The sequence below is a fragment of the Clarias gariepinus genome, chromosome 5 (assembly GCF_024256425.1).
Source record: "Clarias gariepinus isolate MV-2021 ecotype Netherlands chromosome 5, CGAR_prim_01v2, whole genome shotgun sequence".
Taxonomy (NCBI): domain Eukaryota; kingdom Metazoa; phylum Chordata; class Actinopteri; order Siluriformes; family Clariidae; genus Clarias; species Clarias gariepinus.
Window position 1 is genome coordinate 21,198,565 of NC_071104.1, and position 60,948 is coordinate 21,259,512.

At 36.6% G+C, this 60,948-nt stretch overlaps 6 protein-coding genes across 8 annotated transcripts; 3 read left to right on the top strand and 3 right to left on the bottom strand.

Annotated features, from left to right (window-relative positions):
* Positions 1-1,940: 1,940 nt before the first annotated feature.
* Positions 1,941-8,539, bottom strand: si:dkey-192g7.3 (uncharacterized). Its single transcript, XM_053497437.1, has 6 exons — positions 8,424-8,539; positions 6,436-6,476; positions 4,412-4,732; positions 4,238-4,279; positions 3,690-3,790; positions 1,941-3,380 (listed from the first exon to the last, which is right to left on the bottom strand). The coding sequence occupies exons 1-6, from the start codon at positions 8,429-8,431 to the stop codon at positions 3,324-3,326; spliced, it is 570 nt and encodes a 189-aa protein (XP_053353412.1). The 5' UTR covers positions 8,432-8,539; the 3' UTR covers positions 1,941-3,323.
* A 9,771-nt stretch (positions 8,540-18,310) lies between these two features.
* Positions 18,311-37,245, top strand: appb (amyloid beta (A4) precursor protein b). 2 transcript variants are annotated; one of them, XM_053496783.1, is made up of 17 exons: positions 18,311-18,490; positions 23,961-24,128; positions 25,439-25,568; positions 25,704-25,816; positions 26,825-27,012; positions 27,250-27,500; positions 28,739-28,909; positions 29,854-29,987; positions 30,066-30,140; positions 30,861-31,019; positions 31,147-31,275; positions 31,366-31,465; positions 31,721-31,918; positions 32,715-32,768; positions 34,998-35,089; positions 35,274-35,420; positions 35,511-37,245. In XM_053496783.1, the coding sequence occupies exons 1-17, from the start codon at positions 18,431-18,433 to the stop codon at positions 35,610-35,612; spliced, it is 2,271 nt and encodes a 756-aa protein (XP_053352758.1). In that variant the 5' UTR covers positions 18,311-18,430; the 3' UTR covers positions 35,613-37,245. The 2 variants fall into 2 exon arrangements, with proteins under 2 accessions (XP_053352758.1, XP_053352759.1); XM_053496784.1 differs by lacking the exon at positions 28,739-28,909.
* Positions 37,246-37,304: 59 nt separating this feature from the next.
* Positions 37,305-42,570, bottom strand: gabpa (GA binding protein transcription factor subunit alpha). Of its 2 annotated transcripts, XM_053496787.1 has the most exons (10): positions 42,288-42,570; positions 40,872-40,970; positions 40,603-40,747; positions 40,411-40,495; positions 40,085-40,312; positions 39,533-39,727; positions 39,349-39,402; positions 38,951-39,079; positions 38,540-38,732; positions 37,305-38,005 (listed from the first exon to the last, which is right to left on the bottom strand). In XM_053496787.1, the coding sequence occupies exons 2-10, from the start codon at positions 40,946-40,948 to the stop codon at positions 37,741-37,743; spliced, it is 1,371 nt and encodes a 456-aa protein (XP_053352762.1). In that variant the 5' UTR covers positions 40,949-40,970; positions 42,288-42,570; the 3' UTR covers positions 37,305-37,740. The 2 variants fall into 2 exon arrangements, with proteins under 2 accessions (XP_053352762.1, XP_053352761.1); XM_053496786.1 differs by lacking the exon at positions 42,288-42,570 and having other exon boundaries at positions 40,872-41,634.
* Positions 42,571-42,807: 237 nt separating this feature from the next.
* jam2b (junctional adhesion molecule 2b) lies at positions 42,808-48,005 on the bottom strand. The gene is made up of 10 exons (XM_053496788.1): positions 47,957-48,005; positions 46,209-46,274; positions 45,978-46,088; positions 45,679-45,828; positions 45,300-45,487; positions 44,982-45,090; positions 44,777-44,897; positions 44,607-44,621; positions 44,502-44,532; positions 42,808-43,804 (listed from the first exon to the last, which is right to left on the bottom strand). The coding sequence occupies exons 1-10, from the start codon at positions 48,003-48,005 to the stop codon at positions 43,766-43,768; spliced, it is 879 nt and encodes a 292-aa protein (XP_053352763.1). The 3' UTR covers positions 42,808-43,765.
* A 5,625-nt stretch (positions 48,006-53,630) lies between these two features.
* On the top strand, positions 53,631-55,493 carry si:ch211-160b11.4 (C-type lectin). Its single transcript, XM_053497423.1, has 7 exons — positions 53,631-53,671; positions 53,796-53,846; positions 54,047-54,316; positions 54,550-54,626; positions 54,757-54,894; positions 54,992-55,097; positions 55,282-55,493. Exons 2-7 carry the CDS (start codon positions 53,801-53,803, stop codon positions 55,347-55,349), a joined length of 705 nt encoding a protein of 234 aa, XP_053353398.1. The 5' UTR covers positions 53,631-53,671; positions 53,796-53,800; the 3' UTR covers positions 55,350-55,493.
* Positions 55,494-58,144: 2,651 nt separating this feature from the next.
* mettl21cb (methyltransferase 21C, AARS1 lysine b) lies at positions 58,145-60,628 on the top strand. Its single transcript, XM_053496311.1, has 5 exons — positions 58,145-58,163; positions 59,174-59,322; positions 59,420-59,537; positions 59,930-60,201; positions 60,507-60,628. The coding sequence occupies exons 1-5, from the start codon at positions 58,145-58,147 to the stop codon at positions 60,618-60,620; spliced, it is 672 nt and encodes a 223-aa protein (XP_053352286.1). The 3' UTR covers positions 60,621-60,628.
* Positions 60,629-60,948: the final 320 nt, after the last annotated feature.

Genomic DNA, 60,948 nt, shown 5'->3' on the forward strand with positions numbered 1-60,948 from the left:
TTGGCAACAAACCCAAGACGAATTTGAACTTTAAACTTGTTTTTTTAGCTCAAGCTTCTAAAGATACCATATTTGCAAATATTGGAGTGACAAGTAAAAGCATTCCTTAGAATGGACTCAATTCCTGTTTAGTGACTTTGTCATTCAATTTGTTTCTCTGTTATGGATGAGTCATTTTGCTTTCTGAACTCCAAGAAACAAAAGAAAGTTTTGTTTGATTTGTTCTGACAATACAGTGATCCAAAGTTTTGCAGCAGAAGAAGCAATATTTTTGTGGGGTTGGAACTCAAAAATCATGGCTGACGTTCTGTTTGACAAAAAAAAATTGTTACCTCAAGAGTACCTTCACAAAATTTGGTAGGAATGTATGTAACAGTCTGGGTGATGTGCCCTCTTTTCCTGTTTGGTAACTTCACCCTCAAATTAATTTTCGTATTACAATGATTTGCCCCACATACCACAACATGTTCTGTCCAGACTGGCCTATGACTAAGCATATCACTGCATATCGTACTGTGTATGACTGTGTATGTGACAAATAAAATTTGAATTTGAATTTGTCTCATCATAGAACAAAGGAAAAATGCATGAGCCAAAGAATGAAATTAAATATCATTCTACTATCATAAACAGTATTCTATTGTTTTAAACTTCTTCAACGTTGTGTTGGTAGACATAAAATGATTAAAGGTTCTAACTTCGCCTATTTATGATGAAATCTACATAAATGACCATAAAACATAATACTAAAAGAAGGAATAACATGTCTAATGAGTTATCTGTCATATATGGCGTACACATATTAAACAAAAATCTCACAAATTTCTCTCTTTTAACAAACAAAAAGTGTTGAAACCTGAACCTGAGTAATGATCACAAAATTATCATCATGCTGATAAAACAGCTGTTAAACAGGATGTTTAGTTTATAGAAAGACAGAAGATGTGAACCGGATATGGGGGTTGCACAAAATCTAAGACCTGTAAAGTAGTACGTACTGTACACTTGATTTTAACTTTTAACCAGGAGGGTAACAATAACTGCTGTTCCTTGCAATGAGTGATTTATTGAGAAGAAAATGGCTATTAAGTACATACTGTATTTGACCCTTACAGTATAATAAGCATTTATATTTAATAATTATTATAACATACTGCTATTGATATTGTGAAAGTCCAGTTTTAGTGTTGTACAGAAAGGGAGTTTCCAAAACCACTTAGTGAATGGAACAAAAATACTTGGTGCTTTCCCTAAAAGCAAAACCTAGGGTTAGGAAGTTTAACACAGTGGTATTTTACACACACACTCACACACACACACACATGCGCACCCTTGCGTCAGGGATTTTTCAATGTATGAGGAAGGTGTGTGGATTTGATTTCCTCTTTTGGCAGGTAAAATATTTATATTTTAAGAAGAATGTGTTCAAACAGAAGCAATACATAAAATATATGGCTAACAAAAAACACTGCATTTGATTTAAAAAAGCAATGTCAAGCATTTTTCTTTTCAAGTTTCTTATCCACATTTTATTAACATAGAAGCAGACGAGCAGTCTGACAATGTCAAGTAGGAAGTTAACACTACTGTCATTTCATTGCATGTGGATAATTTTTTTGTATAGCACATTCCATGGATGCTAGATTGGATTAAAATCTGGGGAATTTGGAGACCGGATCAACAACCTTGAACTTTTTGCCTCCTTAGCCCCCTTTATGTCAGGCCGCGATGTGCTGAGCGTTCTAATACCTTTTTATAATTTACATTTTTGAGCAGTTTTGCTGCATTGGCTTATCTGTGCGATCAGACCAGACCTTGATCTCCACAGGATCAAGGGCAGCCTCTCACTAGATTACTAGTATATAATTGATAATGTTATTCAATTAACAAGGATGGTGTCATTAGTGTTGTCATATCAGACCAATTAACAGACACAAATATAGAAAAGTACTGTAAATTTTATTAGTAATACAGCTATATGAACATACAATTCACACTTGTGTTTGTATTAAATACAAGCAGGCAAAATATCCCATAGGGAGTATTAAAATACAAATACACCAAAAGAAAACAAGCCAGGTGTAGATTTGAGTGCAGAAGAAATTTCAGTAACGTAGTTGCGTGTCATCACTACCCAAACTGTATATAACAAAATCATTTCACTAAATAAAACATGATGGCCTTCTAATATTTTACACATATTGTATCCCTTTAATAGTGTATAGAGGGGCGATATCAAGCACCAGTGACCTTTGAAACTATAAGTGGCAAGTAGATCATTATGCAGCAGCTGATACAGAGGTCCAGGGTGGAGCCAATCATTCTCCTTGTTTAAACAAGTTTATCTGCACAGTCTACTTGCATTCTCTGTTGTTTAAAAGGTATAAGGTAATAAGCTATGCTAAGGTAATAACTGTGTTGAAAATGCTCCCCTGTTGTCATCTTGTGGAACCTATTAATTTCAGATGTCAACACATACTTGTTTTTCCTGTTTAGGGCTTTTTGCTCAGGAAAAGTCAAACTTACTTAAATTTCAAGTACAATTTGACAAATGTGTGTATAATTATATATTTTGTATATTCCCAGCAAGCCTTTGCTGCCTTTTTTTTTTTTGCAAAGTCAAATGTGTAGAAATGTGCTTTAAAATGATTTATTTTCTATAAATATACATCACCTACATACACACTGTTCTGAATAGCACAAATACAGCCCTTATTTGACCATGGTCGGGGTCATTTGATACGACAGAGATAGGAAATATGTTAAACCCTAATTGAAAAGTGATTTTCATTATGAAATCCAAAAATATGAGTGCTACATCTCTGCTCTGTTTCTGGTTGATTATATACTTTGTCTTGCAACACTTTCATCTCCACTGACAGCTCACTTTTTTTTCTGTAGACAAATTTCCAGTCAGATCTTCCTTATATTAGGACAGCTACCAACCAGGGAGGCTGAAAGCCAGCATGTATATCCGCTACTGTAAGTCTTGTGAGGATAGAGCTACCTATTTGAACTCACTTCTATTTGAATCTTTGCATAAAAGAGCCACCAGGGAAGTGTTTTAATTCAGATACTATAAAGTATCTTGGAATGCAGGTATTTGCCAGTTAAATGCATATAAATCTGAATCTGTTAAAATATATATACATGTATACACACAAGGGATATGTATTACAGTGATCAACAATAGTAGAAACAATTATCTGCATGTTTACAGATTTCTAATGCCCTGTGTTGGTGATCAGCTCACTTTCCAAGCGGTCTTCACAGTAAGGTCATGTCATAATTATTGGCTCACCCAATATGCATTGTGTTACTGGTCACACATGAGTGACATCCATCATAGGCAGTTTTGATTGTGGATCTCGGATTACCACCTGCAAAATTGCAAAAAATATTAATTAGCCATTGTTATACATATATTGCTATAAAATGAGGGTTTGAGGTAAAGTTAAGTTTTACATGAGTATTTGGTGACAAGAAATCAGAAAAAGATTAAGTAAGTTCCTTGAGAAAGAAATCAAATGAAATTTTATGATATGCAATTTAATGATAATTTAATTTTTTTTTTTTAAACAGTATGTAACTTTGCAGTTGTCATTCAAAACAGTCCATATTCCATGACTGTACCTGTTATGAGCCTTGTTTGTAGAGTCATAATATGTAATAAATTAAACAATTTGTACCATTTTTGGTCTTTTCTGCCGTTGCCTTCTGATAAGAAGAGTCACAACCAGGACAGCCAACAGAACCACTATCAGTGATAAGGGAACTCCAACAGAAAAACCTGTATGAGGTACAAGTCAGGTTAAGTGCCTTTTTAACCATTTACAGCTGGTACAGTACATAGTGAAATGAAACAATGTTCCACCAGGGCTTTGGTGCTACATAAAATAACACAGAACAATAGACTACACAGAATAAAATAAAACTCATCAACACTCATAATCCAATATAACATTGATGGTGTTAGCTTGTTGTTTTTTTCTCAGAATATTAGTGAATGTTTGATCAGGATTATTGTTGAAAGAGATTTCTGTTTTAAATATTTTTGTAACAGTTTTATTTTAGATGTTATCATATTCAGTTACTATTAGGATCATTATTACACTAACAAACCCTAAGGGAGAGATATGGCCATATTAGGTTATAGACTAAATAAGACAGACATTCATATAGGAAATAAATCAAAATCAATGATCACTAATGACAGTACTACTGATACTGTACTCACTTGTAGTTGAATGGCTGAGAGGGCTAGGGTTGGGGATAGCATCTAGACAATGAAATCAATATCATTACATTACACACCAGTCATTTAGCATTTCTACTCAACATGATACAGTGCTGTTTGATCAACCTGTGCACTAAATTATAATTTAAAGAACCTTAAACTTTAATGGCTTGCCTTTAACTGTTAGTTGAACATGCAGGTCTTTGAGGATGTTCGTATGTTTAAATATGTAGCATGTAAACGTCTTCGAATCATTCAAGGACACATCACGGAGAAGTAGCGAGCAGTTTCCTTTGGTAAATGACATAAAGACTTGGGTCCTGGTTCGATAGGATTCATTTATTGTATCATTCAGCTCACAACAATGGTTCACCACTATCTCCTCGCCAATCTGCCATACCAGGCTTTCAGTATCTTCAGAGCAAGGGCATGGCAACATCACGCTTTGCCCAACAGAGGCAGTCATATTCTTTATTGACTCTGCTGCTACGCTGTCTGAAACATAAAGAGATCACAAGATTTAGCAAAAAAAAAAATTCAGATAAAAAACATGGAAACTGTGATAAAAGCAAAACTTTTGCAGGATTAATTCTCCATCAGTAACTGAGTATAGTAAATGAAGTAATTGTAGATAGAATATAGATATATGATCAAAATTATGGAGTTCATTTCTAATATTTCTTATTCATTGACAAATTATTATTTTTGAATTTAGCTGATTAGGAAATGTGTGATGTGCTTTCTCACTCTTCCATAACTGCACTTGTTTATTATTATTATTATTATTATTATTATTATTGCTATCATTATTAAAATCATTAACTTGATCAGACTTATTATTAAGCATTAACTTGATCAGGCTTGTGAATGTTGGGATTATTATCTTAAAACAAACTTGTGACTTTTATTCTATCAAACAATCAAATGCTCCCTCGAGCTAACATTTCCTTGATTCTGACATTTAATTTTTTTTCATTAACTATCATTAAATTGATCAGGCTTAATACAAATCAAATTAAGACAACCTAAAAACTATCATCTAGAAACCTCACTCTAAATTTGACATTCTTAAAATGTATTTGGTAAATGAAATTAAATGGGAACAGTCCGGACAAGACTTGGAAAAGAAACAAATTTTTTACAATAATGTGTGATTTCCACAAAAGACGAACAAAACCAAACTTGCAATCCCAACCTAAAGGCCTCATGTATAAAACATGCACTTACATGAGCTAGTCATTTTGTAATTGTGTGTTGACTGATAAAATAAAAGAACCTGGGCTTCAGGGATCTACCCACTAAGGAAGTTCACAAAAAGCATATAAAGAAAAATCATGAGCATAGAAGAATACTGCTTCTGGAATCAATGCCATCCATTGGCACAGAAAGTATTATGAGGAGAGATAGTGGGGAAAAAAATTGATTCTGAAGCTAAATCTATGATACCTTGAAATTAACTATAAACCACTGAATGTGTGGTTACATAGTTACATAGTTAAAATACACTAACACAAAGAGTTAATGGAAGTTCCCAGTACAAGAATAGAAAGCCTATGCTAGAAGCTATGATTTTTACTTCTAGGGAAGTGCGACCGACACACTGCCCGAATATACAGGGATTCATCATGCTACATTTTACATCTATTTTGATTAATTTAATCAAGCACGAGATTGGGTTAAAATGGGCAAAACATTCAATATGGATGGCAAAACTATTCTACACTCACACACACACCCACACACACACACACACACACACACACCACTAAAGCAATTAAAGCAGTTCTCAGACATCTAATTTTTGGTGTCAAACGTTGTTCTTCTTTCACTTCAAGAATCTTGGTTTTACAAAGATTACTTCCTTTCATACAATGAATAGCAATTTTTGCATTAGTTAAATTACACTCCTTCCCTTCCACATTTTTTAAACCTAATGGATGATTCATTATACAACTATCTAATATTACTTCTTATATGTTGAATTCAATAGTGTAACTCTGGTTGGGAAAAAGACTTTCACTCACTGGACTGTGAGACAGATGTAGAAGTGATGCTTTATATTAACACTTATCTACCCTTTTTTCTCAATTACCATTATTATTTAAACGAGCGTCAAATAATCCACTGCTGTTGTTTAGGTTTCAAGTCCTCACCCAGAAAATCATAAATCTAATATCTGAAACTGAGTAGTGGCTTACCCATGTGGGACATAGCCAAGATCCACACCACAATAGCAGTCCTAAAAGAAAAAAGAAAAAAAAAAGAAAAGAAAAAAAAAAACAGGTTAGTGTCAAATGTCCAGGTGTATAGCCTGATACTTGTTTAGCCAGAACTGAATGAGTGATGAAAGGCTGTATGAATGCAACAGAGTTTGCTGTGCATAGGAATGTGTGCATGTGTTTCATTATGTTTTGTCCAGTTTTAGAGATGGCTGTACCTTTAGCACAAATGTGTACTGTGTTTGGTAGATTTGGAACATTGTTTTATTTAAGTCCATGACTCTCTACCCGTCAGCATTATTAACAGGAAAGGTAGCACAGTGATTAAGGCATTTGACTACTGATTGGAAGGTCCCAGGTTTAAACCCCAGCACCTAGCAGCTTCCAGTTGCCACTGTTGGGCCCTCGAGCAAGGCGTTTAACCCTTAACTGCTCAGATGTATGATGAGATAAAAATGCAAGTCACTCGGGACAAAGGTATCTGCCAAAAGTCGTAAACGTAAATAAAGGTCCCTATATAAATGTTGGCAAATCTGTAATGGCAGTGTTCGCAGTGTTGACTACTTTGTACAAAAGGGCAGAGTTTCCTCATGCCTAATCACATCTATTAAAGCATGTGACCAGCAAATTCCCTCTGGGATTAATATTTTTTTATCTTTAAGTGCACTCTTAAACCTATCCTTGTTGAAATCTTCTTGGTTTTCTAATATTATTGGTTTTCTCCTGGTATGCTAGTATGTTTGGGTATCAGCTTGTGGTATGCCAAGTTAACAGAAATCTGAAACGCTTTTCTGTTTTGACATCCGGGTTCATGACACTAACTCTGCCTTACAAATCGTTCCAGTTTGTTGCTTCTCCTGTCCTAGAAGTTAATCCTGTAGTGATAATCAGTTAGGAGTTTGAAAGAAAAAAAATATGGATATAAAAATTATATATATTTGCATGTAACACAATATTGTATGACAAGGGCTTAAGAATTAGGTTGGTTTAGCCCATAGATTCCCAAAGACCAAGCCATGGACTAGTATTTTTTTTTTTCTTTCTGTGCTGCAACAGTAGGGCAGTGGATCTATTTGGTTTTGTTTGGCTAACTAGAACGGAAATGTTTAGCACATGAATCAGTTCAGAAAAACATAGGCAAGTAACTCTGAATAAGTTTTTTCAAATGTGCTCTCTCTCTATCTCACACACACACATACACACACACACACACACACACCGCTGCATACCAGGTATTATATATTGTACATACATACATACATACATTACAGACTGTCCACTTTTTATGCACCATGCTCTACGTACAAAAAAAAAGGTAATAACGTATCATCCATCTGAGTGTAATCTGAACACGTACTTCAACAGATGTGATTAGGCAAGAGGAAACCATGACCTTTTGTACAAAGCAGTATCACACATTAATTGCCATTTATATGGGGACCTATAAATGCTGAACAATTAACTAATATTAACAAATATTAACAAATTAACAAATATTAACTATTCAAGATACTGAACATTTAATTTCATTGTTTAAAATATGTTGAATCAAAAACATGTTTATTTCTTGATTGTCTGTACCAGTTGAAGTCTTTTCGCCTACAGTTTCTGTTAGTCTACTTCTCCACGTTTAACCCACTTCTGACTAGTTCATCTGTAAAGGGAGGTCACTTTCGATTAGGCGCCATTAAAGAATGTGCAATGCCACTTCTCTGTTCCGAAATGGAGGTAAAACACCCGGACTCCTTTCACACTGTACATTTAGACAAAATTGCCTTAACTGAGTCATATGTATACTATTGTGAGAAGTCTTGAGCTTTCTAATAGTGATTTCAACGGATCCTTTAAAACAAAACTAAACTTCGGAAACACGTAAAGACATGCGCAACGAAGCGTACAAAACACCCTGACTAAATCTACTACATATAAAACAAGCGCAACACAAAGAAAATATACCGGGGACAAACCTTGACATTGCTGTGTTTACGCGGTGTCCAGCTCCCTTGTGCGGTCTCTCTCTCTCTCTTCCTTTTTTATTGGCTACTTTCCTGCTATACTAAACGCACTGCCTTTCGCCACATCTATAATACCTCATCTAGAAATGTTCACTATCATAGGCGGAGTTTTTTTTTTTTAATGACATGGAGTGACACTCAAGCACACCAATCAACTATAACTTCAAAACCACTCACAGGTGAAGGAAATAGCATTAAAAGACAGAAAGTGAACATTCTATTTTCAAAGCAGCTGTGTTGGAAAAAGAAAAAAAAACATGCAGGTGTAAGGATCTGAACGTCTTGGACACGAGTACAGTATATTTTGGAGCATTGGTGACTCGTAGACCTTCAAAATACACCCAATGTACACCAATTGGAGCTTTGGTGACTCGTGGGTTCAAAATACACCCACTTGCTTCTTAGGGCTGCTCCCAAGCACAGTTAAAAAAGGTATGCATCAGGAATGACATCAGGCAAAAAACCTATGTCAAGTTGTATGTGGATCAGATGGTCCACTGTAGATACCCCTTGACTGATGAAGCTAAAACACATGTAAATAAATTTTGTGATTTTTTTTTTTTTTTTTTAATCAGTTGAGCGTATTTTGTATGAATTCCATTTTGGTCACATCTAAACACAGTTGCACATCCTCTCCAAGTTCACACTTTCATTTGATTGTCTGTCAAGTTCTTTGATAAAAGTATCCAATCAGTCAACCATGTGGCAGCAGCACAGTGCATGAACCCATGTAAATACAGGAGAAGAGCTAGAGTTCATTACCTTATTTTTTTAAAGATAAAAGATAAAATATCAGTTGGGAGTTTTCCAATCTTCAGTTGTTCAGTTTTGGTGAACCTTGAGTAGACTTAGCTTCAAATTCCTGTTTTTGGCTGATAGATGTGGGAGATGATGTGGTTTTCTGCTGTCGTAGCCAATCCACCTTAAGGCCTGACATGTTAAGGGCAGGTGTTTGTTCTGAAATGATTTTCTGCTCATTGCAGTTGTAATTTATACTAATTTGAGTTATTTAATTTGAACTTTCCTATCAGCATAAACTAGTCTGGCCAGTCTCCTCTGAACTTTCAACAAAAAGAATTTCTTCTTGCACAATGTTGCTTTCTAGATTTGTAAGTTTTTCCCAGCATTCTGTCTTAACTCTTCAGTCTGTTGTTTATAAACTATTTAAACAGCCCATTTGTTACCACCAACCATGGTCAAATTCACTAAGATCACATTTTCTTGCATTCCTATGCTTGATGTGGGCATTAACTGAAGCTCTTGATTTCTATCGGCATAACTTCAATGCTTTGCCGGCCCACTATGTTGTTTGGATAACTGGTTAAATTGAAAGTGAATTTTGGCTGTTCCTGTTAAATTGTGTAATGTCCTGTAGCTTGTGTAATTATACATAAGTTAATTATAACTGAGTAATTTGAATGGAAAAGAGTCATTCCACAAGTGGTGATAATGGAGGGTAACATCGATGTAAATTTTAACCACTAATTTTATGTACCCCATAAAGTTTGGACACACCTTCTAATTTAACAGTCTTTACTGTTTCTTTCTTCTTTCTAAATTTTAAAACAATGCTGAAGGCATTCAAAATACGCTAAACTGCAGCACTCGTCCGAAGCCCTGATACATATGGCATAAAAACTGTGCCAGGTTGTATACAGATTGGATAGTCCATTATGGCAACCTATTGATAGGTTAACATTTATTAACTGTGTGACCGTTAATCCACACACAATAGGCAATAATGACAGCACACACAAAAAAGAAAGTTTTATAAAAGTAAAAAAAATTGGAAATATCTGATTTAGCTAAGACACTTAGCTATGTTGGGCATTTTAAATTAAGCTTAGGTGCAGCCTGTTTGCTTTCATTTTTTCGAGGTGTTAAGCGCTAGGTTAATCCGAAACAAAATGTAAAAGTAACAATATAGAAACAGATTGAATTATTTCGTGACCTAGATTTGAGTAATGGTATAACATGGGCATCTGTGGCTCAATCTGTGGTAGGTATTTTGCCTGCCATGCCTAAGGCCTGAGTTAAACAGTTGATATTGAGATGTGTTTGCTTCTTATGCTCTTTAAAGTCTTCATAACAGCTCTAAGCTGAGGTGCTATTAATTGACGATTTTGAGGTTGGTACTGTAACTGCAACAGAGAAAAATTTTAGTTTTCCTGAAAAGAAAGAGCCAGTTTCATCGTGGTGCTTGATAGGTTTTGCAAATGTACTTGACAATACTGTTCTTGTAAGAACTATTCCAGAACAGCTGACATTCATGTCAAGGTCTTAGGGACATAAAATAATGATTTAACAAAGTTGCTCTTGTGGAAATTACAAGTTTTTCTTGTTTTTATTTTTTATTATTTACCTTATATGTATTTCAGAAAATATAGTCCCCTTTCAAAATATGTGAGTTCTACAGAACTAACTTAAAAAATATGGTTTACTGAAGAATTTCTGGAAATTTTCCACAAAATATGTTACATAAGTATTTCTTGAGTTCCCTACAAGCTTTGCTTTCTTGGTATAGGAAGTGTTTGTGTTTTGTTCAGGAGTGAAGTAGGCTAATGTAGGCGTTCCGGACAAATTTGTCAGATTTCTTGTCTTTTCACTGTGTGCACTTTTTCAAGTGTGTGCATATGTGAAAAAATGCATTTTTTAGCATCCTTTGTCAAAATTGGCAGCCTCAAATGATTAAGATTCTGTTTAATAAATAAGGATTTTGACTGGACTCGTTTCCAAGACCAAGGCTGTGATACTGAAATGTTGCCAAAGGGAAATTTTAGCTCTGTGAAATCTTTCCTATGTTATGTGTTCCTGAATTTAAGTAAACAATGTCTCTTTGTCAGACTGAAGTCACTCTGAGGTTGTATTTTCCCAGGGTTTTCCACAGGTAGTAGTATAGTGAACTGGTTGGGGAAATGAAGTGTATGGTACTCATTTTTGGGAGTCTTTAGTTAGTAGGAAGGTACTTTCCTACACATTTTGTTACTTATTCAGGGTGCGTGATTCTTAAGATCCTTTGAAAGACTTAACTTGACAGCTCAGAACAATAACAGGATATATGGCTATATGGCTGCTTACAATAGCATGAACAACTCACCAGATGCAATTTTTTCCACGACTTCCTCACATGATGTCAAGATGCACTTTACGTGGCAAACTACACTCTTGTGTTTTTTAGAATACATTAGTGACATCTACTGGACAAGTGGAGCAACAGTCTGCATGGTGCAAGTAATGGAAAGTTCGAGAACTACTGAAACAGATTGATTTAAACCGGCAGTTTAAATTAAACAAATAATTTACTGATTTATAAATAATTTAATTGACTTTTTATGTAGGAATATAAATAACACAACTGACAGGTAAAGTGGATGACATTAATGGCCAGGGGCATGTGTGCCATTAACCTAGAGGTAATATGGCCCCTGGATGCACTATAACAAAAGGAAAGACCATAGAGGCAGGGTAATGCTCTGGGTGATGTAAATAAGCAACTGCTATACAAACAAGTCCAACCATTAAGAACCCCACTTGCAAATTATATTATTTAAAGGATCTACTAATAATGTTTTTGTTTCATATACTACAGCATATCTTCAGAAATCTTGTGGAGTCCGTGTCTCAATGGGTCTGATCTATTTTGGCAGCACAAGGAGGAGTAAAATGATATTACTGGCTGATTTCTGTACATATTTATCATGCATAAGGTGCCTGAGAGCATTACAAGAAAACAGGATAAATGCAGGATCACAAATTTTGTTTTGTGATCCTGCATTTATCATTGGGTGTGAATGCTCATAGGCTTTGTCTAACTACCATGTGCATGGCTCAGAACACCAACCCTTCAACAACATGTTTGCTCAGAAATTATGCTATAAACCAAAATTATATTTGCTTTTGTTTTTGCATACTGTATGTGCATGCAAGATGGCTATCACACATATCCCATGTTTTTTTAGCCTGTCTTGTGCACATCCTCAGAAAATTATGATTAATCACACAAATTTTGTTTTTGTTAATTCTGGTTTGGTTCATGAGAGCGTCTTGAAATTCCTTAGTCTCAACCTTCACATGTCAATTGTAATCCAGACCATATTTTTCTATGAAAAATCTCATGAAAGAGTGAACAAGAACTAATAACCTATCTGCTTAAAATACATGCCTAGTCTATTTTAACAAAAGCTGCATCTAAAAGCATCAACCTACATATCAGGTAGAAAAGCAAGAAAAAAAACACAATTTAAATTAAATTTACATACAAAATAATTAAGATAAATTTATGAATTAAAAAAAAGAATATAATGTCTAGGGAAAATATTTACATTACAAAGTAAAGAGAGGTTTGAATGAATTAAGAGACAAAAAGTGGATAATTGGCATTCCTCTGCTGCATAAAAGTTCATTTAGCGCCTAAAAACACCAATTAACAGCACCTCAGATTAGAGCTGTTATGAAGGTTTTACAGAGTATACTTAGCACACATATATAAACCACACCAAGGGTTGACCCAGGCTGACATTGTGAAAGTATAAAAGACCCGTGGAAGACAGGAAATGCATTAAATAATTACTAAAATGATTAACTGACAGATTAACATTTTTTTTTCACAGTTCACAGAGGATTTGTACAAGTTTGTTTAAATGTCAGATGGCGAATAAAAAACAGATATGAAAGAGGAATGATAGAAATGTGGACTTAAATTTAAGAACTGGACAAAAGAACATTGGAGAAAAATAATATTTTATTATGTTTTTTATTCATGGCCAAAAAAAGTATATTTAGTGTCCACTGGGATTCCCACATTAACCACATGTTGCAGAATTAGAGAAGACATTTACTAATGCATCTGGCATCTTTCAGCAGGCTCTAGTCCCATGCCACATATTAAAAAAGTGAAGAATTTTATCAATAAAAAGCAAATAAAAGTGGATGTGTGGGAGAGTGAAGGTGAGTGAAAACAATTGGGGTCCTCAGTAACATATCTTTTCCTACCCTTGTCACAGTCCTCAAAGTGCACAAAAAGACAAACATGATGTGTCAAAACAGCAAAAAAAAAACAAAAAAAAAAAACACTCAATTTAATAATCATGTTTCATTACACATTTACAACCATTAAAGAGTAGGACGTCAGACAGTTAATAAATATCTAATGTAAAATTCAATCAAAATTAAACTGTCATTTCCAGACTTTAGTCTTTCCCAATTTTAGTACCATCTGTGTTCTAATGTTGACTGGCATTACACAGAAATAAAATCACCTCTTCCCTCTTATTTAAAAGATTTCTGAATGATGTTTCCTTCAGGGAAAAAAAAACATAAGCAGGTGGTAGTGTGAGTTGCAGGTTAAAGCAGCTTAGTTTAGGGCTGAAACTGAGACTTAACAGCAGGTTAAGAATCTAGCTATAGACTCATTTCTATTGTCCACTGTTTAGAAATAGAAATGAGTCTATAGCTAGATTCTTAACCTGCTGTTAAGTCTCAGTTTCAGCCCTAAACTAAGCTGCTTTAACCTGCAACTCACACTACCACTACTACTATTTATGGATGCAGTGAGAGAGGACATGAAGTTAGTTGGTGTGAGAGAAGAGGATGCAGAGGATAGGGTTAGATGGAGGCAGATGATTCGCTGTGGCGACCCCTAAAGGGAACAGCCGAAAGACAAAGAAGAAGAAGACTGTTTAGGGAAAAAACATTCCAAAAACATGTGCCAAAAGCTTCCAAGTGTTCATTAAGAGACCTGCTTCAGGAATTGTATCTGTTTGGTACTTTGTTTTCTAAATGGAAGAAGCTCTTCTCAATGCTAAAGCTCCACAGCTCCACAGTTATTCATCCTTTAGCTATTATTACATTGTTTAGGTAGCTAGCTAGCCACTGTTCAAATAAATGTGAAGTAGGAATAAAGTTTCATTGTTCTTTATGGTTTATTTTTTATTGTTACTTTAATGCCCTAACTCTTGTGGTTTAACCTTTTGTGCTGGTCCACTGTAATCTATCACTTATTTTATCTACTAAATAATTTATTTTTGGAAGATAAAAACTGTTATATTATAAGAGAGAGCTGGATGTTAAGTAAAAATTAGCTGGGCAGCATATTTTGAACATAAATTTGGGCAATTAAAAAAACAGTCATGATATTTTAGCATGTGTGAATATAAGGTGGCATGTTTTATACCAACTGCAGCTCATTACAATAGGCAATAGTCCTGCAGGATCATGCATTTTACTGTCGTTTGTCTTTAGTTTATGTAAACTAAGGCAAATCATTAACCAACTTATTTACAGCTATTATTCTTCCCAAAAAACTTCTCAAAAAATAAAAAATGGATCACATGAGCAAAGAAGTAGGACAGATACACATGATCACATATTTTCGTTGTTGTTTTCAGTTGTTGTTATGACCAAAAAATATTAATAATATGCTAATTTTGAGAGTTCTAGATTTTTGCAATTCCCATATTCTGGTAGTGGTAAAATTTAAATGTAATAAAAATAATTATATATTTTGTTCTACCTACCAAAAGTTTAAAGCATCCCAGTTAGAACACACCAGCTAGGCTTAGTACATATGTAAGTACATATTTTTTTATCGTCGTTGACCTATGCTGTGTTGCCGGCACATATCTTTGTAAGTTTTAAGATTTCTAATTTATAAGGGATTTATTAATCCATTCAAAAGCAATCATGAGGTCATGAAGTACAAAGCAGGGAGGAAATGGCTTGTAGGGACAGTGTGGCAGAAACTGAAGTGATTAGGAAACTAAGATGTTTACATTTACAGCATCCTTGCTCAAGGGCCCAAAAATAAATACTTGGTTTTGCAGGGGTTCAAACCTGGGACATTATATCTTAACCACAAAGCTATCCCAGCCCATCTGTCCTTTACCTCAAAGATATAAAAAGTTAACATCATTAATTAATTGTTGGAATGTGTTCCATATCAATGTTTTTATTTCAGGTGTAAGTAATGATGCACTTTAAACTTTTTAGAGTGAACAACTATTGTATTTATTTTCATTTTACAACCGTGGTGTACCTCTGGTCAACATTTACATTCACATTTACACATTATGGGCAATTTGGGAATGCCAATAAGCCTACTCTGCCTATGTATGGACTGTGGGAGGAAACTAGAGTACCCAGAGGAACCAGGCACAGGGTGAAAATGCAATCTCACAGACATTTACAGAACCTGACATACACACATTTTAAATTATTTAGTTCCGGAAGCATGCTTGTAATCCGAAGCACTCATATATCCAAGCGAATTTCCCCAGAAGAAATAATATAAACTTTGATGAGTCATTTTACAATTAAAAAAAATTTCATATAAAAATTATTAATACAAAATGTTAAGTAAAAATTTAAACAAATTAACTAGCACTTTACCTTTAAAGAATTGGGACAAGAGAGAGGAGGAGGGAGGCTGCTGTGTAGGAAGACTTTCGCACATGCGTACAAGCACACACACACACACACACACTAATGGAATCACTGCTCTCTGACAGAGTCTCTGTTAGCAAACTGAAAACTTTTTTTTCGTGTGTGACTTTAACAAGGAACCTCTTTAATGACACTTGCTTTCGCCTCCTTTTGAGAATTTTGTGAAAATGTGGCACTGCGTTGTCGTTAAACAGATTTATCTTCTGCACTGCTACAGCCTTTTTTTAAAAACATTTTTGGGCTCTTGTTGCAGTATAGTTACTAAAGAACAGTCAGTATACTTGGAAAAAAAGAATCCTTTATGTATGCACACACGCACTGAGCCCGAGCATGGGAGACGATTAGCCACGGTCCCGCAGTGGGAGAGAGAAGAACGGATAAGCATATACGTACTACTCATATTTTAAGACCTCACTCGTTTATCAATTTAAAATTTGTTTACATTTTTTTCTCGTCTTGCAAAACACTCGCAGACCAAGTTACTCGCAATCCAAGGTTTTACTGTACTTCTTAGTATGAGTTTAAAGATGAAACCAGGTGTTCGTTTACATAACTTTCTTTTACTTGTACACATTCGTGTACTTCCACTTGCCCTTGAATATAAAGGTATAAATATGCCTTCTATCAATTATTTCTACAGTGTCACACAAATAACACTTTAATTTCCTGTATCTTTGCTGTATTGTAATTACAGTTGGGTTAGGGGAAAAATGCATACTTCATAAAGATTCATAAAGCTGGGTTATATAACTGGTTTAATTAAATTTACAACCAATGCACCTAACCTAGTTCAATGAGCAAAACACCTACATGATGAACAATTTTTTAAAAAGCAGCCAACAAGCAAAGCAAACAAAGATGTCTTTAATTTACAAAGGACTTCACTACCCACAGATGTTAAATTAGAGGATTCCCTCTGTTGATGGCAAATTCTGGGGTATTCTGGCCAGGTTGATTCCTGCCTATGTGTGCATGGACTGTGCATTTTCCCACATGCTAAGTGGGTTTCCTCTCACAGTGTGTGTGTGTGTGTGTGTGTGTGTGTTCCCTGCAACAGATTAGCATCCTGCTTTGTGTCCTAAGTTTCCTGAAATGAGAACTCTGTCACCCTGTATACAGGTGGAAGTGGTAGAGACTATGAGTCAGTTCATACTTTGGAATACTAGAGATGTTTCTGCTGGAATATTTTCCAAAGACAAATACAGCACTGTTACGTGCTGAATGATGCTTTATACCTCAGATGGACTTTGGGCAACAGCTAATACCCAACCATGGCTCCACACATCATCCATATAGCTGTCATTACATTGTTTAAGTATCTGACCACTGTAAAAATAAATTTGTTTTGATGTTGTACTGCTATAAGAACAATAACAAAATTACTAAAGCTTTAGTAATTTACTAACTTTTTATAATCCTTTAGTGCTCTAACATTTGTAACATTTACTGAAACTATCATTAGGGTAATATAAGATATAAAACAGGACACATATAGATACTTAAAATACATAGTAGACATAACCTTTTAAATGTCTCTTGAAGGCACCAGAAAATAGTCTAGGAAAGCTTAGCCTAATACAAATTTTAACTGGGACGGTTCTTTCCCAATATTTTGTGGCAGGACGAAAATAATAAATTGTCCGTCGTCATTGAAATGTGTCATTTCTAAAAAAAAAAAAAAAAAAAAAAATATAGCTGCCATAAACTGTTACATATAGGTTAATCAGCAAATTCTCTAAGTTAAAGAATAATCATGAGTCGAACTGCTTTTTTGGTAATGGCCATGTTAAAACAGCCTTATATTTATTCTGGAACAGCTTTATTTTTGGTATTGTCATTTGGAAATATTTGGTAAAAATGTATGCGTAAAGGTATGTAAAAATTTTCCTTTTTATTTAGGGTATTTTACTTTAATTTCAGGTATTTTTACTGTATTGTAATTACAAAATAGAATAGGTTACCCCTTGGTTTAGAAAAAATGCATAATTCATAATGATTCATAAAGCTGGATTTTATAACTGGTAAAACACCTATTGTTCATTGATAAAGAAATAAATAGATATTATAAAGAATCATGTAGGTTTATTATGAACATAAAGATGTCTTTAATTCACAGTGGTTAAAGGAGTTCAGGATCCACAGATATCAAATACGAGGATTCGCTCCCGTTGATAAGAAATTTATGGATATTTTTTATGTGGTTCATACTTTATGATACTAGGGACGTTTCTGGTGGAATATTAAAAAAAAAATTGTTATATGCTGAATGTCACTTCGCACCTGCGGGCCTCAGACGGACGTTTGGACGACTGCTAACTACTAACCACAGCTCCACACATCTCGCCACTTAAGCCACGCCCACTTTCCCATTCCAGCCGTTCCACGTCGGATCACGTGGTTTGGCGCTAGCGCAGCTGCGCATCTCGCAGTATCATAACGCACCAACAGCAGAGGAAAAGAGAAAGGAGATTTATTCCGACTATTAAACAGCGTTGCGCCACTGCCGTAGGGATTACAGCATGCGCGAAAGGACGGCATTTGTGTTGCTCGTAGCTGCGACTCTGTCGCTTGCTGTCGAGGTAAGAGAACATGGGTTGTGTAATACGGGTGAAGTCTTTCTTCTTAAAGGCACTGGGAAAAAAACAACCCGTTCGCACTGTAAGGCCTGGATGAAGGATGCAGACACAGCAAATGCTGTTTACCGTAGCATGAAAGCCTGGCGATGTGTGTGTGTGTGTTTATACAGTCTGGTTACTGTTATGTGTTTTTGTATTAGTGATGTACACCACACGTTCGGGTGGATTCATGGATATTCATGGGTTTGTGTGTAACGGAGCTGCTCTAATGTGTGAAGGGTACCTGGATGACACTTGGTACCAGTGGCAGGAAAAAAAATCAAGTAAATCTATTTATCTGGTGTAAATGAGCAAAAGGATTATGAGAGTTCAAAGTGAGGAGCTGAAGATTAGAGAGATTCTATCTCCTGCATTTATCCGTTGTTTATTGATGTGATATGCTATTTGATAAATATTTCTCATTTTATCGATCTCCCCGTCTCTCTCCCCGTCTCTCTCTCTCTCTCTCTCTATATATATATATATATATATATATATATATAAGCCCTGACGACTAGGGTGTTTAAAGTTGCGCCAATTAGACGTCAAGCTTTGGTCAATAAAAACGCTTAGATCCTGCCTGGATTTAAGATCACTTATGAATGAATAACGTGTGTATATTATGTCGATCAGAAGTGTTATTAACAGCGGGTGGCGTTTGGGTGTCGTCGAAATGCTCGCAGTGTCCAGTCTGATGATGGTTCTGGATGGAGAAGATGCTGCTTGGCAGAAGCAAGATGGCGCCGAAGAACTGCGGCGTTTTTCTGTAGCCGAGCCGCCAGGCTGCAGTGACTGCCTCATTGCTGTCATTCAGCACAACGCTGACATACGATGCGATTCGTTTAGCATTTGTGTGCACTAATAGTGTAAGACGTGTGTCCTCAGTGAGTCCAAATGATTCGGCTGTAGTGCAACAGTGATGTGTGTGCGCGCGCACCGTGGCGTACGCTCCCAGTAATTACAGCAGTGCACTTCACGCTTCGGTGATTTTAATAGTTGTAAAAAAAATATTTTTTTTATATATATATATTATCTGTTACTTTTTATCTAGTAACCGTAAATTGAACAGCAGATGGCGGCTTTGTCATAAAACAAACTGATGAGATGTGCACTTTTTATCTATATACTCAGGAATACATGTAGTGTCTTTCATGGAACATCCATTTATCCATCAATCCAAGAACCTCTGTGGTCGTACTAGGAGCAGTGGAGGCCAATGGTGACTACAATTCTTTTTTTCTATTTTACAACCGGGGTAGGCCCGCCGGTCAACATTAACGCATCTGCATGTCTTTGGACTGTAGGAGAAAACTGGAGTCACCAAGCAAGGGGAGAACTCCATGCACACAGACCCAAGGCGGAAATCAAACTTGCACCCTGGAGGTGTCTTCATATACAGGGGAAATTAACACTTACACAATGTTTTACAAAAATGTTCATGCATAGTTATATAATGTTTTGTTTTTTTCCCGTATAGGCTTTAAGGATACCTTTGACCAATGAAGTATGTACAAGTATAAAAATGTTCTCATGCCTAATTTGTAAGTCTGTAATGGAGATAGTTAAATGGTTAGATGCATAATAGGTTATCCAGATAGGTTTACATGAGATCATCATGGTCAAGTGGAGGATGTTTTGTAAATAAATTAAGATGTTGCTGAATAAGTGTTAATTTCACCTACACATGGAGATGTTTAGGACACCCTGTATAACTGAGTACCTACATGAATATGGGCATTTTTTCTGCCAGAGTACAAAATGTACTGACCAAGCACATACGGGGGAGATATATAAGATAGAAATTCATATTAATTGGTCATAAACATTTGTCACAGAATTGTGAGATGTAAAATATTGTCTTAATAATGTGTAAATCACTTGTTACTGGACTGTACAGTTAAATAAAATCATCTGATGAGATTCCCAATGATTCCCATAACAGAAAACGCAGAATGGCAAGTTTTCCTAAAACCCAATGCTAGTGTAAAATTAGGTCATCCCTAAAACCTCCTCTTTTATTGCTTTGTTTTTGGTATTTTAAATAAAAATTTAGTATCCTGTAGGAAATGTCACTCACGGTATTACAACCTCCAGAGAAATGTTTCTACTCTAACAAGTTTCTCTTTGTGATAGAAGGCTAAAACGCAGATGCCTGACCAGGTGCTGCATAATGGATTTGAATTTGTAAATGTACATGTGTGCCATCCTATACTATAGGATGTGCTAAGAATTTCAACAGATGGCATGAAGTAAGCTGAGAGGCAGATGTTTGCTTTGAAATTTATCAGCAAGTGATTGTTTGTTGGCAGGAAATGCTTACAAAGCTTTTTATTTTTAAACTTTTAATATCCTGAGAAAAGCCGCTGATCAAACATCCAGAGATTCTGGGATGCCAGAAATGGGAGAATCTTTGGAGTATTATGCACTAGTTCTCAATGACTGCATATATTTATTATCTTGGATCTGGCGTATTAACAGTTGTTTACATCAGCAGTGTAGCAAGGGACTTCTGTGTTGCGTCATGTGCCTAAGAGTTTGTCAATTAAGGACATGGAGGAGCTGATAATGGAGCCCATGGTAATTATGTTATAATTTGTGTAGACTTTCGGTTTGGCTTTATGGGCCAGATGCAGATGCCACAATGGCATCATCAAAACTTTCTTTGTTACTCCAAACAAATATATGAAAACAACAGTCTTTTGTGCTCAGTGGAACTCTAGTCTATTTGTACTGTGTTGGTTGTGTTTTCTGTATTTAGTGGGGTATATGTTGTAACATTCGTGGTCAAAGACAGGTCATAAAAAACACAATACAACAGCTACAATCTTTTTTTTTAATATTTCAACGCTCTCTCTCTCTCTTTCTTTCTCTCTCTCCTGCTGTGGTTTGTACAAGACAGCCTGCTTTAATTATTTGTCAGCTTGTTTGTTAAAATTAACAAAATTTGTGTCTTCATTCTCTGAGTCCTATATGCATGTTTGATTGTTTTATATATACACTCACCTAAAGGATTATTAGAAACACCTGTTCAATTTCTCATTAATGCAATTATCTAATCAACCAATCACATGGCAGTTGCTTCAATGCATTTAGGGGTGTGGTCCTGGTCAAGACAATCTCCTGAACTCCAAACTGAATGTTAGAATGAGAAAGAAAGGTGATTTAAGCAATTTTGAGCGTCGCATGGTTGTTGGTGCCAGACGGGCGGTCTGAGTATTTCACAATCTGCACAGTTAATGGAATTTTCATGCACAACCATTTCTGGATTTTACAAAGAAGGGTGTAAAAAGGGAAAAACATCCAGTATGCGGCAGTCCTGTGGGCGAAAATGCCTTGTTGATGCTAGAGGTCAGGGGAGATTGGGCCGACTGATTCAAGCTGATAGAAGAGCAACTTTGACTAAAATAACCACTCGTTACAACTAAGGTATGGAGCAAAGCATTTGTGAAGCCACAACACGCACAGCGTTAAGGCGGATGGGCTACAACAGCATAAGACCCCACCGAGTACCACTCATCTCCACTACAAATAGGAAAAAGAGGCTACAATTTGCACAAGCTCACCAAAATTGGACAGTTGAAGACTGATGTTGCCTGGTCTGATGAGGCTCGATGATGTTAAGACATTCAAATGGTAGAGTCAGAATTTGGCGTAAACAAAATGAGAACATGCATCCATCATGCTTTGTTACCGCTGTGCAGGCTGGTGGTGGTGGTGTAATGGTGTGGGGGATGTTTTCTTGGCACACTTTAGGCCCCTTAGTTCAAATTGGGCATCGTTTAAATGCCAACAATGCCCAATTGGCACTAAGGGGTCTAATGTTTCTGACCATGTCCATCCCTTTATAACCACCATGTACGCATCTGATGGCTACTTCCAGCAGGATAATGCACCATGTCACAATGCTTGAATCATTTCAAATTGGTTTCTTGAACATGACAATGAGTTTATTGTACTTAAATGGCCCCCACGGTCACCAGATCTCAACCCAATAGAGCATCTTTGGGATGTGCTGGAACGGGAGCTTCGTGCCCTGGATGTGCATCCCACAAATCTCCATCAACTCAGCACCTTGTTGAATTATTGCCACGTATAATTAAGGCAGTTCTGAAGGCGAAAGGGGGTCAAACACCGTATTAGTATGGTGTTCCTAATAATCCTTTAGGTGAGTGTAGATACAATAAATAAATAAATATATATATATATATATATAAACACATATGATAAAATATGAGAATTTTATATTATATATATTTTACCTTTTTTATGTAAATTTTATATTTTTATTTAATTTCCCAGGGAAAAAAATATTTAAAGTTTAAAGTATTAGGTTTATAAGGCTTAAGAACAGAAAAAAAGAAAAATTTTACATTAGTGCATAACTGGCCTCCTAACCTTATAGTTCACTACACCTTGTGTTCAAGCATCTTTCAAAGAGAGAAAGAGTTGCACTGTTTATGCAATAAAAGTGATGTTTGGCAAAAACGTTCATACAGAGAGCACTTTTGTGGTATGTGTCGGGAATGAAAATAGATTTGGCAGGAGAAGGGGAATTTTTTTTATTCTCGTGTGGGCAGGAGGAGGCTTTAATCTAGTGAGATTTTCAGTCTGACACCGTGGCAGTCAAAATTGGCATAAAGTTTCACTTTTAATCGATTTCAGAGAACACATTTCTACAGCAAGCCTACAGAGTGAAATGTTCAACTGATATTTAATAAAGTTGGCATTCAGTAAATCTGTATGTGCCAGAACAGCTTGAAAAAGACATACTGGTTGGATTTCTCCAAATTGATAAGAATTCTTCAAGAGCGAGGGAGGAGACACGGAGGCGTTAACTTCCTGCAGAAGAAAAAGTATGAAAGTTATGAAAGTAACTTTTTAAAAGCCTGTTAAAAATAGTTTCGTATTTAATTTACGGCCTTTTGTGCTTTTGAATATGTAAATGATTTGAGAATAGTATTGAAATAATAAAAACTTAAAGAGGACATTATTTGTTGGAATATACCTGTATATAAAAGGAACCAAGTTACATACAAGCTGTATACATACATCTTAAGCTATATGTTGTGTCCTTTTACTTTTTTACTTCGATAGTCCTGTCCAAGTTCATCAGAATCATTCTCCAAATTCTAACATCTGGATAAAAAATGGCTGTGTTAATAAATTAACAGTCACTGTCATTCAGTCATCTGTGAAAAACCTTATCTTATGGATGATGGGTAAATGTTGGGTCCTGCAGTGGGGGTAAAACCTTATTAAAACCTACCTGACATAGTAGACCCAAAATAATGATGTATTATGAGTTTCTCAAAATTTGAGTAAGGTGCAAGGAGGAGAATCGGTATTAATTTCATTTCAGGATGATCTAAAATACCTCAGCTTGATCAAGTGCAAAAGTTTATTTACATCACTGTGCAATGTCTCTTGTTGGCAGGTGCCATCAGATGACTCAGTGGGACTGCTAGCTGAGCCTCAAGTGGCCATGTTCTGTGGGAAACTCAACATGCATATCAGTGTCCAGAATGGCAAGTGGGAGCCTGATCCTACTGGCACCAAGAGCTGCATCGGAACCAAGGAGGGAATTCTGCAGTACTGCCAGGAGGTATAAACTGAATATGTAAAAGCCATCAACATTTAAAAAATATATATATACATTATTATATTTAATATTATAATCGAGTACCTTCTGATTAGAGCTGTCCTCATGGCAGTAGATGGTAGGTTTGAGGAATTTAAGAAATAGTGTAAATGTTGTACCACAAACTGAGATATTAGGTGATATTGTATACCTTTTATTTGGGGTGTGACAAGACGCTTTTCCCACGAGACGAGACACGAGACTGGGTTCACAAGAACGAGACGAGACATTTTTTTAAGGAAATCCTCAACGTTTAAATATATAGCAAAAATAGGCTTTTATTTAACTGAAAAACACAAAATGCAATGTAAAGTTGATTTAAAAATGTTTCTTTTTAAATCAACTTTATGAAATAAAACTTCTATTTTGATGAATGATATGCAGTAATAACATGTAAACACTGCAAAATATTTTGCCACAAACTGACAGGCAATTAATTGCACAATAAAATTAAATGGTATAACTAAAAAAGAAATAATAAACACAAATATCCCTTTACATGCAATTAACCATAATTAGTGTAACTATCAGACTAGTGCTGTTTTAAAACTCAATTAAAACTTAAAACAAAATTTTCTTAAGCATGGAAAAAGAGCTAAGACCTAGTTAATGAGGTAATGACCTATACAGAACAGCCTAAGATATGGTCATGTTCTTTTTTAAGAATAAGGTATGGCGTGCTTTGGTTCCAGTGTGTGGATGAGTCGCTGAAATCCCAGATTTTCCACCACAGAAAATGGTCTCATATCGGATGCAATGAAAACGCCAATGTCTCTTGTTATTGCCGTGATTCTTGCATTGGATGGTCAAAGTTTAGCTGCAAAGGCATTTGTTATGATTGTTTGCTATTTCATGCGAATTGAATTGCTTTCCGTTTTCTTCACAGGCGCAGCTTTTAGTAAAGAGCTGTGGTTGTTTTCGAAATGCTTTTGCATAGTGCTTGTGTTAGCAGAGGTGTACGGTATTAGTTTCTTACATTGTTTGCAAATTGTCTTTGTCTTGTCTGTCATTTTTTCACCGTTTCTTATTTCCACAAGGAATCCAAAATGTTGCCACACCAACGATTTCAATGTTGCGGGCGCATCTTCTATCCTTACTTCTCCCTCATACTCCATCATGCCAATAACGCAAGGATATCGTCACGAGACAAATCTTATCTGGCGAAATCTCGTACCACGAGATCTCTTCACACTCCTACCTTTTATGATTAATTTTGATACTCCTCAACTGCCTAAGAAAATTTTATTTTCACTTAGTAGTCTGTTGTTTTGTAGGTGTATCCTGACCTGCAGATCACTAATGTAGTTGAGGCCAACCAGCCAGTCAGCATCCAAAACTGGTGCAAGAAGGGCAGACGTCAGTGCCGCAACCACGTACACATTGTCGTGCCCTACCGCTGCCTGGGTGAGTGTCATGGGTGATCTGTCACGTGGCTGGAAATGCAATCTGACTATGACAGGGTGTTAAGTGTTCTCTCACAGAGTGACAACAGACCTGTGATTAGTTATTAACTGATTATTATATGTTTGTGTTTTCTAGTCGGTGAGTTTGTGAGTGATGCCCTTTTGGTTCCTGACAAGTGTAAGTTCCTACACCAGGAGCGGATGGATATGTGTGAGAGCCACCTGCATTGGCACACTGTGGCCAAAGAGGTCAGGTTCTACAGTACATACTGCACATGTTCTGCATAGTAACAGTAAAGAAATGATAGTGGGGTACACAAAATCTACATCATGCTTTAAAACCAGTTGTGTAAACTTAAAAATATTGAATAAATTATGCTATTGCAAATATAGTGATATTTAGCTAATATTATAATTTCTTTGTTGGACCCAGCTAAGTGGAATAAGTTAAAATTAGCTCTAGCCCAGGGCTGCACGATTGGATAAAAAAAATGCATTGTGAATACTGATTAGGATTTAAACTGTAATATGCAACTATAAAATAAAAGCATTCAACAGTATCTATGGCAACGACAAATAACGACACACAGGATCTCATTAAGAGGGTCTTTGCCAATATTTATAAATCCTTTTATTATTAAGGATTTAAAAAAATTAACACATACTTACATTCTTCTAAAATATTCAACTCTACATAAATTTATGTCTATGCATATATCACCTGTAATAAATTGCAGTCTTTTGTGATTAACTATTACACAGGTTCATACTGCGATTTCTATTTTTATGCAATTACTTGTGCACCTTTAATCTAAGCCAAGCATAAGTAAGTCTGATGTAAAGTAGTAGTTAGTACTGTCTTGATTGTATATTTTTACTTTAGGTTTGGGAGATGTGTGTTTGCTTTAGCTGTTTTGTGTTTGTACGTGCCACACCTGGAAATTTTTCTGTGATGTTTGTAGCTAAGCGAGATTAAAATTTTGATGATGTATTGGAGCTGAATGACTTTAGGTTTCTCTTTTAACTGTTTTTTTGTTTGTTTGTTTAGTTGCGATTGTATTAGATTGCAATTTAGCATTTTCTCACTGAATCTAAGCCAGCATTCATTTTAAACAAAAAAATTGAGTCAAAACCTCTTAAGCCATACAAAACTAATGTAAGGTGGCTGCAGCCTGTCTGAACCAAAATGTCTTTTTACAAACCAACTTTCACTCACTTTCGTTCTTTCTGTTTTTCATATTCCTTCCACACCCGCAGTCATGTGGTGACCGATCAATGAATCTGCATGACTTTGGGATGCTACTGCCATGTGGTATTGACCGTTTTCGTGGTGTAGAGTTTGTATGCTGCCCACTGGAGGAGCAGAGAGACTCTGAGACTGAAGAGCAGGAGGAAGTCAACTCAGACGTCTGGTGGGGAGCCGCTGAGAATGAATACACTGACAGGTTTGTGCATATGGCGCACATCAACCTAATAAAAATGTGCACACACACAATGTGACATGATATTTATCAAACACATCTTGTGCAAACACATTTAAACCTATAGACTTAGCATCCAAATACATCACATATAATTACACCTGTGAGAGAATTACATTACATATAAATGAGACTTAATATTTGAAAGCGATTTCTGTTATCTCAGGAGCCTTTGCCATTATTTTTCCTTGTCTGATCCAGCCTGCCCAAACAAGCACCTACAGAACGGCAGGAACTGGAGTCTGCTACTGTGGATGTAGATGAAGACTTGGGAGATGATGTAGATGAGGCCTGGGAGAACGATGAGGATGGTGACGGTGTGGAAGATGATGAGGAAGACGATGAGGATGAGGACATTATGAACGAACGTGAAACCAGTGAGCAGGCTTCAAATGTTGCAATGACGACTACCACTACAACGACCACTGAGTCTATAGAAGAGGTTGTGCGAGGTAAGATTGTAATTAGACATTGGACATATCTATTCTCTAGGTTCAGCATAATTATTTTCATACAAATAGCATTGGTTTTGTTTGAAATGTGAGACCATTAGTGTGAGCAAATGCCCACTGTCTGCAGCCAGAATAAGTGTGTACTGTACATGTGCATTAGGTCCTTCAAGTGAAGTCTGTCCTCTCTATTTTTGCATCAGTCCTGGCCAGTTATTTTATACTATACATTAAAAGTCAAGATTCTGTGTTCTTGGACATATAGAGCAATATACCAGAAATGGGTTGTCAAAATATGAAAACATTACATAAATAATGTGTGATCTGTGGCTCAAATAATCTTTTATTTGTCCGATAGTTGTCCAGCTAAAAAGTGGTTTATATTTGCTAATTAGTAATTGTAAGAATCTCATTCTAAACCAACAGAATAATTTGTTATTTGTTACAGGAGTGGTTAAAACATAATACAGCTGCCATGTTTGTGCACTCTGTATTTAAAGCATTGATCTGACTCTACTCTGGAGTGTGTTTGTGTGAATGCAACACGTGGAGTCAAGTCCCCTTGCATGAGCTGCGATAATAGAAACAACAACATTAAAATGAGGGCTTTAATATAAACCCCTTGTTTATTACAGCCAGAAGTACAAGACATATAATACAATCTGACCATTTTGATTCATACACATTCACATTCCATACAAACTTAAATAATTCTTTTGATTGTGTAAAGCTGCTTTGCAACAATGACAATTGGTAAAAGTGCTATACAAATAAAATTGAACTGAATTAAATTATAAGATGGGGCGGCACTGTGGCATTGTGATTAGCACTGTGGCCTCGCACCTACAGGGTCAAGAGTTTGGTTCCCGCCTTGTGCTTTGTGGGTTTCCTCCAGGTACTCCGGTTTCCTCCCACAGTCCAAAGACATGCAGATTAGGCTAATTGGTGTTCCTAAATTGTCCACAGTTTGTGAATGATTGTCTAATGTGTGCATGTATGCCCTGCAATGAAGTAGCATGCTTTTCCAGGTGTACCCTGTCTTGTGCCTGACATTTCCTGGAATAGGCTCCAGGCTTCCTGTGAAGAATAAGTAGTACAGAGGATGATTGAATGCGGTATAAGACATATTTAAAACACATTGGAGTTAATCATTCTAATAATTGATCTTTATCTGGGCTGCAGCTCTGCAGTGTATACAGTTGCAATTGTGTGTATAATTCGAAGCATCTCTCCTTTGTCAGCTGTGTGCTGGGCTCCAGCACGGAAAGGCCCGTGTCGTGCCAAGCTGCCCCGGTGGTACTTTGTAGCCGAGACAGGACGCTGTGCTCCTTTCACCTTCGGGGGCTGCGGAGGCAACCGCAATAACTTTGAGTCAGAGGAGTACTGCATGGCAGTGTGCAGCAGCAGCGTGTGTAAGGCTCCGAGAGCACATGTCGTGTCTAGAAGGAAGATTTTGGCACTTTTTCTGATAACTAGCACTGTGTCTCCATGTTCCCCGTCGCTGTGCTGCACTGTGCCTGGTTGTGTTAGTCTGCATGGACTACAGAGACCTGTGAAGAACCTCTTCGGAGTCACAACTAACTTAACTTTACCACTTACTTCTTAGGAAATGCTAAATAAATGTTAAATGTGTCTGTAGGAGTAATGTGGTAGTCATCTATGTGTGTCTTTTTCTATAATCATTTCCACTGCTTTGTACTTCTAATTGCTGCACTGTGAATGACTGTTGATGGTTTTTAATCTAACCTGCATTCATCACTTGCTGACATGTTCTATGTGGCAGTAGCCTTGTTTTTCTTGTAAAGTTTGCCTCTTTAGTCCAAATCTATCTGGTATGACCAGTCTGTGGCTGTGTTCCTTATCTCTGTGGTTTCCGCACAGTTAAGCACTTAGTTGTGCACTGTGGGAGACTTGCTGTCTTGCACCAGCATCCTGATAAGATGTACTCGCACATCCACCACACTGTCTCAGCAAAATCTGGACTCTGAATCATGGACATGTGCACACATACTCAATACACACGCATATACACACACACATACACACACACACACACACACTAGTCTTTCTGTTTTTCTGTCCCTCTCTCCCTCTCTCTCTTATTCAAACAATAGCCAGTGGTTAGAGACACATTGGTTCTTCACACAGCCAACAGGAGTTCCTCTTCTGGCTATTCCTGCACCTCTCTAGCACGTTATTCTAAGGCTTTGAGTCTTTTTCACTAACACTTGCATTACACAGTTGTGTTTTCATTAAGAAAGTCTGCTTAATAAAAAAAAGAAAAGCTTTTCTGCTTTTAGAGTTAAATGTTTGATTCATGATTTTTTTTTTCTCTTATTTATCTTCTCCAACCCAGTGCCCACGATGGCTCCTAGTCCCCCAGACGCTGTGGGCCGCTACCTAGAGGCTCCTGGAGATATTAATGAACACTCCCACTTCCAGAAAGCTAAAGAGCGCCTGGAGGCCAAACACAGAGAGAGGATGTCCCAGGTGAGTGTCTTGGAGGATGGAATAAGAGAGAATTATTATTTTTTTAAATACAATAATTAAGCGCTTTTTTACTTTTAGGTGATGAGAGAGTGGGAAGAGGCAGAGAGGCAGGTGAAGAGTCTTCCCCGTGCTGATAAGAAGGCGGTCATTCAGGTAAAGTACATTGAATTCCATGTCATATTGGTGTATTCATATGGTTGGTTCATAATTTCATCCTGATCTCATTTGCTATTAATTTTAAATGCCATGTTCTCCTGCAAAAACTATCCTACATGGTGAGGATAAACTAGTGCTAGAAGCAATTGGCAACAAAATATAGCTATAAGAATTGGGTCACTTCCTAGCATTATTATTATTATAATTATGTATATAATAGTTATTATTATTTGATTTCTTGGTAGAAATTTTAAATAAGATTATATGCTTTGTTTTAATTGGGTACGTTTTGCTTTAGTAAAAGCAGACTTGCCAGCGGCTAATATTTATTGTTGTGCTTTACTACATCAGTGTTGTGACTTTAAAAGAGCTGTGATTTAAGCATTTTAAATCCCTATAGCCATGTTCAGTATGGTTTGATATTTTCACTCAAATATTAGTGACAGCTGTGACCCCAGAAATCCAGGGTCAAGTGTGTGAGTACTGTATGATTAGTGTTTGTTTTGTCTGTTTCTCCATTTGACTCAGACTGGAACTTTTTGCTGCTGAAAAATCCATAATGCCCAATAGCATACTGTACAGTTGGACATTAATACTGGGTCAAATGCTGAATTGAAGCTCACTAATAAAAATGGCAGGTTGACAGTAATAATAACAATATCAGTAATGTACATTGATGTGAATGTGGTGGGCCTTTTTGTGCGTTTTTGTGCACAGCATTTCCAGGAGAAGGTTGAGGCATTAGAACAGGAAGCAGCCAATGAGAGGCAGCAGCTGGTAGAGACTCACATTGCTCGGGTAGAAGCTCTGCTTAATGATCGCCGACGTATGGCACTGGACAGTTTCTTAACTGCGCTGCAGGCTGATGAGCCCCGGGTACGTATATGGGCGTGCAAACAGACAAATTACACCCCTGCCGTCCAGCCTCATACACATACCGATCTATAGTGGAACACATTCTGCTGAGTAGCTTCCTCAATCACTGCTTTTTTCCATTCTGCAGCCTCGCCAGGTGTTTGGTTTGTTCAAAAAGTATGTGCGTGCTGAGCAGAAGGACAGGCAGCACACACTTAAACATTTTGAGCATGTTCGCATGGTGGACCCTAAGAAAGCAGCCCAGATTCGTCCTCAGGTATCCACATCACTGACTGCACTTACATATTAGAGCAGCCTTTGGCTGCTAACGGCATAAGAGAGTGACCTGTAATCTTACTGCTGCTAGGTGCTAGCTCATCTGCGTGTCATTGAAGAGCGCCTGAATGAAAGTGTGGCCTACCTCTACAAGGTCCCACTATTGGCCAGTGAAATCCAGGGTCAAGTGGGTGAGTACTGTGTGATTAGTGTTTGTTTTGTCTGTTTCTCCATTTGACTTAGAATGGAACTTTTTGTTTATTTAAATGTTCATTTATACAGTAGTAAACCACAGATGTTCAGTAAGATTTCAAAATGCCTTCCATAAAATGCAAAATAGAAACAGTTACAATATACATAATGCATGAAAATGCATATATTTCCAGAAAAATATTTAATGTTCCTCTTAAGACTTAATTTGTCTCTGTCTCTGTATCTCGATGTAGCATTGCTTCTGGTGCGTGTGCAAGCCGAGGCCGCTCAGCAGCTCTCCTCTGTTCAGTCTGATATGAGGGTGAGTTACGGTAATGATGCATTGATGCCCCCTGACAGTACCCCATCTGTGGACTCCATAGTCGTGGAGCAGGACAACCTGGGGTTTATCCACCCCGAGAGCTTCAACCAAGCCAACACTGATAACCATGGTACACTAAACTTACACACATGTGCAACATCACAAGCACAGTGAGCTCTATTAGCACAGCAGGCCTTAGCTCTTAATAGCACACTTGCACAAAGAGACAACTTGGAGGCTTACGAGGTTTGGAACTGCTAATAATTTGTTATCTCTGTAACTCAATCAAATTTAATGGTGTGTAGTTGCAGAAGCAATAACATTTACTTTAGTTCATAACATTTAATCTTTTCAATCCTTTGCCACAGCTTTGGTGCTTTTTCAGGTGAAGCAGCATTCAGACAAAGTGCCAAAACACAAATAACATTAGCATGTGAACTAACTTTAACACTGACTTCATGTGGACCAGCCTTGTCAACCAATAGTGAAAGTGTAACAGTGGTCTTAAAAGTCTAGAAGCTGACAATTATTAACTGCCAGATTTTTTTAACTTGCTGTTTTCTTCCTGTTACTTGGAGCACATGTGAAAAGATTTTTTTCTTGTTCTCTGAAATAAAATAAGGCTTGTGTATAATGTTTTTTTCTTTCAGCCTGCTAGGATTTACTCATTAGCAATGCAGGAACTTTTGCAGCATATTTACATTTAGGCATTTGGCAGACGCTCTTATCCAGAGCGACTTACATTTTTTTTTTTATCTCATTACACATCTGAGCAGTTGAGGGTTAAGGGCCTTGCTCAAGGGCCCAACAGTGGCAACTTGGTGGTTGTGGGGTTTGAACCTGGGATCTTCCGAACCGTAGTCCAATGCCTTAACCACTGAGCTACCCCTGGCATATAATCACTTTGTTATATTTGCTGTTCTTAGTTGAACCTGTAGATGCCCGTCCAGCTCCAGATAGGGGACTTCCCACACGACCTGGTGAGTGCTTGTTTTGAAACTTCTATAGTTACACATTAGTGTGTTAAAGCAGCAGTTAAGCATTTATTAACCTACTTTCCAAAGCATCTCCAGCATAACAGTGATTTGGCACAGTAATATCTCAGCATGTTTCCCTGTACTGAGAAAAATAAAACAATCCACTTGTTAAAAATATGGTGTACAATTATAAAAACAGTAACACCCTGTACATATAATATGGGCATATAATTATGCACATAGTCCATAGGTACTCTGGGACAGCAGAGTAAATACAAGACAAAGTGCAGAATACAGTACAACATGAAAATATACACAGTACACTGCTGTTAAATATATTTAGATCAATGTGCAGATGTTCAGCTTAAAAAAAGGTGTAGTGAAAGTTGTAGTAGTTACAGCATGTTTATACTGTATGTGCTCTGCTCCTTTAAAGGAACCAAAAGTAATTGGAAAATTGGCTAATCAGTTGTTCAACTCTGTGTTTGTGTTATTCCCTCATTATTTAATTTTCATGTAAGCAGGATAATGGTCAAAAAACATTTGTGGCATTTCCATTTAGAATCTCTTTGCTGTTAAATCTCAGTATTAAGTCCAAAGACCAGTTTTCAAGACCAGAGTTCAACAGATTTAATTTGCACAAGGTTACAAAAAAAACAGTACTATAGTTTTTATGTTCAACAAAACGCTTGGTTGTTATAAACACAAACTAAAATTTAAACTGTTGTCTAAACCAAGATAGACATTAGTTTTATAATATACAGGTACAGTATTAGTTTAAACCTGGTGTGTTGATTCTATCTGTTACACAGAGACTGAAAACAGGCCGGGAGCTACGGAGCATTATACCAGCAGCAAAGTACATAAGATTTAGCAACAACACATCAGACTATACATTCTATAGTTTAAACTATGTACTGTCCTTAATTCCAAATTACCTAACAAAAACCATGAAAGGCAGCTTATGCCAATAAAAATAAAATAATAACGATACGAACTAACGCATGCAATGATGCAGCTTCCAAGTGTGAATCCAAACTAAAAGCAGAAACCTAGGGAGCCAATTAGAAAACACACTACCCGAATTCGCCCGCCTCCAGATTCTGATTGGCTGTTGTTGCGCCGATTCTAGTCTCTGGTTGCTGGAATAGTTGCAGACTGCAGAGTTCTAACGCTGCTGCAGTTTGTGCAAGTGTAGCTTTATGCTAGTGAGCATGCAGAAGAGAGAGAGAGTGCAAACATAAATTATCTTGAACGGGCAAAAGTAATTTTCAGCACGCAAAAACGGGTTTAAGAGTGAGCACGAGAGAGATTGTAGTGCAAAAACAAGTCTGAAAGAGTGCACGCACGAGAGAGTAGTGCACTAAATATAAGCATAAATAAGTACGTTTGAATTTAAATGATAATATACTGAAACTACCCATATATTAAAACTTTTATTCGTATGTATACTTTTTGTACATTTGTACAATATTTATTTTGAGCATATATTTTAAAAACATACCAAAAATAAATTTAAAAACAAAGTTTAAATAAGTGTGATTTGGAAATTAGACCAACCTTTCACTTAAAGTATATTTTCCTATAATATATTTTTGTAAAGTGTACTATAGTACAATTATTTTGAAGTATGTTTAAAATTTAATTCCAAAATTTGGTACAAGCATAATGATTTTTGTATATTAACTGATGGTACAACCATTTGTTTGTATATTTAAAATGTACTATCGAGGATTTCAATATATTTGTAATACACTAAAGTGTTTTTTTCCACTGGCGTTAGTTTACATTTATTATTTAAACTCCAGAATACTGTCACAGACAAAAAATACTAAATACATGTTATACTGTTATATATACATAATATACTGTTATTCATATTTTGACACTGTAAGGATTAGGAAAAATATGAAAACTGATTTACCAATGCTTTTCTTTGGTATTTTTATAAAAATAAAATTAGTACTGGACTAATGCAACAAAAAGTATTTCTTGTAACTTTAAGATTTTGTGCTATCCAATAGAAATTCTTTCTCATGAACATGTATAGCCAAAGGAGGAGTTAAAGATATAGACTTTTTTTATAAGTGGGTTTAGAGTTAAAATTTTTTGTGTACAGTATCACACGTTACAGATACTGTAAAGTTTAAAATAAAAAAAGGATTCCCATAATGACTTTTTGTTTTTGTAAAAGTATTCATAATTATTGTCATTTTTCTAATGTTTGTGTAGTGTCTGGCCTTAAGCCAGACGAGATGCCAGAGCTGCGTATGGACACTGAAGAGAGGCACAGCGCTGGATATGAAGTACATCACCAAAGATTGGTATAAACACTTTGATATGCTCTATTATTTGCAGTTTAGCATAAACATTGAGGAGTGACAGGCGTATATATATAAAGGAGTACCGCATGCAAATATTTTTATGAGGGAATAATGGATTTTCTTTAAAAATCCATTGTTTCTCAAGTGTCAGAGGAAATTATTTATAGATGTTTTGTCTATTCAGGTCTTCTTCGCAGACGATGTAAGCTCTAATAAGGGAGCCATAATAGGCCTAATGGTAGGAGGAGTCGTCATCGCTACCATCATTGTTATCACTCTCATAATGCTGAGGAAGAAGCAGTACTCCTCCATCCACCATGGCGTCATAGAGGTCTGTGTTTTAAAACATTCTGTACTTTATTATTATTACTTAATTATGTGTGCTATACATACCATGTCTCACCTAAACCTTTGTGTTCAGGTTGATGCCGCGGTGACTCCAGAAGAACGCCACCTCACTAAGATGCAGCAGAATGGTTATGAAAACCCGACCTACAAGTTCTTTGAACAAATGCAGAACTAAGTCTTTATTCTCACCCCACACCACTTCCCCTCTCACACCTCTCTATCAGGACAGTGAACAAATGCTGATCCTTCATCTGCTCTTGTGCTGATCTTATGAGATGAGAGTGGCTTTTATCACCTGACCATTTCATCCAATCACATGAGTGTTCATGTTGTTTGCACAGAAAAGCGATGCATCGTTTTTCCTCACCCAGCCATATGTCTGTCTGTCCGGACGTCCATACATGTCAGTCAAGTCCAAGCACTAAGTATCTACTTGCATTTTCACCTAGTCATTTTCCCAGTCCATCCATTTCTCCTCTCTGCTTTAGCTTTGTATGTGCTCCTTAATTTTTCATCTTCTATGACTTCCCACAATCCTTCTGTCTTTCCTGGATATTCGGACAACAGCTAGGCTGGACTCACGTATAAAAGACTTTGAATGCAAAGATGGCCAGAAGCAAGAAAAATGTACTCATCTTTTTGAGCTTTCTATTATCAGACATTTCTAGGCCTAGGTCTAGTTTCTTTTGTTGTTGTTTTTTTTTTCAGAGAAATATTTAAAAAATAATTTTTAAAAAGATTATACATATATAAATAATGCTTAAGATGATAAATATTGAAGTTTGTTTTTTTGTGTGTTGTGTTGAAACAAAGCAGAAAATAGCTGTACCTATTTAGTGCATGGCAATTATGACAGAGAGAAGGTTTCTGATCCACATGCTGGTATCACCCTCTCTTAAAGTAGAGATTATAACAGGATTGTACATTTTAGTGTTTTCTTGTGATCATTGTAATTTTACAGAATAGCAAATTCCAAATGTCTTTAAAGCAGTGTTGATTCAGATACATGCTTTAAATTAACTCAGTGCTTTTCTTTTAGACTGTTGTATAAAATTCGTGCACACACACAGCTGCATGGTGCTGGAGAAGCTGTAATAACATAATACCTAGCCCATGTGTTTTGTTGGTATCCTATGCATTCGTTGTGGTTTATTTTTCAGGGGGTCTTTTACTTTGGCCCTGTTTACTTTCTTTCCATCTCAGGAGTTAATAATAGAAGGAAAGAGTGGACTTATTCTTTTTGTCCATGTTTTTGGAATAGAAATATATTTTCCATTTACATTGCATTGTATCAGTGACATTCACAAACAACAAGTAGGATTGAACCGTTGCTGCTTTTCACATCTTTCCTGTTTATCGTCCGCTCACTTTATCTCTCAGAGGGCCAAATGGGCATGTGCTATTATAAGAAAGCATCAGAACTAAAAGGAAGGCCATAGAAAGGTGGCATAGATGAACACCTGATTTACTACTTAAATCTCTCAAACCATTGCCTTACAGGCATTTCTAGTCTGGAAGTGATTTCATCAAAGCGCTACATTTCAGACTTGTTAAGATAGACATGACACTCACTTCCTCCTGTTATAGAATAATGCTGTTAAATCAGGTGTTCTTTTTATGCAAAGATACTCAGAGATGAATGTCTTGTGGCAGTGAAGAAAGGCAAGACTCCATTTTTGTCAATCTCTCCTTCTTTCCATGCCTTTTTTTTCCCCTGTATGCATCTATCAAAATCATCAGCTAAAACTGGGAAAACAATGCTTTCTACACTGTATCCCATGAATAAAACGTTTTGAATGTACATAGAACTTTATAGTCTGAATTTGATTGGAAGTATGGGTTTGTGAGATACTGGTCACAGTCAGCCTTTCGAAAAATTATCTCTTTATTTCCCCCTGGTGGACAGTTAAAAGTACCTCACCTCAAGGGAGTCAGAACCTCAAAATAAAAAAAATCTTTTAGAAATGGAAAATATCAAAATACACTGCCGTTGTGGCTATCAAAAACATAGAGTATATACACAATGGAAATGCAGCCAATGCTACCCTGCAGTCAGAGAAGAAGCATACACAAACTCAAAGCTCAAATATGGTCATTAGTAATGTCATTATTTCTCTCATACACACAACCTCGATCATTCTCTCTTGTGGGCCCTGCTATACTGTCCCTTAACACTCATTCTTCTATATACGCACACACGCACACTCATAAAACACATACACACATTCATAAATGCACTTGTCCTGCCCAAAGTCTTTGCCTTTCCTTTCTCCACATCATATATATCACATAGCCCCTTCTACTCAGCTGTCCTTCTCCAATGTGGCAGCAGTGGCCAGCGTGACTGTGGTGACTGGCTGTCCTGCAGCCGTTGCCAGGGCAACTGTGTTGACAGGTTGCCCGATGCCGTGTAGCTGCACTCGTGCAAGTTTCTTCTGTTCGCACTCAGTCACCAGACTGTTGAGCTCAGCAGCACTGTATCCGATCAGAGTCCTCAGGTCACACACAAACTTGTAGACGAAGCGCTTGCCTTGCACTTTGCTGATCATGTCTCCATCATAGTAGTATCTGTGAAAGAGATGGATTCAGTCAGGATGTAGAAATGAATACGCATAGACACACTATAAACATTATGTGGCATAACAACAAATACAACCCTATATCAATTATAGTGCATTTTATAACCTAAATTCGCTGAAGCTGCAGATTATTATTATTATAATACTAATTAAAGGCATTGTCACAAGTAAGAAATCAGTACATATAAAGATTGATTGCACATTGCACTATTCCATGTAAACAAATAAACTGCACTCTGAACTTATAAACAATATGCTTATACAATAGACTGAATAAATAGCAAATTATTAATGCCAAGCAAAGCAAATCAAAATGCTTGCCAAACATTGTTACATACACCCTTGATACACAGGTGTGTGGTATAAATCATTTTTACTATAGTGTGTTTTAATTCTGGCAGTGTATGTTCCTCATGGGCTACATTTGCACCATCACTATGCTGGATGTGCCTGGACTTGTTTTAACAATTCTGAAATAAAACACTACCACTACTCTTTTACAAAAACAATGCTTTAAACAAACCTGAGGGCTCTGCTGAGCTTCTCATAGTTCATTGTGGGTTTGTTCTTTCTCTGACCCCATTTCTGAGCCACCAGTTCGGGCTGGTTAAGTTTGAATTCGCCCTCCTCTCCGACCCAGGAAATGCAGTCCCTCGCATCCTTATCAGTCAGCAGCTCCAGCAGGAACTGCCATAACTGAATTTGCCCATTATTACCTGAGAGAAGTAGCACAAACCATCATAACGCAAAAGGCTTTTCTTGTTCATGAAGAAAAAAAAAACATGATCAGCACACATATACAGTATACTGTATCTATATCATTATTTAAAACAATCCATAAGAGTTACCCATATAAACATCACATGATTTTTCTGTGCATTTTTTAAAATCAGTATTAACAGCATTAAGTGCGGTGTTTCTGACTGTCTGTTACCTGTACGGTTGCCTGGGGAACTGCGCTCCTCTCCAGAGATGCGTGGCGCTCGGGGCACTTTGTTATGCTTCTGCACCTTAATAGTTGTGGGTGTGGCTTGTTGTACAGGCGCAGGGATGATCTGCACAGCTGAAAGCCACGTGAAAGACAAATTGAAATTTTACTTTGTGAAAATATGTTAAGCATATAAAACATGCATTAGATTAAACCAAATGTTCTAACAATTATATAATGTATATCCAACATACTGCTGCCTTACTTCTGGTCGCATAACTGACCACATAAATACAATAAATATTCTCAGTAATGGAAGAAAAAAAAAATCATAAAATTTCAGCTTATAGTGATCAAGGTCCACTGCATGTACTGCAAAAAAATGTCACAAAGGTGATACTTACGCTGGTCAATAGTGACTGTAGCTTCTTGTCCCTGCTCCTGACTTGCCAGAACATCTGCAGCAAATATAAAAAATAAATGATATATGAAATAAAACGTCTCATTAAACACCCATTCACATCTTATACAGAAAAAATAGTTCGCTCGATTTAAATCAACTTCTTATAATACACATAAAATACTCACATTTGCGCAGAAGCTCTAGGTGGCTCCATAGGATCTCTCCATTGGGCACTCTCTGGAGAAACTCTTCTTGGCTGAAGGCACACAGTTGCCGACCTGGTATGTGGATGCCTCCCACTTCAATCTCCTCGATGTTGAACTCCTTCATCACCCACACTGCCCAGTGGATCACCTGATCTGCCGTCCACTGCACCGGGTCTGCCGCAATAATTATTTAGGACAGTAGTTGCAGTACAAATTCAGATGTGGAGGACAAGATAAATCTTTATTAATTCCGAAACGGACATTTTAGAAAAAGACACTTCAGAAAGACACTAAAAGCATTGTTTTGTCCTTGATAAAATGACATTTTAACTGGAATGTAAACAGTATGCACTCTTCTAATTTCTACAAAGACATGAAATGTAACAAGCATTTGTAAGCCTGTACACATGTACAATTAAGAGTTTATTTGTTTAATATGATAAATACACAGAATGTTGACATTACGTAGACCCTTTACTCTGTATCATATAATCGTACAGTAAATTATGGTCTTGTGTGCCTTCCACTCACCATATGGAATACTAAGTCGGACCTGCTCCTTGCGGTAACCCTCGAGTGCAGCTGCCCATCGGGTCACCTGTTCAGAGGTCTCATCTGCAATTGCAGCTCGCTCCACCGCTATCACCTGACCGTCCTCCACCAAGTGAGCCTCCTCTCCAGCTGCTGCATCAGGATCTATCACCACCTCCACAGTCTCTACTGGCTTCACAATCTCAAGTATATTTAACTTCTCCTCACCTACAGGACAAGTGCACATGGTATTACACATGCAAATACATGGACTTCTTGTTTTGTATAAGAACATGGACATATGTGAGAACAGGAAATACTTGTACCTGGTTTTGTGACAATCTGCAGACTGAGCTGCACTGTGCCATCAGTCTTCACACCTTGGTCAAAAAGGCTGTGGTCAGGGTGTAACTGCAGGAAAGAAATCAAGCAGGAGTTCAACTTACACTTTTACACATTAACAAAAAGATGCACATAAATATACGAGTCAAACATGCAGTGGATATATAAAAACTCACATGGATGTCCTGCAGACAAATATCATATCCATCCAGAGCAATCTGCAGGCGGGGCTCCAACAACTTCTTCAAATTCCCGACAGGCTCATTGATATCAATATCCTGAGTGATGAGATCGCTAGCTGTGATGGTCTGCTCCTCTATCCTACAGAAAGCATATGCAAAAACAGAACACTGAAAAAGCACAACAGACACAGATTTATAATGATGTGCAAAAGCAAAGACACATTTTCACAGCTGAAAGCAGGAGCAACAAAAAGAAAAGTCACCCTTCTTCTAGGCACTCCTGTTTTTCTTGGCCATCAATCTCAATCTCGATCATCTCCTCAGTCTCACTTTTTGACATTCTGTCAATGATATTCCGCCACCTGTAAACCAAACCAGAAGAATTAAGTTAAGTTTGATCCTAAAGAATAAAATGGTCAAAGACAGTACTTTAAAAAAATAATCAGAATGCAGTAATGTGTAAAGTAGTTGTTGTTTTTTTTCTTTTAGATGATCAACATGACATGAATTGCTTCCGCGACCACGTTTTAGGAAGCAGACAGACGTATCAGTGGTGTTCGCTGAAGTTCCTCTAAACATGGTTCTCTGTGAGACTCCGTGGAGGGAGCGGAGAGGAGGAGACTCCTGTAGCAGCGATGCGCCTCTCTAAACCCCTCCAACTCTCACGCAAATCCGAGGCCTGCCCAGTGACTAGGCCCATCGCGATTTTTTACCATCTATCAGGAATAAACATGTCATAAGAAACACCCATAAAACAGCACAGGAGTCTGATCACCGGTGCTTGTTAGTATTCAGTAGCTTAGCACTGTTAAAAAACGACGATTTGAAGCGCGAGGACGCGAGAGTCCATGCAATCGTAGTTGCCATATTGGAGTCGTTTAGAGTTTGAAAATATAACTATCAAATTGTGTAAACAGTGGCTTTTGGAAACTTTTGAAACTTTTATACGATCGCCACATATCGCACTTTTGATTCTGGAAAGTTAGAACGGAAATGGAAGAAACGGAAACAAAACAACAGAAGGGCAATGTAAAAGCAGCCGGAAATCCTGGCGAAGCGCGCGCGGCGCTGTCAGACTTCCGAAAACGGCTCGAAGGAAAGGGATGTTGCTGCGCTCGAAATTAGCGCGTTTATACGGAAAATAATTGTAGTCTGGTGTCAGGTAACAACATTTAAGTGCTATAAAATTCCTTGATTAAATACCTGGCCTTTGTTTAATGCTTAGCTGATCAGGACATCTCGCTAACGAGAATCCGACACGCCTGATCACTCAGCTAGCCAGTAGTCCACAGTTACAGCAGGACCTCGCTACTTCACCAAGCTGTGACTGTGCGTTCATTAGAACTTCTGTGACGTGCGTTTCGGCCAACTAAACACCGCGGTAATATATTATGAATGTATAATAACGCCAGTTACTTCACCTGGTATTAAGTCACTTATAGTGTAGCTTCATGGGCCGTGAACACTCACTGTTAGCACTGCAGCTAGGTGGCTAAGCTATTGCGAATGGTGAACTCTCGTGATGCTAACTAGCTTTAGCCAACAGTGGAATTTCAACAAAAAGCGGGAAACGGCTCAGGCCGGAATTAACTATATAACAGTACATATATAGACGATTAGATTTTACACAAATGTACGTTTTAGCTGAGGAGATAGAAATGAGTACTATAATACGTTACCTGTTTAAAAGAATGGTAAGTGTTGTAGCTTTTAGAGTTTTTTTCAGGACTTGGTTGGGTTGTAAGCAGCTAGCTTAGTGTGTGCTAACATCACTAAATGTTCATGCTAGTTTTTGGTGAGCTGGGGGCGGGGATGTGGAGGAGGCCTGAGCTGGCCTGTGTGTGTGTGTGTAAACTTATAGCTCAACAAACGACTTCTCATCAACTGCGTTACTAACAGTAAATTGACCGGTTTATAGACAGACGGTTTGCTGTCCTTTGCGAGTTCTACAGTATTTACACAACTAGAAAGTTTATTTTTTTATAATCTGCCATGTCTGTTAAAGTCCACTAAACTGTTTATTTAACACAATCTCAAAAAATACTACTAGTAGTAAAATAACGTGGAGCTTACTGCGTTTTACCTGTAAAAGTAACCTATTAGTGTTTTTTTTTGGAAACGCTCTGATTTAAGACTATGATGATATCCTAGCTAAGAATAATGTATTAGGAAACGCCCCCAAACCCTCAACTCACTAGTATGAGCTACCTTATCAATCTGGCTAACTAACTACTAAAGCACCAGTTTAACAAGGTACCACGTTAGCATTATAGTATCGTAAAAGATTGCTAAGTACAACCCCACTGATATACCCTATAATAATCAAACATTTAACCATATACTGTAGTTTCTAAAACTTATTAATAAAAAAAAACTACACATCCATGAATGGCTCAAACGTCACCCTCTTCAAATCATTTTATTAACATGTGAAAGAAAATGCTGTTTTAAACAGATCATAACTTTAATCATTTAAAAAGTTTGACCCAAACATCTGTATTATTGCATAAAAAAGTTAAAGAATTTTTATCCGCTGCAACGTTTAGTAAATAAAACCATTTGAGAATAGAGTTTTGGTGTGCTTTTTTTCTTGTTTAATTTGAAACGGTCATCCATGCAACAGCTTTTGAAACTCTTACTTAGTCACTTCCTTTTCCACACAAAGTAATGCAACAGTATAATGCAACTGTTTATTTCCTGCACATGGAATTTAATATTTCAATAGGAGACGAGATGAACTTCAGCTGTAGCACATATCTATGCTAAACTGTCTACAGTGAGTGTTCAAATAGGTCACATGTGATAGCTGCCAGGCCTGCAGTGACCAAACCGTAACACTAGAGGGTGTTGCAGATTGTTTTTGTCCATTTAGAAATGAGGTCTCATGTAATGTATTGTAAAAGCTGAAGATAGATGTATTTTACTATGGAGGCTCGTCTTATTATTATTTTTATCAAAGTGAATGAGCATAGACTGTTCCAGTTTGCAAGATATGTCCCTTCCAGTAACAGCATCCAGTTCTCAGTTTATGAAGAGGTGAAGCAGGTTGAAGATCCATGAATCTGCATGCTGGTGCACTGAATGTACAATAAACTGGCATTTCATCAGTTTCTAGATGTGTATTCCGAATAAACTGGCAATATGCTTGGAGAAATAATTAAATCACAAAGGACTCTGTGTGCTTGTAGTGTTTAGGCTGAGAAGAGAGAGCAATTGATTAACAAAAAAGAATTTAAATGAAATTAGATTGAGTTACAAATGCATCAGACATGTCTACAGCCATTTAAATATGTGTAATCTAACACATAAACATATCATTGTGTATTTAGGAGGCCTCATTTTCCAAATGTTGTTGGTCTTTCGGCTACTCCCGGCAAGGGATCGCCACAGCGGAATACCCAGTCCGCACTACAACTTGGCACAGGTTTTACGCCGGATGCCCTTCCTGACGCAACCCTCCCATTTTATCCGGGCTTGAGACCGGCACTGCATTCAGTGGCTGGGATTTGGGCACTTCGGACCCGGGCCTTCCCATGGCAGGCGAAACACCTACCACTGAGCCACCAGTGCCCTCAGGCCTCATTTTCTAAATAAATTATATTAAGATTTCTATCCTATTTTCATATAAAAGGGCTAGACAATTAGGGTAAAAATTTTAGACCATCCCTTAAATTATTAATTTAACTGACAATTTTACAGCATTAGAGTAAAATTTTATCCAGAAAAATGCATTTGAATTTCAAAGCCAGTTATCAAGGCATTAAATGTTTCTTCTATATCAAAGAACATGAAATTAATGAGGGTTAATGAGGAAAAGCATGCCTCACCCAATTCTGCAATTTAGAAAATAGCAGGCTTTTTATAATTAAACATTAGAGATATTGCATACTTACGTCTGCTGGAGGATTGTAGTTTGCTATGTTTCTAAATAAAAAAAAATGATATTATTATTAATATTACTGATGTATCTTATTTATTAGAATTATGTAGAGTGTTACCTTTTATGTTTTCTTCTTTTCTTGCCGTCTGTTAAAATATGTTAAATGGATATGGAAGCTGATTAGAAGAGACATCAAAGAACACAAAAAGAGCAACACAAGAAATCACCCTAAAACTCACACATTGCTTTTAACTGTAAGTTTATGTATTTTTTATAAAGAGGGAACACTCACTATAGTAGCAGCAATAGTAGCCTTGCTGGCAGCATAGACAAAAAGCCAAAGAGAAGGAAAGAAATAAGAGAGCAGCACCTACTCCAACTGCTACTACTAATGTCAAATTCAGCTCAACTGAAACACACACACACAGAGCACATGACATCAGTGGTATACATGTATGCTCATGCTGGACACAATAGATAATTTTTAACTTACACTCAATGATGTTCATATGTTGACCCACACAGCTTATTGGTGGCCCAATACCATTAGAGGCCTCACAACGGTATTGTCCTCTATCTGATTTCGACAAGCTTTTAAATTTCTGATAAAACAAAGACAAAAGGTAGTTGTTAAGATGGAGATGAATTAGTCATCAAAGAATAAATGTCAAAATCTATCAAGATGCAAGCAGTAGCTGGGTGTCATGGGAACTAGAAATGTGTGTGTGTGTGTGTACATCTAGATAGCTAAGCACAACTGCACCTTTATACTGCAAAATTTAAATTGTTCTTGTTTGATTTGAGAAAGTACCAGAGTGCCTGTTTTGTTGTCTATACTGTAGTTAATGTCTTGGACAAGGGCTGTGCTTAGGGGCCTGTTGTCCTTGTACCAGCTGTAGGTGACAGGTGGGACAGTCAGCTGGTCCTGACAGTACAGTTCCACTGCAGAGCCACAAACCGCATCTTCAGGCACGTGGCATAAAGGAGCATGGGGAGGTACTGGTCATGAGACACATACAAGGTTGTCATTTTTTACAGACTTCTCTGAATAGAACAGTAATTACAAAATAAGCCAAACATTATTAGACAAGCTTTCCCCCTCCCCCCCCCAGATGTTTATGTATGCCAAATGCTTAATGTGCATAATATCAAGCCTTAAAAAATCTGACATAAAAATAAGACAAGCCCACCAAGCACGTTGAGTGAGACCATGACCTCCCCAAGACTGATGTCATCTTGAGCAGCAGTGACTTCACAATGATAGACCCCTGAGTCTTTCTGATTAACACCATGCAGTGTCACTGTTGCTCCATCAATTGAAGCTCTGCCTTTAAACAAGTCTGATGAAAGTAAAGAGTTATTTAGCCCAGTCCAAACAAAACATTAAGTTACTGTATATAAAGTTCCAGAATTAAATGGGGGAATAAAAATATCTGTTTCTTAGAAAAGCTTGTTCTGAATTCGGATTATGCCACGTGCAAAAACTCACCTGTAAACTGACCGTCAAAATAAACATAAAAGACCTCTTTGCCTTTCTTTTTCCATTCTATTCGTGGGTTGGCCTCTTTTTCTGTCTGGAACTTACAGGAAAGAACAGCATCTGTTTACATCAGAAGAAATAATGTGACATTAAAGGTTAGACTATGTGAGGTCTAATGTGTTGAAATCCTCACCCACCTCAACATAGCCAATGCTGTTTATCAAAAACAAGATTACTTACTTGTGTTCTCATGGACCTCCACTTTTGGTTTGCTGGTTGTCACCATTACTGAAATGGTGCCATGAACTGTGGGAGGAAAAAAAGTAAAGTATAATTACATACATAAGTTAGGTGTACTGTGAAGATATAATGTAAAAATATGATTATGTTTCTCCTGTCCTAATAATTATACATGTTATATAATACAGTAAAATGCAGATAGACAGCCTTAAGCACCGTAAAGTATTGGCCAACATATCTCCGTAAAGTATTGGCCAACATAGCACCTGATTGTGATTGTAAATGCTACTATTTGTTCCATGAATATATAACATTATCTTATTGTCATACAGCTTACAGAAAATACCAATTAACACACTTTCCTATACTTGCTCTTTCTGTGCCAGGAACAGGGATGCACTGGAATGTATGTGTGTCTGATGGATGGTTTGGGACAGTGTAGTAGGAGGACTGCATGGGACTGACCAAAAGATAACCCCTGTTTGCTCTCTTTTTTGTTGTTATTTTATCAGTTTAACAGCCCTATCCATGATCTCAAAGTATGTGAACACTGAAGGTAAACAGGGAAAGAAAAAAAGAAACAAATAGTGATGGTCTTAGCTGTTGGAAGTTGGAAACAAATATTCCTAAAAAGCTAAAGAGAAATTTTCCTTTGTAAAACTAATTAATGAGAAACATTGTTTAATATAGGTGCTGATTTAAATAAAGAACAAATGCATTTTGTTAGGTTTGTGTTTGTTTCTTAATAAAACAATAAAGTTAAGTTCAAATCTAAAATAGCTTAATTCACATTTAATGTTTAGAATCTTTTGTAGCTGTATTATCTATAGAGTTAAACAGGGGTATAAACAGTATTGAAAAGAAGGATAGCAGAACACTAAAGTACTTGAATCAGGTAGGCTTGTGGGATAGCACTGTCTGATCAGCAACAGATTTACCTAAAAGTGTTGCATTATATGTGAGACAATCCCACCTTGGGGTCTATTTGGACAGGTAAGGAGGCTAAAGGAACTTATCCTAATCGCTGAATGTACTAAAACACCAGACGGGGGGGGGGGGGGACACTAAAGGGGAAAACTTATGTCCAAGAGAACATGTCCAGTGCATCAACGTGTGGGAATTCCAGCCTAAAAATCTATCTGCATGCTTATGTCCATCCAATCACTCAGTCATTCTCACTTTAACCTGTATTTCAATCAATCACTGGGCATACACTACAGACAATTTGAGAACAACAATTAGCCTAACAATCTGCATGTCTTTGGACTGTGGGAGGAAACCCACCAAGCACAGGGAGAACATGCAAACTCCATGCACACAGAGGCGGGAATCGAACCAGGACCCTGGAGGTGCAAGGCGACAGTGCTAACCACTACACCACTGTATATCCATTCAAAAAAAAACCATCTACATTAGTTAGCTAAAATCGACTTAGATTAAATTTTGGTGTCATATAATTTATTCAATTTATTAGGGCATGATTGGTAAGCAAATAACACAAGTTTAAAAGATCATTACTAATTAAGTAGTTTTCTAACATCAGTAAAAATGTTCTAATGTTCTAAATTAAGTTAGTTCGGACTGTGAAACTATTCTGAAACTCACTTGTTGGTGTTTCGCATTTCAATAAGCAAAAAAGCTGTACATTTCGTGTTAAGGTAAAACTCGGATCATAATTCCGATTAACTTCTAACCCGCCCCTCTGTAAATGCAAACTGTTAACAAAACGGAGTGACGATTTTACTTACTCAGCATCACGGCTAGAGAGAAGAGTACAAGCTGTCGTGTCGGGTTCATCTTCAAATCGTCACACTGAGCACAAAAACTCAAATCAACTGCGAGGCGTTTTCTGAATTGTGCACGAAAGAATGATGGGCGATTCGCGAATGAACCGATTCATTTAAAACGACTCTTTAAAAAAAGAAGTAAATTCGCTTAGAGGGGGTGATTTGAGAGTTTGTCTGTTTAAGGCAGTGTTCAAAATGAAATAAATAAATAGGACATGATGAAATAAATAACTCTATGAATAAAATTTATTCCAAAATGTTATTTTTTTCAATTTGTCAGTCTTTATTTTAAAATCCCGTTTTTCCCGATGGCCAATTTATTTCATAATACGATTTTTCAGCAAAATTACTTTTCTGTCAATCAAGTGCGATAGGGCGGACCCAGCTGTGTGATTGGTTGCTCCTTTATCAGACGTAATTATTAGCGCATGAAGTATCGATTTAGGTCTAATGGTGCAATACGTATTCTATGCAGTAAGTGGCAGTACAGTGTCTACTGGTAAATTATCCTACGGAGCCCTGAATACTACGGAGCCCTGGTACGGAGCCCCTGTAGTCACCTAGAGGAGAAAAAATAAATAAATAAAAATCTGTGGCAACAGTTTTGTAATTTGTGCCCTCAGTTTAATAATCCGTTCCCACAACTTCTTAAACTGTTCCCTCAGTTTAATTATCCGTGCACTCAGATTTTGTAATCTGTACCCACAAATTCATAATTCTGTGCGCACGCTTTTGCAATCTGTTCCCACAGGCTTGTATACAGCCTTCTTTTAGAAGAACAGGAAGCTTCTCACTACGTGTTAATGAATCTTATTATCCTATTTATTATGGATTGTTAAGTGTAATACACCGAACTGTCTTACAGCATGCTTACAGTTATTCTCTAGCCATCAATTGTAGCAGCTTTGAGGTAGAATACTGTGATTTAATAAGAATGATTTGCATTAAAATTTTGTGATAATCAGTACATTATTATAATTATTATTTTTGTTATTATTACTATTATTATTGAGATTATTATTAAATTAGGAAGAAAGCAGTTAGTCAACAGTCTGTCATAAAACACAAATCTGGGTTTATTAAATATTGATAATAATTATTTTTATTTTATAATGATAAAAGATTACATTTAAGTACACTTATTATAAATTAATTCAGAAATGCATTATTTATAAATAACCTGAAAATTAATCCAAATCTGTCTATCCTATTGGGTGAGGAAAAAGTAAGCTTAAGGTGGATGGAAGCCCAAGGGTAGACAGAGACTGTCATTGGGCAGCAATTCGTATGATGTATATAAACTGTAAGATGCTGAATTGACTTATTTACTTTTACCTTTTATAGCCGGAAAAACACATTTCCAAAACTATAATAGGTTATTTATAAATTAAGCATTTATTAATTATTTTGTATGCTATAGTTATAATAATAATAATAATAATAATAATAATAATAATTACTACTACTACTATTACTGCTAGTAGGCATTTTGTTACATTTAGGCTATGCATTTAGAATTAGTTTTTATCCAAAAGAATTCCAAAAGAGAAAGAAAGCAATTAATCAACAGTTGGTTACAATACACAATGCCAGGTTTATTAAATAATGACAACAATAATAATAATAATAATAATAATAATAATAATAATAATCATAATAATAATAATAATTGTAACGTGCTGATTATCACAAATTATCAAAATATTTAAATGCAAATCATTCTTATTACCTCAAAGCTGCTACAATTGATATCTAGAGAATCACTGTAAGCATGCTGTAAGAGACTTTGATGTATTACACTTAATAATCCACAATAAAACAATATGTAATAAGATTCATTTACACATAGCGAGGAGCTTCCTGTTCTTCTAAAAGGAGTCTGTGTACAAACCTGTGGGAACAGATTGCAAAAGCGTGCGCACAGAATTATGAATTTGTGGGTACGGATTACAAAATCTGAGTGCACGGATAAGTAAACTGAGGGAGCGGTTTAAGAAGTTGTGGGAACGGATTATTAAACTGAGGGCACAAATTACAAAACTGTTGCCACAGATTTTTATTTATTTATTTTTTCTCCTCTAGGTGACTACCGGGGCTCCGTATGTTGCATATGTCTGGTGTGGATATAAAAAGCCAATGGCAGTTCTTCCAGCCTTCAATAGTTAATTAAAATGCAACTGTGGTTTGATATAACTGTATTCTCCTACAGGGCTCTATCCTAAATATAGTGGATTGTTAATATGTCTGGCTGTCTGGATATATACTGGACACCTCAAAACTGTTCCCCGCTCATGTTCCTCTGGAACGTAACGGTAAACCATATAAACACGTTGTTTGAGGTCTCAGGAGAATAGAGATAGCGCCATCTGCTGTTTTGGAAGAGGAAATTGCTCCATTGCATTTGTGAGAAAATACGGTGGGTGCATTTGTGAGAAAGTCGGGTTTTTTTTCCTTTGCAAAGCAGATTGTGTTTATTTGTTAAATTTTGGCACATAATTAACTCCATAATACACACGCTCTTTGTAAGTGGCGACCGTACAATCAACGCACTCATCTATCTGCATAAAGAAGAGATGCAATATTATGGTTTCCGTCATTTTTAAAATAAATTTACGTACTGACTTGGCCGGCCACATTGACCAGCGGCCCACCCGGAAAACGCCCGCTGCTCCAGATGGCCAGTCCGCCTTTGCCTAGCACGTTGTTGCTAGCTGTAGCGGCGGTCTGCAGAGGAGGTATCCAGGGAAACTAATCGATATTAAAGGATCAGCAAATAGGCACAGGGCCTGAAGCCCGCAGCCAGGAGATCTATCTGCATGTCTTTGAACTGTGAGAGGAAACCAGGACACCCAAAGGAAACCATTCAAGCATGGGGAGAACATGCAAACTCGATGCACACAGGCCCTGCGGTCAGATTCGAATCCCGAACCTGGAGGTGCAAAGCTTTGATTAAAAAATATTGTCAGACACAAGAGAGATTATTGATCATGTTATTTTTAAATTAAGCATATGTTCCAAAACAATAATTTACAAAAGTATCCTTTTTAATTTGCATTCTTAACTAAAACAAAAGTTTCTTGAACATTTCAACATTGAGTAAGGTTTCTTATGGCTTTATTCCCCCACCCAACACAAACAAGTGACCGCATTTTTGAACAATTGCATTACATAATGTCTCAAAATGTGCAATTGTGCAGCATTTTAGGTTTGCTAAAATAAAATAAAAAATAAAGAAGATACATAAACATGTTTATGCTATGTATAATTTGGAGAGTGCAGACACATTCCTTAAAGTGGATAATACATGACATGTAAAAAACTAAGAAAACTCATAATGGGTCATAGCATCAGCTTTTGTTTAAGGCTATGGACTTTTTGAGAAGGTTTGCTCCACCAAGCTCCCAAAATTTTCTCAAAGGTATCCATAAACTTCTTAGGAATGAGGTTCTTGAGATTCTTGGAATTGAGATCAATCCCATCAACAGCATACATGCCTTATTTTTGTTTCCACACCTATTTATTGGATGCCCTCAATCACAATAGATACAGTATATCTACTGGATCCTTTTCAGCTGTGGGATTATGGAACACAAGCACCTTCATATCTGTCTGGCCCTCATGTTTATCCTGCATGCTAACATGGAAGAAAAAGTATATGCATTTTAAAAAGATGTTATTCCAATACAGTTTTTTTTTTTGCCACGCTATTTACTTAAATGTAAGCATTTTATTTGAATTAATTAGCCCCCCATACTAGGGGCCTTCAAGTCAAACTGGGACTTTTGATTGGACAAAATAACAGAACATAATTATGAGAGTAAAGATTATCTTTATTTCTCTATATAATCCCCTGCTACCCTACTGTACTTATCCTAGCATTTCATTAGTGCTTGGATTCCATCTTAGAATTTTTCTCAGTATGCCAAAGCCAAGTATACAGTAACACTCTGAAGATATCAAGTTGACAAATTAACCATCAGGCTGAGGCATTATCAATTTGAGGTTTTATCAGGTTGAGGCGTTATTGAACACCAGGTTGCTTTGATAGCAGTGCTTAATGCACTGATTTTGGACTTGATAAAACATAGTAGACCAATACCAGCAGATGACATGGTATACCAAATTATCACAGACTGTGGAAACTTCACACTGAACTGCACAACTAGGATTCTGTGCTTTTCCTTAAGATGCCTGTGCTTGGTGGCTCTTAATGCACTATAGCCCACTTCCTTGTGAAGCTCTCCCTCATTCTTGAACTGGATTTGGTCTTCATAAGACTTGCTTGTGCACCTTTTATTACTAGACTTTTTCCCTAAGTATGCTTTGATAGAGGTGTCACTGACACAACCAGCCCTTCTGTGGCTTACCTACCTTGTGGAGGCTATTGCTGATCATCTTCTGGACAACTATAAAGTAGGCAGTCTTTCCCTTGTGTGTACTGAACTAGACATGAGACATACAGTACATGGTATTTATACTATATGAATAGTAATTTTCTCAGACTTGAAATTAAATATTCTAATATTTTAAGATACTCAACTTTTTATTGTAATGAGCTGTGATCTGTAATCATAAAAAAAAGATTTGTAACTTTACATGTAATGAATCCAAAAAAATATGAGTTTCACTTTTTAAATTTAATTATGGAGGAAAATTTGTGTGTTCTATTTTTTTTTTACTATGCACTATAAAGTATATAATTCATGATTTTATACCATGGATGTAAACTTTTGCCACTGGTGTGACAAACTGCACACTGTGCATTTTACACCAGATATACATCTGACAATGGCACATGCTGTTTAATAGTCCAACAATGTTTTATTTCTAGACAGTGTCAAGGTCAGCTGTCTTGCCACAGTAGGATTTGCTTTGCAGGATTAAATCATGAAATTTTTTAAAATGTAGAATAATTTAGCTTTTAGCTACCCAAGTCTAAAGGGTATGAAAATTAACTTTTTGTGAATGCTTTTGGGAACACATGTACATGTAATCAGTGATCAGTCTATTTTGATTTTCAGTATTTGGAGGTAATTTCTAAAATAAATAAATAAATAAATGGATAAAATACCAATATTGGTTGGTTTGATTAATTGGCACTACAGTACAGAATAAAGGGATCTCCTGAAAAACCATATGGGAATGACTAAATGACTAGTCCCTGACCCAAATGCTAATGTATGTTTCTGCGCACACACCTACCAATAATATTATACAGAAACTATTAAAATTTTCAATTCCAGGCTAAATTGTTAGGAGAAGTCTAAACAAGCTTTAGCTAGAGTGAATTGGGGAGAAAATAATGTTATTTATAAATTATACAGAGGTGGAAAATAATGAATTACATTTACTCGCATTAGTGTAATTGAGTAGATTTTTTGTGTACTTCTACTTTTTAAAGTAGTTTTTAAAAGTACAAAATTTTGATTACTCTTTCCACCTCAGGAATTATAATGTATATTATGTATGAATTGTAATGTATTATACAGTGTATACTGTATATAATTTCCTGATTGTACATTAAACTTTAAACCCACCATAGATTCTTTGTTTGGAGGAAGTTAAATGTTCCTCAGATAAGAAGGTCTATAAAACCTAACCCAGATCTATATAAGAGCAATGGATTAGGACTAAGGGGAAAACACATAGGTGCTTGGATTAGGGATATTGATTTAGGTAAATATTTTTATTTTATTTCACTTAATTATCGAGTGAATCTGAATGTAATATACTGTACTTTATTATACTATATTCCCTGTGTATACAAGCGCATGCATGTGTGTATTTGTATTTATTTTAGGATATATGGACATCATGAGGACATATGTTTGGCTGTTTCTGAATCTTGCAGGTACAAACTATACATAATTACTATCTGAGTAAAAATAAAATAGAGCATGTGTTGATAGAAATGCATTTCTATTACTCTAATATTGGTTCTAATAACAGTGTATAGTGTTTTACATACATTTTATGATAATGTAATCCAGTATGTAGCACTTTATATGCACAAATAACATGATATTTACTATTATTATTGTGTGTGCACAGTTCAGAACTGGGTCACATGTGAGAGCTTGGAATTGCCGCAGAAGGAGAAAAGCTTTCTACTTAAGGAACTGTTGCCTCAAGGCCATGTGGTGCAGGAAGATCGGAAACTTTTTGTGATAGAAGAGGTGTTTGTACAGGATAAACTAGCAGAATCTAATCCAGTGCAAGAAGGAAACAACCTGGAAGAGTTTGAGCCTCTTGACAAGCAAAAGGTCATAGAGGCTAATGAATGTCCGATACAGATAGAATCAGGTTCAGGGTCTCAACTAGGTGAGGAACTTGAAAATGAATTAAGCTAATTAACAATTTATTAACCTAAACTACTATAGTAATTATTACAGCACTAAAAACTCAAATAAAGGGAATTATTAACATGAAGATAAATGACATAAACATGGTATTCTTTAAACTTATTATTCAATAAATGTAGTATTTAATGCTTAAGTAACAAACATGACAATGGTTAGTCCACACTGAAAACCCTACTTGTCATTTGTCCACAGAGCTTTGTAAAGGCATAATCATTGATGGCAAATACTATCAGTTCTTCAGGGGACCTATGATGGCATATGAAGCAGAGGTATCAAGTGTGTAGAGTGAATTAAGAACCGAATTGACAATACTAATTTAAGCTCCTAATGATCAGTTACGTTTTAAGGAACGGTGGAACATCTGTTTAATGTCAAAATGTTGCCTCTGTTTTTAATTAGTTTTACTGTCAGAAGAAATTCCCCAATGGACATTTAGCTTCGGTGACCTCCAAACATGTTCATGACCTCATGATGTGGCTCATGGAAAGGGATGGGGGTTACACACGTACATGGATTGGAGGCCTGAGATACCTACATGTATGTTTATGTGAAGGAAATGTCGGTTTACATTTTAGTTTTTAATATTAAAATGTATTTGTATACACACGTTATTTTCTCTGTAATGTTTTCTTAGACTGGACGTTTTGTGTGGCTTGATGGAGCACATTGGAACTATACTGACTGGTTCACTGGAGAGCCCAATAACACAGCTGATGTGGAAAACTGTGTTGAGTTACTGAGTAAGCACTGAGTCTCCATCATTAATCTTACATTCATCTTAAGAATTCAGCAGCAAATACACTATAAACCTCTTAATATTTACATTATGTTATCTTTTTAAATGACAGAAGCCAAGCTGATTTTATGTAAAATAGATGCTGCAGTGTTCTTCTTTCAGCTTCTCATCCACATTTTTTTTTTCAGGCAACTCAAAGTTCAATGACATGCCATGCTGGGACCTGCGTGCATACATCTGCTCCTACCCTCTTTAAGGATTAGCCGAAACTAATTGAAGTTTTGAAAAGTATAATAGCACTAAATTTAGACGAGTAAGAAGTATTGTAAATGAGCCACAGTGTTAATGTGGTGTAAATTGTGTGCTTTCTAGTATCCTGAACTGACAGTAATAAATAATAAATATTTTCATCAGCATTTGGTATTCATTTTTTTTTTTTGTCCATCTCTGTATTTGCCTTCTCATTTGGATCTTAGAATAAGACAAATTTAAAAGAAAATTTAAAAGTATAACTGATACAAACTTAAATAATTCTTTTGACTATGTAAAGCTGCTTTGCGGCAATGAAAATAGCTAAAAGCGCTATACAAATAAAATTGAATTGAATTGAATTGAATTAATGTGGATTTGCCTATTTTACTATGCATGTGTATTCAATCTTTTTTAGTTGTGGCCTCATACCAGTACCACTTACTTGAGGCTTTATGGTGTAACCACACTATGCTATATACTATATACACTATACTATAGGTAACATTTGGAAATTGTTGAACAGTCATGAAATAATCAGTCAAAAGATTGAGAGTTGGGTGGTGAAGATGTTTTGTTTTTTGCATCGACATTACTAAGTCATAGAAGTCATCAAGGAAAAATAGGGCATTACATAAATAGCAGTATTCACTTTTCAGACCTGCTAAAAGGAGATAAATAACTCCTGTGCCCACAATGTTAAATGTCATAGCTTTGGTCAATGTATCAAAGAGGCTTTGAACATAGAACAAACAATAGTTCTATGCCAGGGTATCTCAACACCTGGGATGCTCATTTTCCATCCCCTCACCCCATCCAGAATTCCTGTCTCTACATGCCATCTGCAGGATAATTAGACAGCCAACTGGTCCAAACAGAGGATTTGATCTGGGACCAGCAATCTTCTACTGGTAATCATCATGAATTAGAGCACAGATCATCACTAAAACACATCACTTCTATTATCAGTATCAGGGATGAAGTTGGTATACCTTGGAGAGTTGCTTGTATGCGTTGGCTATGTTGGTGGATTTTTTTTAAAAGCCAAGGCTTTTAATCTTTCAAAATATTGCATGAGGCTTATCGGCACCAGCTATCAATTTCCATTACACTAAAAATGGGTGTAAATTAGGCTACGAGCAAATACCTTGTCCTTCGTGATTAAATGAGTTTTTATATTTGACTTCAACAGCTTTTTATGATGAACCAGGTATCAGAATTTACAGTAATGATGAACCAAGAGAAAGAAATAAATACATTAATACACGACAACTTTGATTTTTAACTTCTCTCAGACAACAACAACAAAAAAGATAATCTTTATTTTTATTTGAACATGCAGAAATATAAGCTTAAGAATTGTATACAAATTAATTATGCATATCATATTATTTTGACCCTCAAACCCAAAAGACTACACTTAAGGACAAAACTTTTCTTGGCATGATATACCAGGAAACAATAAACATTTCCACAGTATATGCATATAGTATAACATTTATTAATGATTAACAAAATCAGAAACAATAAAACAACACAAAGAGCAATAATAAATATAAAGAAGGAATGTAAAATGAAACACTACACATTCCTAGTGTTGTTGAACCAGGAAAAGAAACCGTTAAATAAGCTGAATCTCAGCCACAACTGTCAGTCTTTTGTGATAAGAACGTCAAAACAACATGTAGTCACCAACTTTTATTATACATAGATTAAAGAGAAGCAGAAATAAGAATAAAAGCAAAAAATGTTAATAAAAGTAAAATGTTACCTTTAGTGGTCATGGTGTTATAAAGCAAATGATATAATACAAAACGATATCTTGATTTTGTCGCTCTGAGTTTTCCTGCACATTCAAATGTCAGAGTGTGTGCGAAGTGCATTCACTATATGCAACCCATGCACTGTACTTAACTAGAGCTGGATAGTGAGGAGTCAATCTGGATCAAGAAACAAACTAAACACAGATTAAAGCAGCTTAGACAGCTGACCACTCCTCTGTTCTAACCACCTGCATCCATATTTGGTTATTGCATTGCCCACAGAGCTCAAATTAGTTGTCAAGAATCCAAGACTGGTCATTTTTCAACTTATTGGTCATTAGCTCCGTTTTGTTCATGGTTGGCATATTTGACTAATACTACAAATAATATAACCTATTTAAATTTTTATCAATGCATTGTTTACTTTGTGTAATCCGCAAACATGTAGCTAAAATGTGCATGCTCATTGTAAGAGTTAGTAAGAGTGAAGTTGAATTCATAGCTAGAGTACAGTATATGTCAGCAGCCCACCTTGTGGATACCTTGAGGATATCAACCAAATGCCCTCACAAAGTCAAATGTTTTAGTCTTCAATAAGACACAAAAAAAAACGATAAAAAAAAGCACAGGTGCACTTGCATACACATCGGTAACCAAATGCAAATATTTGCACTTTTTCCAACATTGAAAAACTCAAAAGTCACTGAAATCTAAAATCTTTTATTTTTGAGAAATTCAGTTCCAATTAAGAGAAGAAAATAATGATAGCTCTTTACTCACACTCATCCACTAAAAAGTGAAAGTTGAAATGATATTTATGGTTTAAATGAATTTAAGTGACAGAGTTACATATAGATAACCAGGTAATTATTTCTTGTTATGTACAGTATGTATGTTGTGTTTTCTCACTTCTCACTCCTAAACCTGGGTGATAGTTCAGTCTGCTCTGACCTTAGTTTTATTAAATGTTATATGATTGTGGAAGAGAGCAGAAAATCTTTTCAGTGGTTTTATTTGTGCATCAGAATGAAGTAGTATGATGCATTGCATCATACCAGGTATAGTTAATGTACATTTCACAAACACAGAGATTAGTTAACCCATATCAGAGCTTTACCCAGAGACCTGCATGTGATGTGGGCTCCCCTGTTCTCCCCTCTTCTTTCTTTTTAATACACAGGGCCTCTTAAAATTAGCTCAATGATTCCATCGGTGAAACATGGGAGATAATGCAGCTTTATAAACTCACCCATAACCAAATGATGACAACAGTCGAGAAGGACAGACATTTAAACTGCACTGTGGGAGTGTGGATTCCTAAAGAGGACTGACAGAAGCAATTGGAAAGTACTGTAAGTAGAAACAATTCAATTAATAGCTTCTTATGGAGCTTTCACAGCTCTATAACATAAACCAGGGAATGTGGGTGTATTGCACAGTGAGAACAGGGTTTTTCCATCAGATTTGTTACATTATAGTAATCTCTTAAAATTTTTTATTAATATATATTAATTCTACTTATATAAATGATGTTAATATATTTACATTACATTTACATTTAGGCATTTGGCAGACGCTCTTATCCAGAGCGACATTTTTATCTCATTACACATCTGAGCAGTTGAGGGTTAAGGGCCTTGCTCAAGGGCCCAACAGTGGCAACTTGGTGGTTGTGGGGTTTGAACCTGGGATCTTCCGAACCGTAGTCCAATGCCTTAACCACTGAGCTACCCCTGGCCCTGATTTTTAATATGGCGCTGCTCTGCATATATCTTTTTACAAATAAGGCCACTGATTAAAGCACTTTTTGTGAAATTGTAAAAAACCTGAATGTGTTTGCCAACAGCAGTTTTACTCAATCCTTGAGTAAAGGTGGTACCTGAAGTTGACTATGATGGCAACACATGGAAGACAAACCATTACAAGTGTTAAGCACCCAGATTACATCCAACCCCACCCAAACATCACAAAAGAGAGCAAGTAGAAATCATATACAATAATTTCCTTGGACTTAGGCAGAGTTTTGGGGGGTGTGTGTGATGCTTATTTGTATTGATATACTCTTTAGTTACAGATGATTTGCATAGCAAAGTAAAGGCTGAAGAGAAACTGGAGAGCATCTTCCACTCACCAGGAATAGAAAAGTTTTACTTTGCCGGCCACAAAATCACCATCCAAGAATCGTTTGACTCCTATGGAGCCCTCGTCTGGCCTGGGGTGAGAGCAGACACAAAACAGACACGCATGACTAAAGTGGCTAGGGGACAGGTTTGATATTTGTGAATGTGATGAATTGCTTATAACGTGTGTTTAGGCAGTGGCTCTCTGCAACTACCTGGAAGCAAATCAAGAGCATGTCAGTCTGCTAGATAAGGCAGTTCTGGAGCTAGGAGCAGGAACAGGACTAGTGTCCATTGTGGCCTGTTTAATGGGTAAGTAAAGATCCACTAAAGATAATGTGGCAGGATTCAAGCACAATCAAATAGAAAAAAATAAAATGGAATACTTTTACTTACACCGATTAGCCACAACACCAACACCCCTAACAGGAAAACTGACTAACACTGATTATCAATAATATAGCTGTTAACTGGTATATTAGCTCAATCATGGATTATAGGCAGCAGACCACGTCCCATTCATGCTCTGAAGGTGCTTAGAGCTGCCCATGTGGCACAAGGGAAACCTACACAATATTAGCCATAATTCTTTACATTTTAATGTTATGGCTAATTGGTGTATTTTAAGATCCAGATAACCAAATTCTTATTAAAGCTTTTCTGAGAATTTGGAAAATTAAAGCTTTTCTGCATTGTTTTTTTAGGTGCATGGGTGACAGCCACAGATCTGCCTGACATCATGGACAATCTAAACTTCAATCTCTCACGCAACACACGGGGCCGCTGCAGGTATACACCTCAGGTGGCCCAGCTGACCTGGGGGAAAGACCTGGACCATCATTTTTCCAGTTCTATCTATAACTATGACTACATCCTATGCGCAGATGTTGTCTATTACCATAACAGTCTGGATGAGCTACTACTCACTATGAAGCACTTCTGCAAACGCGGAACCACCCTGCTCTGGGCCAACAAGGTCTGTACTAGATAGAAAAGTAGACAGAAAAAAGAAATGGAAATCTTTAGTCAAATAGTCAAACCATTTAACTCCATTACTCAATATACGCACAATGGGCTGCTGTTGCTGCTTTCTCCAAATATGCTACAGTCTTGTGTATACAATGTGTTCGGCCATACAAATACTGTTTTAAAATAAAAGTATACAAACAGTTACCTATTCCTTCATCTGAGGGGTATTCTCCGCAGGGTCATACCACTAGCTTATGTATTATTTAACAATTTTGCTCAATTTTGTTGGTTTTGTTTAATTCTTTTAAACAGATTCGCTTCTCCTCAGACCTGGACTTCATTGAAAGTTTTAAGAAGGAATTCAATACCACCCTTCTAGTGGAGCTTCCAGATGAGATGGTACGAATATACCAGGCCATGACATGACTGAATCTGAGAAGACTCCAAAAGTAATAGAAAAAAGTTTTAAGAACCCAAAAACTTGATTTAAAAAATTGATTGCATAATGTAAAATTACATAGTGTAAACAGTGTAAAAATGTAAAGCTTGTAAGCTCAATTGTACTGCTTCCACCCAAATGTCCCATAATGCATCCTAGTGCCATCGCTTCTCCACATACATGATGCACAGGGACAACAAAGCTTGATTAATCAGAAAAGGCTATCTTCTTCTTTTGTTCCATAATCCAATTCTAATACTCACATGCCCACTGTAAGTGCTTTTAGAAGTGGAGAGTGGTCAGAATGGGCACTTT

Excerpts from the sequence above, each read along its gene's own strand:
- jam2b (XM_053496788.1), bottom strand. The coding sequence starts at position 48,005 with ATGAACCCGACACGACAGCTTGTACTCTTCTCTCTAGCCGTGATGCTG. Across the intron at positions 46,089-46,208 it reads GGAGGTCCATGAGAACACAA|ATGCTGTTCTTTCCTGTAAG; the intron begins GTAAGTAATCTT and ends TGATGTAAACAG. Across the intron at positions 45,829-45,977 it reads TTTTGACGGTCAGTTTACAG|ACTTGTTTAAAGGCAGAGCT; the intron begins GTGAGTTTTTGC and ends TACTTTCATCAG.
- si:dkey-192g7.3 (XM_053497437.1), bottom strand. Across the intron at positions 4,733-6,435 it reads CTTGGCTATGTCCCACATGG|ACAGCGTAGCAGCAGAGTCA; the intron begins GTAAGCCACTAC and ends TTTATGTTTCAG. Across the intron at positions 4,280-4,411 it reads TGTTCAACTAACAGTTAAAG|ATGCTATCCCCAACCCTAGC; the intron begins GCAAGCCATTAA and ends TTCATTGTCTAG.
- si:ch211-160b11.4 (XM_053497423.1), top strand. The coding sequence starts at position 53,801 with ATGGACATCATGAGGACATATGTTTGGCTGTTTCTGAATCTTGCAG. Across the intron at positions 54,895-54,991 it reads GAGGCCTGAGATACCTACAT|ACTGGACGTTTTGTGTGGCT; the intron begins GTATGTTTATGT and ends ATGTTTTCTTAG. Across the intron at positions 55,098-55,281 it reads AAACTGTGTTGAGTTACTGA|GCAACTCAAAGTTCAATGAC; the intron begins GTAAGCACTGAG and ends TTTTTTTTTCAG.
- appb (XM_053496783.1), top strand. The coding sequence starts at position 18,431 with ATGCGCGAAAGGACGGCATTTGTGTTGCTCGTAGCTGCGACTCTGTCG. Across the intron at positions 24,129-25,438 it reads TTCTGCAGTACTGCCAGGAG|GTGTATCCTGACCTGCAGAT; the intron begins GTATAAACTGAA and ends GTTGTTTTGTAG. Across the intron at positions 31,020-31,146 it reads TGCAGGCTGATGAGCCCCGG|CCTCGCCAGGTGTTTGGTTT; the intron begins GTACGTATATGG and ends TCCATTCTGCAG.
- mettl21cb (XM_053496311.1), top strand. Across the intron at positions 59,538-59,929 it reads CATTGTGGCCTGTTTAATGG|GTGCATGGGTGACAGCCACA; the intron begins GTAAGTAAAGAT and ends TTGTTTTTTTAG. Across the intron at positions 60,202-60,506 it reads CCCTGCTCTGGGCCAACAAG|ATTCGCTTCTCCTCAGACCT; the intron begins GTCTGTACTAGA and ends TCTTTTAAACAG.
- gabpa (XM_053496787.1), bottom strand. The coding sequence starts at position 40,948 with ATGTCAAAAAGTGAGACTGAGGAGATGATCGAGATTGAGATTGATGGC. Across the intron at positions 39,728-40,084 it reads CCGACTTAGTATTCCATATG|ACCCGGTGCAGTGGACGGCA; the intron begins GTGAGTGGAAGG and ends TTATTGCGGCAG. Across the intron at positions 39,080-39,348 it reads TACAGTCACTATTGACCAGC|CTGTGCAGATCATCCCTGCG; the intron begins GTAAGTATCACC and ends CGTGGCTTTCAG.